General features: G+C 36.6%; 1 long non-coding RNA gene and 1 other non-coding gene across 2 annotated transcripts; one reads left to right on the top strand and one right to left on the bottom strand.

The window, feature by feature from the left end:
- Positions 1–18,857: 18,857 nt before the first annotated feature.
- Positions 18,858–18,964, top strand: LOC141662199 (small nucleolar RNA R71). Its single transcript, XR_012550324.1, has one exon. It is a non-coding gene; the product is annotated as a small nucleolar RNA R71 (small nucleolar RNA).
- An 11,458-nt stretch (positions 18,965–30,422) lies between these two features.
- On the bottom strand, positions 30,423–50,176 carry LOC141659378 (uncharacterized). Its single transcript, XR_012549755.1, has 4 exons — positions 49,957–50,176; positions 49,545–49,634; positions 31,254–31,893; positions 30,423–30,437 (listed from the first exon to the last, which is right to left on the bottom strand). It is a non-coding gene; the product is annotated as an uncharacterized LOC141659378 (long non-coding RNA).
- Positions 50,177–72,089: the final 21,913 nt, after the last annotated feature.

Genomic DNA, 72,089 nt, shown 5'->3' with positions numbered 1-72,089 from the left:
ATATAAGGTACGAGAGATGAATCACTAAGACACTGTTTGTAACACCATAGTCCCACATCGAGGAGATTTAGGACTTCTGTTAAGTTTATAAGGCAAAGTACTACTACTATGTGCACCAACAAATCATGATCTTTTGGGGGCCTGTGCTGGGCTTGTCGTAATCCAAGTTGGCTGCACTCGGGACAATATGCTTCGGTTTATTTCGGACTCGTAATCGAGACTTGACCCGATTTTCGAAAAAGACTCGGGATTTGACCCGGGTTGTCACATATGGTATCAGAGCCGACTCTTGAAAGCTTGATTCATCAAGTTGCCGGAGGTGGGGTCACGAAGGCTGGTGGTATTATCTCACAATGGCAAGATGTCCGGAGGTGGGGACACGAAGCCAGCCAGTATTATCCCACAATGGCTATAGAGGTACAATCTTGGTCCTATGGGCTGTCTGTTCGGGACTGACGAGGATTTCAGGAGTTTAAGTGGGGGAGTTTGTAACACCCCAGTCCCACATCGAGAAGATTTGGGATTTCTGTTCAGTTAGATAAACACAAAAGGTGAAAAGTAATTATGTAACACTAATAAATTATAAATCCCCAAGTGGAAGCAGCAAGGAAGTGCATACAATCTAATAATTAATACTTTGAGTAGATAATATTATCGTGTTTACTGTTAGAGTCACCTTTTGTTAAATTAGTTAATCACCATGCAGTGTAGGCGATAATAGGTAAAAGCGAGCATCACAAATAACATCCCAAGGCCACAACAACAAACAACAATTCATATTTAGACAATGATATTCAATGTATATGCTGAAATACCATTTGATAAATAATAATATCCTATTAAATGTAAATGAACTCATTTTCAGGGTATTAATAACACATCATATTAAAATAATGTGTTATTTCAATCATTTGTTTACAATACCATTTTATAGACAATAATATTTTTCAGTGATGTAAATGTTAATGATTCTACTTCGTATTTGTCGTATTGAATAAAAATCGGATGAGACCGTTTCACGGAATTGTTATGCTTAGAATAAAAATCTTGGCCATTCAAATCCTTCAAAGCCTTAGGCTGCAATATACAACACAAACATATATTTAGAAGTCAATCAAGAACCAAATAAACAAAACATATATACACAACTATGTCTAATCACAAACCTCTTCGTGACCATGAATGACGACGAGTTCATTATGATTATGAGACCCTGCAACGAGTCTGGCACTGGCTTCCATGGAGTCCTTGTTCAAAGTAGCTTGATAGACAAATGCAAGGAGTGTTGTGAACAAAATATAAAGCAATGCAGAAATTACACTTAAAAAGACATAAGCACATATATAAGTATATAGGATCAGGGAATCAATATAAGCACAAATGCCACTAACTTGCGTGTAGAGAATCCATAATTATAACCAATTCACAACTTAATTATCATACACAATTCTCTACAAGCAATTTGGGGTAAATGTCACACATAAGATCATCAAGATGCTGCAAAGAACATGAATATCAATGTGAATCTATGCGTGTTTACTTGGAAAGTAATTGAAACACAAATACTGAAATTATCACTATAATACACAGTCAAAAAATCGATTTGAATAGAACTTTAGGATCTAGGGTTTCAAGGAATAAGCTCAAATCAAGGGGGTTTTAACATATGATACATATAACATCATCTATAACACAAAACAAACGCCAATCGATCCAAAAATGATCGATTAATATAGAATCGAAGCGATTAAAGAACTAGGGTTCATGAATTTTTCAATCTGGGACTAGAAAAGATGATCTGAGGATTGAAATAGATGAAATCATGGCCAAAGAACACAAATATAGATACATTTTTTTATCGAGGTTGAATCCAAGTTTTATTCAAAATAAACACACGACCCAACTTTTTTTTTCAACTTTAAATTATTAAATTCTTTTTTCTTTTAGTAAATATTATTTTTAACACTTAATAATAAAACACTAAATAAATTCAACAATTTATGTTGTAAATCACTCCACTAATGACTTGTTAAGTTATAGAACTTTCAATTGATCAATATATTATAAATCACTCCACTAATATTAAACTTAAAAAAATAAAATATATATTTCAATTATTAACTTATTTATATTTAAATAATTATTAAATAGTTAAATTAAAAAAATCATCTTTAATTTATATATATATATATATGTCATTTTGGTAACACATTGTAACTATACTGCAACATCAAAAAGGAGGGGTTGCGATAGACATTTGTTTAGAAGGCTGCTAATACACTTTTCTTTACAACCCTTCCATGAAGGCTTGCAGTATGCAATCTATGTCATAATGAAATATCTTAAAAATAAAATGCATCCTCATTGATCAGCATGTGTAAACTTCAAAATAGACTTTGTGTGCCGAAGAAAGTTGAGAAGCTAAAAGTTGAATTAAGGGATACAACCAAATGAATGGATTAGATCAAGTATCCGGCATCTCAGATGCTTATTTGACAGACACTTCATTATTTAACGGTGGCATATTTTATATTAATCATATTGTTCTAACTAATTGCAATAACATATTAGTGAGACAACACAAATTATGATTGAATATATGTTGAATGTTAAAAATAAAATTTGAATTCCTAAATCTTACTTGAGTTTCATCAATAAATTTTCTAAATCATATTTTTCAACCAAATCTTTTGATTATATCCGGAAGTAATAAAACCGTCTACCTATTTCTTCTTGACTCTCTCTCTCATTCTCTCCACAATTGTTAACATGTTATTGTCAAGATGGTGCACATGCGTAACAAAATTGGACAAAAACAAACTCAAATGAGCAACATGTAGTTTCCCCAAACTTAGATTATAAGAATATATAAGAGAAACTCCAACAGGGGTGCCAAGAGGGAGTGTCAAATTCTATGTGGCATGACACTCTTGGGTGTCTTCCTATCAGAGTCATAAGGGTGCCCAAGAGGTGCGAAGAGAAGTTTCCAACTTTTGGCATGCTCTTGGTGTAGGGTTTCGAGCACATAAACGTAAAAACGTAAAAAATCAGAATTTTCGAAACCCACCGCAGGATCCATGCGAAAAACATATATTTAATTCGTAGATCAGATTGTTTACCTTATGAAGTTTTACCAATTAGTTGACTAATGGAGATCCAAAGCTTGTTCAATCACCACGCATCCCACTCTCGCGATCTACGCTCTATCGGTATCCACACGAATGCTTGAACTCAAGGATTGGATGTGTACTAGCACAAACCCGTTTCTTCTTACTCTCTCCATTTTCTCTCTTGGTGGCTAGGGTTTTTGTAGAAGTTTAATTAAAGAGATATTATATATAGAGTAGAAACACGAATTATAACTCTTAACTGATTAGGAGTTATTATTAATTCGAAATTCCTATTTATATTATAATTAAGTCTCACCTAATTATTTAACAAAAAAATTTCATAATTAATATTAGTAAATTTGAATATCATTATTTATCTAATTAATTAAATCAAACTTAATTAATATTATAAATAATTCAAATTACTTTAATTTAATTTAAATCCAATTTATATTAAATAATCATTCAAGCATTCTTTGTGTGTGACCCTATATGTTATTATTACATTGACAACGAATTTTAAATCTAATTTAAAACCGTAAACAATGAGCGGCATCTAGTAATACATTATTGTTATCCAAGTAATAATAATTGAATCGGTGATCGATTAAACCTTTCGTGAATAATGTATAATGTAATATAATCACTTTAACCACATATTATAGATTAAACTAGAGACATGTAATGTGTCATCCTCATCAATGTTTAATCCAGGTTTCCTTGATCAATGAGTAGACTATCATATCAAATCAACATTTGAGTGTGGCCACGCATTTCGTAGTCTAGCTCACAAAAGAGGCCAATAATATTACTCCTAAAATAGGAGGGTTAAATCCCTTCTAGATCATTCATATTTCTCATATGATTCATAATATACCCAATGTCCACTTTTATCATTACCCGGTCAAGGATAACTTTTAATGGAATCAATGTATATTAATTCTTGTATAGAAATATAATGTCTTCAGGTCTAAGAACCATTACATCATTATCACTGTGAGAATTACATATGACACAACAGACATGTAGAATCTCACATCGTCCAGCACCATGTACATGTACATCTTCCTGTGTCTTTGACTTTAGTATCAATATACCTATGATCAATGAGATGTGATCATCAGTCAACAAACACACTAGTATTAACGCATTATTATTGTCCCTTAATAATAATACTTGCCTGTGTCTTTGACTTTAGTATCAATATACCTATGATCAATGAGATGTGATCATCAGTCAACAAACACACTAGTCTTAATGCATTATTATTGTCCCTTAATAATAATACTCGACTAGGGACCTTTAGGAATATTAATACTATTCTCGTAATCTCATTTCTAAGTCACGTACTTAGAGATATAGAATTGCATATCATATTCCAAGGATATTTATTAATCTAACATTTATATCGCAGTAAATTAAGAATTAATAAATTATAAAGGAAATAATCGATAGAACATAAATATTAATAATCCAAATGTCTTTAACTAAAACATCATAGTGTTGTCTCTAGGGTACAAACACTAACACTTGACACCTCCTCTAAATGAAAAAATATCAATAATTGTATTAAAAGTATAAATTATCCATATCCATTATATTACATATAGTCTTTTATATTATTTATTTAGGGACCATGTAGGCACCTCATACGGGGTGCCAACTATTGGACTTGAAGGGTGCTAAATGTGATATTAATGAAGAAATAAATAAATTATTATTATTTATGATGGTTTGGACATGTTTGGCACCCCAAAATGGTGCCTCTATTGGAGATGCCCCCAAATGGTTCCTCTATTGGAGATGCTCTAGGTGACATTAAAACCCAATCAACAATTACTTACATTTACACACTATTTTCATTAATCGCCTCATATTTGATACTTTAGATGTCTTGGGTTTGATAAATTCAGATGATTTCTTCTAGGTTTAAGGCTTGGTTTAGCTCAAACCCGGACATTTTAATTAAGTTCGAGCCGAACCTGACAGTATTCAACTCGGTCGATTGCACCCATAATCTGCATAGAACGCTTACAGGAAGCATAATCCCTAAAACCTAACAAATTCTTCGAAATTAAAATAATTTGAGGCTAATCGTTGTTGCGAAATAAAGCGATTGTTGTAAATTATTTTCAAATGAGTTGTGAATAGGATTATATTCTTGAATGAGTGTTAGGATCATGAATATGAGTAGAATTGTATTTTGATACGTTGAATTATATGTTGAAACGAAGTGTTTGAATTACGATTCATATTGATATTACTTAACACAATATTTGCAAACGACAATCAAGAACGAATAACAATAAAAAATAAGGATCTATAAAAGAAAATTGATATAACTTTATAAACAACGATAGAAACAAACAATAATCAATCAAGAACCATAAAATTATTATTGTGAAATAGTCAATGATAACACTCAAAACGATCAACAATCATCTCAGTACATGGAAAAAAAATATCGGAACGAAGTAATCACAAAAGCTTGAATCTATTTACGACAAAGATGAAAATGTACAGAATCGATTTCAAGAAAATGTTCACATTTTTAAGGACATATAAGGCTAATTATTTTAAAAATATCATCGAAATCTAGACAACAATTAACAATATTGATTTACAAAACACAAAACAAACACCAACATATAAAACAACTGGTTTTCCCCAATTTAACCACAAGATTTACATATTCTTTCATCAATTGCCTTATCATTAGATGTCTAGGTTTCAAACTTTCGATGATTTCTAGGGTTAGGGTTTGTGTGACCTTCTCAAGCTGTATGGGTAAATAATGTCGAAATTGCCCCGTCGTCATACTCCAGTCATAAAAGTACTAAGAATATTAAGTAAATTAAGACTCGAGCTGCGATGACAATAGTTGAGAAAGCGGTGGTGATTAAACCGAAAGCAAAGACAAGGCAAAAGAATAAGAAAGGGGAGATGGTTGGGAAACAAGTCAATTTTTCGGATATAGGTAATATGACATATGAGAGCGGTGGGTGAGTTCTAATTTAATACAATAGTTTGAATACACAAATATGAAATTGAAAAGACAAAGTTAAAAAAAAAATTGATTTTACATGACACTATGACTTTAGACGCATGTATTTTAAAAAAAAATTGAATCACATATCCAAAAATTTTATTTTAAATAAATACATAAAAATAAAATATATAATAAAAACTATAATTTATAGAAAAAAATTTGAAACTTCATATCACATTAATTCCCAAGGTCGAACGGTAAAAATATGAACATAAAAAAATATTATTAATTAAAACAAAAACCACAACAATATTCAAAACAGAATAAAATATAACCACATAGTGTGTTTATAGTTAATGGTTAGAGGGGCTCATTCGAGAAAAATGTGAAATGTATCACCTATCAAATTTTATGTATATCAATTTTTATGATATGCTTAAGCATTTTTCAAAAATCAGGTACACAATTTACATTGCAAGTGCCTTGATTGTGTGTCAAGATTGTTGCAGATGTACCCTTTTTGCATTTGAATTCTCACCAGTAGTTTTTTTGCTTGATTCACATGTATATTTACTTTCAGGATTATAAAAATTATTCTGGAAAGCATTTAATTAGATGTTCTCAAGCGATATGGAACTGATTTATGACTCTTCCTGAACTGCAGTCTTTTTTGGTAGAATTTTTGGACTGTGCGCTTTCATGTCGCTTTAGCAACTTCTTGTGCAACAGGTATATGCATATTCAAGGACTTCTCTTGGATAGAAAATTCTAAATATATGGTTTAACGGGAGATTTATGAATATAGTGTATTACCCCTTTAGTTGCATAGTTTTTCAAGCAAGGTATGCAAAGTTTACTTTTATTATATATTTTCTAAACTCTTGTCTTGTTAAGTGGTATATTATTTAGAGGAACAACCATTAAAGATGGATTAATACGAGTTTCATCTACTGTATGATATCCTTGATGGTCTGTAATACTTGGTTGTATCATGCCATTAGAAAGTCTATCAAGCCCTGAGAAACCCTGTTAATTTTCTTAACACTTGGTGTCTCCTTAGGTATTAGAAAGCTATAGTTAACAGACTGCTTTAGACATGTATTTTCTATATTAAAGTTGTATGGTTTGGGTCAGTTGGTGCTCGTGGTTTGGGTACTTTGCTTTAATTATGACAATTAAGTTGAACCTTGTGGTATTATTTCCATGGTTAGAGTTTTTATTGAAGGGCTCTATTTCTTCTTGATAAGTATAGTGATTTGCTCTGGTTTTCACTTATTATCTTGTTCATTTTTTCTGAATCACTGATACAATTATGATGTTGAGACAATATTATGGAGCTATAATTATAATTTATAATTCATTCATGTTTTGACACTTTTCGTCTTAAGTTTATTTAAACTTCAAAATATTAACCACCTTGATGTGGAAGTGTAAAAGGACTACCCGTATATGTCTTTCTATAACATACTATCCATTTATTTACAGGTTTTTTCAGGGCTTGATAGAGGTATTTCACAGGCTTTTAAATATGCTATCCATTTATTTGAAGGCTTTTACATTACTGTTCCTTAATGCAGGGGATTCTCACTAATAAGACTAGGTGCTTAAGGCGTGAGACAGTAATGACAAGGGACGAAACTTTCCTAGATCCGAGCCATGATATAGAACATAACAGTTCTATTACAAGTTGCTTGAAAAACTTTAGTTCTACTGAGACATGTGTAATTATAATTAGTAGGTGATGTAGGGGCTTTGTTTTATTTTTAATAAATTTTTGTAATCGATGGTACATGTTTATTTAAATTTTGTAAATTCAATTTTTATTTTATTATTTGGAATTTATGAAATAAATATGTCTCTTATTAGCAGGAAATTTATATTAACTTTAGTTTTTATTAAATTTTATTTGTGTAACTGTCATATCATGTATAATATAGTACAAGTCACGGGACCCACAAAATCTTACTGATTATCAAACTCTTGTGGCAACACTGGTCAAGTCCTATTGCAACCCGATTGGTGTTGCAATAGAATGTTTCTATAACAGATAAACATGGGTTGCAATAACATGTGTCGGGGTTGCAAAAAAGTGCTTTCCGAACGGCTAAAATTGCAACCCAAAAAAGCATTGCAATAGCATTTTTTGGCATGTAGCAACAATTTTTAGGCCTTTAATGACAGTTTTTTGGGGTTGCAGAATCCAATCTATGGTATAGTGTTTATATTCTATATTATATTAGTTTATAACTCGTGCAGTATACGAATTTTCTTCAATATGACATGTTTCTTTTAATTTAATTTAACTTTTTTAGAACATCAAAATTTGTTAGTTTAGTTTATCTTTTTGTCGGGGGAGAGATACATTCCCATACATAAATTGTACCGAGATATAATAAAAATGAGTTTTTTTTATACAAAAAAATTTATCATCTAATCAAAAGTCATGCACGATGGCCCGTAAGCTTAGACAATAAAGTTTTAAGGTTTTAGATAACACCCGAAAAAACACAAAAAGTATGACAACTTATCTAGAGTATGTGCTCAAGTAGATTATTTGACTTATCCAAATTAACGATATTTGATCCTAGTTTAGCTACCATCATATCCAAACACTACACCTGGATAAAAAAAAAAAAAAAATTGAGTCACCTAAATATTATCAGTAGGAACCTAAATTCAACCGATAGAGGTTTCAAATAAATTAATGTAATATTTAAAAGATATTAATAAATTATTCGGGATGTAAAAATTTAACCAAAAAGAATTCTTTTGGTTAGATAGATCATGCATTGTTAACTGTTTAACATTAGTAAAAATATTAATACACAGAGATCTATTACAAAATATTAAAAATTTGAGTTTTAAATCCCCAATTAGAGAATAAGTTACCATGTCTGAAAAATATAACTAATAATTGAATTTTTAACACTTAATTTATTAGAAATAGTCACCTAAAATGACACAAGATCGCCTTCCACGGTACATTATAACCCTAACACAATGCAATACGGTCAAAATACCAATATTTATTAGTCAAACATGTTAGGAGTTGACCCACATAATTTGTGGGAGGGGCAGATTGCTAGAATATAAGCAAGTCAGATAACTCCATAAGTATGAGGCCTTTTGTGAGTGACCAAAAACAAATCCGCGTGGGCTTGAGCCCAGACCGAAAAATATCATACTAATGTGTGTGAAGCGGGAGATTATTAGAAGTTATCCCACAATATTTGTGGGAGGGGCAGATAGTTAGAATATAAGCAAGTCAGATAACTTCGTTAGTATGAAGCATTTTGGGAGTGACCCAAAAATAAATCCACATAATATGGAGTTAGGCTTGCTTAGTAAGCCCAACAAGTGGTATCAGAGCTTCAGGTTATAACGATCCATAACAATCTCAAACAGACTCTCAGAAAGGGACCTAGAAAGCGGCAGATGGGCCACCACATGATGAGTTTAGGGGGAGGTAGGTAAACCTCTCGGTATGGGCCTAGGGGCAGAAAGCTGAAAGCATTCCATTATGGGTCGAGGGGGAGCCTGGTCAGCCAGATAACTCCATTCAAACGAGGTATTTTGGGATGTGCATAAAAATAAAATCGTGCGAGCTTGCCTCAGAGCGGATAATATCATACTATTGTGGAGTTAGGCATGCTTAGCAAAGCCCAACAAGTGGTGTCAGAGCAATGGTTGTAAATTGTTAGTCGCTAAACACGCGTTAATATTACACTCAAGTATACGAGTTCGCAAGTAGTATATAATCTTTTCTAGTTCGTTCCCACATAGACTGTATTGGCTAACTAACTAATTCACGCACTTAAGCAATAATGTATGGTTATTATTCAATGCTAAGACGATAACTAATTGAGGTTGTTTATAACTAAGAATTAAACTAATAATTATAACTACGAGAATAAGATTGCTTGGATTAATAATTATGACAAACATGGGATTCTAACTTCATTAAATACTTCATGCAATAGCCTTATTGATTTTAACCTTAGCATACAATGGTGATGACACTAATCAGATAACACGAAATTGATAAACGTCAACTTTCGTTGCACGAGTACCATACTACCAGACATCCACAAAAGAGATAGAAACTAAATAGACACCAATTATATTGAGACCCTATATGTTTACAGAATTTGACAACATAACGGTTTAAGCACAAGTTATCTATCTTGATTACATAGGGCAAGTAAGATGGTTAAAATTACCAACAAATCATGCATAACAAATACATGAACCTATGCTAGCATGGCAAGTTCTAAATCCTTAAATTCACTTTCGCTTCATTAAGAATTAACACACTATCTTATAAGTTCGCGACGCTCATAAGACAAATACGCACAACCAATACTAGGATATCATACTATCACCACATACTAAGACATCAATCAATTTAACTAAAGAAATCCATAAATAAATTCGCTAGAACCCCACGATAACGATTAGCCCATAATCGGACTCATCATCAACGTGGGTTCCGATGAAAGCATGGTATATAAAATGTAGTCTTTATAACGAATAAATAAAATCAAGTACAAACAAGAGTATAGGTTCAACACAACAAGAAACGAGCATCCAAGATTACAACTCAAAACAAAAATTCACAAGAATAAACTAGATCAACTTCGCCTTTATTGAATTGTGCTATAGGTCTCTTGTCGTCTTCTCTTTGTGCTCTGGTAAGTCTCTTCTCTTAAAAATGATCTTGAGTTATCAATATATAGCAGTCCAAACAGCCCAGGAGTCCAGAAAACAGAATTGCAATAGAATCAGGATTTTATTATCCCAACACGGCGCGGCCGCGCGCTTCATCTGTGCGGGCGCGCTGGCCTTTTGCTAAAATTGTCTTCTTGCATTTTTTTCTTGCAGATTCGAGCCGGTCTTCGCGAGCTTTTATTCCAACACCACCTAGACACTATATTTGCACCAAAATAATTCTAATTCACCTGATTACCTAGATAATGCCTGAAAGGCAAAAATACTAGAAAACACGTTAAAACACTTAACAACTTGAGTACTAATGCACCAATCCAAAGCTTATTAGAGCATTATAAAGTGTCATAAATGTCACTCAACATACCCCCAAACTTGAATCGATGCTTGTCCTCAAGCATAAACAGACTCAAAGAACAAGAAATAAAAATGCATGAATGCAACTAATATGAATGCAATGATCCCCATAGAATAACTAAACCAACCAATAAGCAACACCTCAGCAAATGCAATTATTCGCATAAAGATCAATAAAATCTCTCAAATCAACCTACAAACCAGAGACATGCGTGTGTGCAGATGCTTACAGATATACTATTGCTACTAGATCGGAAATCATGACTCTCTACTTATCAAAACAATCGCAAGTTTATACATAGAATAAAAGTTAGACTCAAAATAACTTATAACACTTCAATTCTTATATCAGAGTTTTTATGGATTCATGCTTTTATTCACAATAACATAACACAAGTATGCTTATTTGATCGTGCAATGAGTGAGGTCATCAAAAGACTTATACAATAATACCCATGTAGCGAGCGTTAGGTTAGGAAATCCCAGACTATGAAAACCTTAGGTCACTAGGCACAAAGTCCCATAAGAACTTAATAACTCGAGTACTAAAGAGCCCACTCGTGATCAATTATGCATAACACTTATTCTTCTTTTTTTTTCCTTTTTTTTTCTTTGTTTTTTTTTCCTTTTTTCACAAATTTCTGAACGAGTGCGTTTCACTCCATCTCGTTCAACCCTAGACTACTCATTTAAATATGAGCCGGCTACTAGCCATTTGACACATAGCCACATAACTAGAAATGAAATCCAATTTCTCCAATTTTTAAATATCCATGTCTTTTATTATTAAGAGAATACCCTAGATTCCAAATATAAACAAGCGATTAAACCTCGACATTCAAACAAATCATGACTATGATCTAGCACTCTAGCAACCTATAAGACTTAGTGAAATACAAGTGTCTCTAGCATGCAAATCAATCTAAAAAAACTCTACATGAACAAAATATCATTAAACTACTAAAAATAATAATAAAAAACTACATGGCAAAATATGCAACTATATGAAATAAACTATCATGAATATGCAAACTATATGAGACTCACACAAACTATACTCCTTCAACTACTACCCCCAAACTTAAAATTTTCGTTGTCCTCAGTGAAGGTAATAGTAAGGAATCAGGCTTACCTACTGTGAATCAGAATCCTCACCCTCAACGGGTGGTATGTCAGGCGTGTCTGGAGGCGGATACTCTGAATCCTCACCAAAAAATGGCCACTGGATGTCAACACCAGTGGCTCTGAAAGCTGTCCCAAGTACTTGGGTGAGATCGTGTGCAAACCGACTATGGATGTCGTGCATAACATCCATCATCCTCGCGAGATGCCTATACTGCGTCGAACTCAAACCAGCTCCCATCTATGCTCTTGCTGCCTCCTGCTGCTGCTGCTGCTGTTGCGACGAACTAGCTTCCTCTCCATACTGAGCTCTTTAAGCTGCTCGGCGGGCATGCTGAGAACCTCCTGCAGTAGTTGCCTCCATAGGCACACCGCCTGGCAGATGATCATATGAATAACCCAGCCCCTTAGGATCGGGCTTCCCTCCATACCACTCATGCATACTCTGCATCATAGAACTATCAATAGGAGCACTGGGAAGCTACAGCTACTCATGTGCAGGCCAATGAACACCAACTGCCACGCACAACTTCGTTACAACGGACGCGTACGACATATCACCTATAGTACATCCCCTCAAGAATCTCAGAATCCCCTGATATATCACCATCCCCAAGTCATTGTAATCACCCAGCAAAATATCCCAAAGCAGGCGAGCACGCTCCACAGTAATCTCATGCACATGCGAAGATGTCATGATGTTAGCACAAATAAACGAGTTTCAAGTCCGTGCAAACCTGTTCATGCACGACGCCGGGAAAATGGAGTAATCAGTAGTGCCCCTCTTGAACTTCCAATGAGTCTCAGGCACACAGAGAGTAACAATGATGAGATCTAAATCAAAGTCCTCCAGAGTCTTATCGTTCCACGTGTCCTGACCCACCTTCCTCGTGGGCTGCTCAATCACCGCCCTGATAGCATCAGCACTGTACTCTACAGTCCTACCTCTCACCACCGTGAACCCATTCTTCTCCGCCTTGGCATTTTTATAGAACTCCCGCACAACACTCATGGGCACAGCAGCGGGCGCCTTATAAAAAGAAATCCAGCCCATCTCGAGAATCATCTCTAACAGCTTACCATCCTTCCCTGATGGTAGAAACCTCGCTCCATAGCAATAGGCTTTGAGAGAAGCCCCGTGTACTCCTCCTCATCCTCAGGAGTAGAAAACCTAGGCCTCACACCACCCGCAGATGAATAATCGGTGGTGTTGCTGTCAACTTGTGTTCTTTGTCTCTTGGGTGCCATCGGAATTGAAGAAGAAAGAACAAAAGCTTAAGTATTTAGAGAGAATTTGTGTTTGAGAATTGGTGGAGAAGTTGTGTGTAAGTGAATGTATTTATAGGTGGAGAGGTATGAATTCTATAAGGAATAGAAGTGGAAATTGATTGTGGGAATCGTGGGAATAATGGAATTGATTAGAGAGGGAATTATGGGATGTGAAAGAGTAAAAATCGGGTTGGAATTGATTTTGGATTAAAAGTCCCGATTTTACCTTAATAAACTGCTGAATTAATATTTTTTTTAAACAGGACCCGGCGCGGGCGCGGGCTAGAAGAGCGCGGGCGCGCTCACTTTCTGGAAAACCGGCACGGGCGTGCGCTAGAAGAGCGCGGGCGCGCTTGGTTACTAGAAAAACGGCACGGGCGCGCGCTTGTTCAGCGCGGGCGCGCCCAGCTTCTTTAGTTGGCCCTGAATATTTTCCTTTTTAATGGTTTTTTTTGTGTTTTTCTCTTTTCTTCTTGCTTCTTGTAACTACTAATGTACAACATACTTGGGTTGCCTGCCAAGAAGCGCTCTTTTTACGTCGCTAGCTCGACGTAGAATCTCGAGATCAAGTGGACAACAAAATAGCACTAACCACCTCGCGGTTTGCCGTGTCACCATAATAATGCTTCAACCTCTGACCATTTACCTTGAATGCTTGCGCCAGATCATTTTCAAAAATTTCCATCGCTCCATGTGGAAACACAGTTTTGACAATAAACGTCCTGACCATCTTGACTTCAACTTTCCAGGAAGAAGACGGAGACGGGAGTTGAATAAAAGAACTTGTTGCCCCAACAAAAATGACTTGAGCACTAGACCCTATCGTGCCACCTCTTGACTTTCTCCTTATACATTTTATTGTTCTCATAAGCTTGAAGTTGGAATTCATCAAGTTCATTCAATTGAAGCATCCTCTTCTTTCCCGCCGCATCCAAGTCCAGATTCAACTTCTTCAAAGCCCAATATGCCTTATGCTCGAGCTCCACAGGAAAATGACACCCCTTACCATAAACCAACTGAAATGACGACATTCCCAATGGAGTCTTATATGCTGTTCTATACGCCCAAACAGCTTCATCAAGCTTCAAAGACCAATCCTTCCTTGATGGACACACCACTTTCTCCAAAATGCACTTGATCTCTCTGTTAGATACCTCAGCCTGAACATTCGTCTGAGGATGATAAGCCGTAGCAATGCGATGATTCACATTATACCTTTTCATCATAGCAGTGAACTTGCGATTGCAAAAATGCGACCCCTCATCACTGATTATGACTCTTAGAGTTCCAAACCTTGTGAATATCTGCTTGTGAAGAAAATTAAGTACCACTTTCGCATCGTTCGTTGTCAACGCCTTGACTTCAACCCATTTCGACACGTAATCAACTGCCAACAAGATATATTGATTGTTACAAGATGAGACAAATGGCCCCATGAAGTCAATTCCCCAAACATCAAAGACCTCAACCTCGAGAAGCACATTAAGAGGCATCTCATCCCTCTTAGACATATTACCCACACGTTGACATCGATCACATTTCAAAACGAACTAATGAGCATCTTTAAACAACGTCGGCCAAAAGAAACCTGCTTGAAGAACACGAGCTACTGTCTTTTCTCCACCATAATGTCCTCCATAAGCCGTTGAGTGATAATCTCGCAAGATCCCCCCCGTTTAGTTGTAAGGAATACATCTTCTGATGATTTGGTCAGCTCCTTGGCGAAAAAGAAACGGCTCATCCCCCATATACCACTTCACCTCATGCAGAAGCTTCTTCCTTTGAGCATAGGATAAGTCGGGAGGCATGATATTACTCACAAGGTAGTTCACAATATCTGCAAACCACAGTTCTTCTTCTTGCACTCCATATAGTTGCTCGTCAGGAAAAGACTCATTTATCAATGTCTTATCTAATGAAGTAGCATCAGGATTTTCTAAACGCGAGAGGTGATCATCAACTTGATTTTCAGTTCCTTTTCTGTCCTTGATCTCTAGTTCAAATTCTTGGAGCAAAAGAACCCATCTAATCAATCTAGGCTTCGAGCCCTTTTTTGAGACGAGATATCGAATTGCGGCGTGATTAGTGAAAACTGTCACCTTAGTCCCAAGTAGATAAATCGAAATTTCTCAAAACTATAGACAATAGCCAAAAGCTCTTTCTCCGTAGTAGTATAATTCAGATGAGCACCATTTAGGGTCTTACTAGCATAGTAGACCACATGAAATATGTTATTCTTCCTTTGCCCGAGAACTGCTCCAACTACATAATCACTTGCATCACACATCATCTAAAAAGGCTCATTCCAATCAGGTGCTGTTATGACCGGTGCCGTTATTAAACTCTTCTTTAATGTCTCAAAAGCTGCAAGGCACTTATCATCAAACTTGAAAGGAACATCTTTCTCTAATAGACTGCACAAAGGCTTTGAAATTTTCGAGAAGTCCTTGATGAAACGCCTGTAGAAACCTGCATGACCAAGAAAACTGTGAATTCCTTTAACAGAAATGGGTGGAGGAAGATTCTCAATGACCCCCACCTTGGCCTTGACCACCTCTAGCCCCTTACTAGAAACTTTGTGCCCGAGAATAATGCCCCGACGCACCATAAAGTGACATTTCTCCCAATTGAGAACCAAATTGGTCTCAACACACCTTTTGAGAACATGTCCAAGATTTTGCTAGCATTCATCAAAAGAATCGCCAAAGACTGAGAAGTCGTCCATGAACACCTCCACATTCTGGCCAATTATGTTAGAAAAGATGGCCATCATACATCTCTGAAATATGGCTGGTGCACCATACGGACCAAAAGAAACTCGTTTGAAGGCGAAAGTACCAAAGGGACAAGTGAAGGTAGTTTTCTCCAGATCTTCTACAGCGATACAAATCTGATTGTAACCCGAATAACCATCCAAAAGACAATAGTACTCATGACCGGCCAACCTGTCCAGCATCTGATCAATGAAGGGCAAAGGGAAGTGATCCTTCCTAGTGTCTTTGTTTAACTTCCTGTAGTCCATGCAAACTCTCCATCCTGTGACTGTCCTTGTAGGAATAAGCTCATTCTTCTCATTTTCTACCGCAGTAATTCCTCCTTTCTTCGGCACACATTGAACCAGGCTTACCCATGAACGGTCAGAAATAGGGTAGATGATCCCTGCATCTAGCCACTTAAGAATTTCTTTCTTCACTTGTTCCTTCTTGATAGGATTAAGTCTTCTTTGTTGCTCGACCGTAGGTTTGCTACCTTCCTCTAGCAGAATTTTATATATACAATAAGAAGGGCTGATTCCCTTGATATCTGCTATAATCCATCCAATTGCTAACTTGAACTCTCTCAGAATCCTCAAAAGATTTTCCTCATCACTCCCTAAAAGGTCAGATGCAATAATAACAGGCAGAGTAGATGTATCACCTAAAAACGCATACATCAAATGTTTAGGTAAAGGCTTAAGCTCAAGAGTAGGAGCTTCCTCAATAGAAGGCTTGAGGCGTTTAGGAGCTTTGTTCAATTCCTCCATTCCAAGAGATTCAAAAGGCATATCAATTTTCCTTTTCCATGGAGAAGCATTCAAATATTATAATTGTTCTTCCCCTTCGTCATCTTCACTATCTGAATTCCCCAATAAGGCTTTTTCTAAGGCATCAGACCTTAGCAATTGATCAAGTTCCGATGTGACCACCGAATCGACCAACTCCATTTTTAAGCACTCCTCATTATCAGTAGGGAATTTCATAGCATTGAACACATTAAACGTAACATCCTGATCCAGCACTCGCATGGTGAGCTCATCCTTCTGCACATCTATCAAGGTTCGGCCAGTCGTCAGGATGGGTCTTCCCAAGATTATGGGAATCTTCTTATCCTCCTCGAAATCAAGAATTACAAAATCAGCAGGAAAGATGAGTTTATCAACCTTGACCAAGACATCCTCTACAATACCTCGCGGATATGTAATAGAACGGTCGGCCAATTGCAAGGTCATATAAGTCGGTTTAGGATCAGGTAAGTCCAACTGCTTGAAAATTGACAAGGGCATCAGATTGATGCTAGCTCCTAAGTCATATAAGCATTAGTTAAAAGACACTTTTCCAATAGTGCATGGAATAGTGAAGCTTCCTGGATCTTTAAGCTTCGGAGGCAACTTCTGTTGCAGCACAACACTGCATTCCTCCGTGAGAGCGACTGTCTCTAAATCATCTAGCGTCACCTTCCGAGAGAATACCTTTCATAAACTTTGCATAACTAGGCATCTGTTCGAGAGCCTCGGCGAAAGGTATGTTGATATGAAGTTTCTTGAACACCTCCATAAACTTCTCAAATTGCTTGTCCAACTTTTTCTTCTGCAGCCTTTTGGGAAAAGGTGGTGGAGGATAGATCTGTTTCTCCCCTGTATTACCTTTAGGCGAAGTGTGCTCAACAGTAGTCTTCCTTGGTTCCACTTCTTTGTCTTGCTGTACTACTTCTTTCTCAGCACCAACTTCTTTAGTCAACTCTTGAGTTTGTTAGGGATTCGCAACTTTTCCAGACCTTAAAGTGATTGCCTTTACCTGCTCCTTAGCTTCCCTCTTTCCTGGCACTTCAGTGTCACTAGGTAATGTACCAGGCTGACGATTTAGCAAGGCATTGGAAATTTGACCAATTTGATTATCCAAGGTCTTGATAGAAACAACTTGACTCTTGTACATAAGCTTTAACTCCTCTAATTCAGATTTTTCATTGGCTTGTTGTAGCTGGAATTGCTGTCTAGGTGCATACTGTGGTTGCTGAAACCCAGGGGGTTGTACTGTTTAGCTGGGTACTGCTGATAAGGTTGTTGAACCGCATTCTGAGCATTGATTTAACTGAAATTAGGATGATTGCGGTTGTTGGGATAATAGGTGGCTGGCGCTGGTTGCTGCGATCGCTGGAAGTTGCTCACAAACTGAGCTGATTCACTAGAAATTGCGCACTGATCAGTCTCATGGGCACCATCACAAAGCTCACAGACACTTGCAATTTGATTTACTCCATAATTAGCCAAAGTGTCCACCTTCATCGTCAAAGCTTTAAGTTGGGCAGCGATAACAGTAGCTGCGTCCAACTCCAGAATTCCAGCGACTTTTCCCTGAGTCAGTCTTTAGGAAGAATTCTGGTACTCATTAGCAGCCATCAGTTCAATAAGTTCATAAGCTTCATCGTAGCTCTTAGCCCACAAGGCTCCTCCTGATGCTGCATCAAGCATGGGTCTAGAAGTAGCACCCAATCCATTATAGAAGCAATAAATAATCATCCAATCAGGCATGCCATGATGTGGGCACTTCCTTAGAATCTCCTTATATCGATCCCAAGCCTGACACAGAGATTCCCCTGTTTACCGAGAAAACTGGGTAAGAGCATTCCTGATTGTAGCAGTCTTCGCTATGGGGAAGAATTTAGTGAGAAACTTTTACGCAAGATCCTCCCAAGTGGTGATAGATCCTGCTGGCAGAGAGTGTAACCAGCACTTAGCCTTGTCCCTCAGAGAGAATGGGAACATGCATAGCTTGATAGCGTCTTCAGTCATATCATTGAACTTGAAAGTATCGCAGAACTCGATGAAATCTCTGATGTGCATCTTGGGGTCTTCAGTAGGAGAACCCCCAAATTGAACTAAGTTATGTATCATCTGAATCGTGCTTGACTTGATCTCAAAAGTGTTAGCCCTGATGGCTGGTCTGATGATGCTGGACTAAATGTCATTAATCTTAGGCTGAGAATAATCCATTAAAGCCTTCGAATTTTCTGCTTGATCTCCCATCGCTACTACAACCGGTTCTTTGAATTTCTCTTCTTCTTCTACCTTCTTTTCTCCCTCAAAAACTTCCTTCCGAACTACCACAACTTCTTCCTCGACTTTATCCAGTGTTCTCTTTCGAGTACGCGAACGCGTATGCATAACCCTCGCTAGAGTATCTGAAATAAGACAAGGAAACAAATAAGTAACAATGTCAGAGTTAGTGAACTTTAACGACCACTGATGGAAAGCACATAAACTATCAATTAACACTGCAGTCCCCGACAGCGGCGCCAAAAACCTGTTAGTCGCTAAACACACGCTAATATTACATGCAAGTATACGAGTTCGCAAGTAGTATAGAATCTTTTCTAGTTCGTTCCCACAGAGACTGTATTGGCTAACTAATTAATTCACGCACTTAAGCAACAATGTATGGTTATTATTCAATGCTAAGACGATAACTAATTGAGGTTATTTATAACTAAGAATTAAAATAATAATTATAACTACGAGAATACGATTGCTTGAATTAATAATTATGACAAACATGGGTATCTAACTTCATTAAATACTTCATCCAATAGCCTTATTAATTTTAACCTTAGCATGCAATGGTGATGACACTAATCAGATAACACGAAACTGATAAACGCCAACTTTCGTTGCACGAGTACCATACTAATAGACATCCACAAAAGAGATAGAAGCTAAATAGACACCAATTATATTGAGACCCTATATGTCTATAGAATTTGACAACATAACGTTTTAAGCACGAGTTATCTATCTTGATTACATAGGACAAGTAAGATGGTTAAAATTACCTACGAATCATGCATAACAAATACATGAACCTATGCTAGCATGACAAGTTCTAAATCCTTAAATTCACTTTCGCTTCAGTAAGAATTAACACACTATCTTATAAGTTCGCGACGCTCATAAGACGAATACGCACAACCAATACTAGGATATCATACAATCACCACATACTAAGGCATCAATCAATTTAACTAAAGAAATCCATAAATAAATCCGCTAGAACCCCACGATAACGATTAGCCCATAATCAGTCTCATCATCAACGTGGGTTTCGATGAAAGCATGGTATATAAAACGTAGTCTTTATAACGAATAAATAAAACCAAGTACAAACAAGAGTATAGGTTCAATAAAACAAGAAACGAGCATCCAAGATTACAACTCAAAACAAAGATTCACAAGAATAAACTAGATCGTCTTCGCCTTTGTTGAATTGTGCTATAGGTCTCTTGTCGTCTTCTCCTTGTGCTCGGATAAGTCTCCTCTCTTAAAAACGATCTTGAGTTATCAATATATAGCAGTCCAAACAGCCCAGGAGTTCAGAAAACAGAATTGCAATAGAATCAGGATTTTATTATCCCGACACGGCGCGGCCGTGCGCTTCATCAGCGCGGGAGCGCTGGCTCCCTGAACTTCGGCGCGACCACACGCTTCATCAGCGCGAGCGCGCTGGCCTTCTACCAAAATTGACTTCTTGCATTTTTTTCTTGCAGATTCGAGCCGGTCTTCGCGAGCTTTTATTCCAACACCACTTAGACACTATATTAGAACCAAAGTAATGCTAATTCACCTGATTACCTAAATAATACCTGAAATATAAAAACACTAGAAAACACGTTAAAACACTAAACAACTTGAGTACAAATGCACCAATCCAAAGCTTATTAGAGCATTATAAAGTGTCATAAATGCCACTCAACATAAATATCAAGAACAATCTCGGATGAGCTCCCAAAATGGACTTGGGAGGAGGCAGATGGGCTACCTAGTATAAGCTGAAGTAAAAGGCAGGTGGGCCTTCTAGTATGGGCCCGGGGAGCCAGAAAGCCAAAATTATTCCAGTATGGGTCCAAAGAGAGCAGATCAACCAATCAATGACAGATTCGGCAGGTGTCGAGCCCGATGTATGAAGAGGGGGATTGTTAGGAGTTGTCCCACATCGTTTGCGGAGGGGAAGATTTTTAGAATATAAACAGTCAGATAACTCCATTAGTATGAGGCCTTTTATAATGTGCCCAAAAATAAACCCGTGCGGTCTTGACCCAAAAAGGATAATATCATACTAATGTGGAGTTATGCTTGCTTAGTAAAACCCAACAAATGGTATCAGAGCTTCTAAAATGGACCTAGGAGGAGGCCAATGGGCTACCCAGTCTGGGCTCAAGGAAAAGGCAGTTGGGCCTTCCAGTAAGGGTGTTAGGGGAGTCAGAAAGCTAGAAGGATTCCAGTATGGGTCCAGGGGGAGCAGATCACACAATCATGTAGCAGATTCGGCAGATATCGAGTCTGATGTGAAGGGGGAGATTGTTAGGAGTTGTCCCACATTATTTGTTGGAGGGGCAGATTGCTAAAATATAAACAAGTCAGATAACTTCATAAGTATGAGGTCTTTTGGGAGTGACCCAAAAATAAATCTGTGCGGGCTTGGGCTTAGAGCGGATAATATCATACTAATGTGGAGTTAGCCTTGCTTAGCAAGCCCAACAAAACACATTATAATATTTGAAAAATACCCCATCATACATGGTCCCACATACTGGTATAAAAATATTCTTTAATATGATTTTGATCACTAAGAGTGATGACAAATAGATCGAGATACACAAACCACCCATTTTTTGTGGCCCATAAATCCATAAAGCCCACACTGATATCTGGTCTCCATATATTATTTGAGAGCATCATTATAATGTCATGTGTTGATCTCGTAAAATCTAACGTCCTTGTTAGAATGTATGCTTAATTTGACCAACAGAACCACCAATACTATACCCCACATGATTTTCAAACGAGAAGTTATGTGTTAAGTATCTTATTACTAGACATGTAGCGCTCCTATCTTATAAGATGTGAATGGTGCCATTTAAGAGCTAGCTCATTATGATATCTGTATCTATCTCCGAGCACACCAAATTGGTGTTCATGTTCCCGTGCTCTTCTCGAGACAATATCAAATTCAACCGGATGCATATTTTTGTGGAAACTTTATAGGCACTCATCTCCTCCATGCCGACGATAATGGAACATGTAAAGAATAACAAGCGCATAATCAGAATGGGGTCAAACAAAACAGTTATATTTTTGGAAAAAGAGATGTTTTAGTTAAGAAAAATAAAGATAACACATCTTTCCTGAAAATGTTAATTGATTTATATACTAATTAAGTAATGTTGATTAATGAAAATAATGAAATAAGGAAATATGAATAATTAAGTAAATATTGCAGGTATCGTACGACCGACCGACTAACAAACTTTTAATGTTCCGTCTATTATAGTATGGTTTAGTATGTTATAGACAGATAACTGAAAATTAAAAATATTTAAATTTTACCATTGCATTCTTACATCAATATGATATATTTATAACATATGTTATTTGTAACTTGAAAAATATGTTATTTTTTGATAATTCATATATATAATGTTTACCGTTATATTGTTTAGGGGTATGTTAGGTACACAAGGTACATACAGAGAGGGGGTGAATGTATGTTTTTCATTTTAACTCTAAAATGCAATGGAAATTGAAACTTTAAAATGAAATAAACAAACACAAGAAATTTTACGGAATAATTCTTGTACTAAGAAATTAAACCGCAAGGTGTTGCTAACACCGTTGAACAAATATTCAAAGTTACAAAAAGATAAAGCCAATACAAATTATAAGCTATTAAAACTATGGCTTATATCTATCACTCTAAAAATTTTATAACTCTTATCAAATGATTAACAATATAATCAAAGAAGATACAAATGATGAGTGTATCTAATGTGTAAATCTTTAAATGGTGAGTGTAAATTTGGGCAGCAATTCTCTTTGTTAACTCAATAATTTCGAATCAAAGTAGTTTTTAGGAGAGTATTTGCCTTAGAATTTTCATTTAGCTGCGCTATTAAGGGCTATAAGACTCCTACTTGCACCATCTAGGTTATATGCGAGACTTTGCCTTAGTTTTTGTAACAATTTGCGTCGCCTAGGGTTCATATAAGAATGTACTTGCGCCAACAAGGCCAAGAAAAGGTTTACTTGCGCCACATGCACTATAGGAAGTCATTTGACTTAGATTTCTTTCTAAATGGCGCCACCAAGGAGTTCCCAGGCCTTACTTGCACTACTATCTCCAAGGAGGTATATTTGCCAAAGAAAAATCCTTTAGTTGCGCATACTAGGAACCTTGATATCCTTACTTGCTCCAAGAATGAACAACATCCCTTTTTAACTTAGATTCTGCTCATGTTTCTTCTCTGTTGCTCCTATTGAATCAAGATTGCTTTTGGTACTTAGGTTTTGAGTTGTACTTCAAGATTCTTGCTCCTACTAAGTAATAGAATAGTCTCAATGACTCATACTATAATGTAATTATCACTTTGACTTAGAATCTGTAGAACACTGAACCTTAAAACTGTCCCGTCTTCAAGTCTTCTCTCTGACTCTTCATATAAACCATATAATCTGCATATTCAGATACGAATCCTCACTTAACAATCCTTCTAATGATAGTACTTAATTTTCTTTCACGAATCACCGACGCCAAGTGCAATGGTCTAGTTCATAGGCGATTAGTTCTACTCTCAAGCCTTCGTAATATAATTTTTTCAAAATATTGTCAAGTCCTCTACCATATATAATCAACTACATAGAATCCTTTAGGTGTTCACACTAATCCTAATAACTGCTTCAAATGACTTCAACCTTATTCTTCCGTTGCCTGAACATATTAATGAATTTCATACATACTTCTATTGACGTCTTCTTCACCGCAGCTACCAAATAAACATTATGTACTGATTCTAGTGGAATATAGATTATTTTCAAGTCCTTTGTTCTATGTTGAGTTATCCAAACAACATTGTATAGTTATATATATAGCTCCAATCTTGCTTAACAGGGTATATATCATATATAATTCAAATAAATAGCCTCTCTTGCTATGCTTTTACTTAAATTTGGGTGTTAAAAGAATTGTGGCCTTACGTTTGTACTCCAACATATGGACCAAAGTTAGTCTCTCCTTCTTATGAAAGTAGATGAACTCCACCTCCATGTATTATTTCTCTTTCCATAATTTTTACCCTCTTTAACAACTATCATAACGGACTATAACAAAAATATTTTAAAAAAATTAAATAACTACATTACAGAAGAAAATAATAAAGAAAAGAGTATAAGGACTTACCCTTTCATCTAGGTCAAAAGTGGGGGAGTCATCCATAAAATCTATACTCAAGCTAGAGCGAAACTGATGAAAACCATCCCGTTTTACTGAAGTGTTTACAGTCACATTCACGAAGGGGAGGAAGACATGAAGCTTTTGTGATAACATTGTTCCGATCTATTTTTTTATCATATACTGAGATGATTGTTGATCGTTGATCGTTATGAGTGTTATCATTGACTATTTCACAATAATCATTTTATGGTTCTTGATTGATTATTGTTTGTTTCAATCATTCTGTTCACAAAGTTATATCAATTTTCTTCCACGGATTCTTGTTTTTTTATTGTTCTTCGTCTTGATTGTCATATGCAAATCTTGTGTTAGGTAATATTAATATGAATCGAAATCCAGACACTTCATTTCCACATAATTCAAAACATCTCAATACAACTTCTACTCATGTTCATGATCCTAACACTCATTCAAAAATATAATCATATTCACAACTCATTTGCAAATAATTCACAACAATCATTTTGTTTTCGCAACAATAATTAGCCTGAATTGATTTTGATTTCAAAAATTTGTTAGGTTCTAAGAATTATGCTTCCTGGAAACGTTCTATGTTGATTATTGGTGCAATCGAACCGAGTCAAACACTATCAGGTTAGGCTCAAACTTGAATAAAAAGTTCGGGTTCAAACTCAACCAAGCCTTAACCCTAGAAAATATAATTCGAATTTATCAAATCCAAGATATCTAAATTATCAAATGATGAGCAATTGATGAAAATAATATGTAAATGTAAGTATTTTAATTGGGGGAACTAGTTTTTTTGTGTGTGTGTTTGTTTTGTAGTTGTTGACAGGGTTTTAATGTTACTTATATATTATTATCAACTAAGTTTGGGAAAAATACATGTTGCTCATTTGAGTTTGTTTTTATCTAATTATTTTATGCATGTGCACCATCTTGACAGTAATATGTTAACAATTGTTAAGAGAATTAAAGCGAACTGGCAAGCAAAAAAATAGTTAACATGTTAATTATTTTTCAGCATGTGGTAACTAGCAAGAAAAAAATTGATACGTTCACAAAAGGGTTTGAAAGACTAGAAGTTCTTTTATTTGTCCAAACTTAAAAATTTTGATGATAAAAATTGAAGTTACTTAGTGAAAAGGTTAAAAATTTGCATGAAGAATAGTTCGGTAAGTAATATGGAAGTTATTTGGGCAATGGGGCATCAAATTGAGTTCGACAATGGGGCAAACAAAATTGAGCTAACGAGTATAAGCATGAATTAATTACAAATATGACCCAATTTTAAAGTTTATAAGCACAAATATCCGTTTTCACAATTTTGGCCACCTATGGCCGTTTTAATACACAAGTGAAGAATGCGTATTCTGCAAATTGAATGTGAGCTGCAACATGTTGAAATCCATAGTGTTCTAGGTTGGATATAAAAATAAAAAGAAAGATGCAGTCAAATCATAAGGGTGTTTATTACACTATCTTTCCAAAAATATATACATGATTCAGGGGAAGTCCAATAATATAATATTATTACACATTTCAAGAATGCATATTACTGATGGGTTTAAACCCAATATGTAATATGAGTTTGGTGATACAAGACATAATGGGTCTAGGTAATAATTGTATGTGTTGAAAATTATTATCATACATAATTATATATATATAATATAATAGATATATAATTGTATGGTTGACAATTATTATCATAATATGATTGGGTAATAACTGTATGGGTAGATAATTATTATTATAATCCGATTAGGCATGGCTTGTTGGCTTTATTTGTGATTGCTATATATACATAGTCATGTTATTATTTTGATGTATACTTAATAGACATAGTTGTCTTAGATATCGTGCGGGAGATGCTTGAGCATTGGTTGAATCAAGTATCAATTTGGGATACCATTGAGGTGTTATGTATTGATGTATTAATGATAGTTATTTTGATTAATAATATAAATTGGGGCGTGTGTTTTCTACATCAAATATATTGTTGTATATGTACTCCGTATTGGTAGAATTGAATCTCCGATATATGTGTGTTTTTCCTCCTAACAAGTGGCATCAGAGTCAGGTTCAGGTTCGTGGTCAATCGGGTTGGAGGAAAGCTTGAGATTAAATTGGTATGATGGAGTATGATAATGGATTTCAAGCCTACTAATGTGAGAAGGAACAAAGTTACATGCGGTATGACGGTTGACTTGCACAATAAATCAATTCATTCAGACTCGAGGTGGAACATGGACATGATCATTGCAATAGTTTCAATGGTTTGATGGTTGATCAACCAGGTGAAGGATTTGGATGATGCTCGTAATGTTCTCCAAAAGAGATTGAAGGATTATGAAAGTAAGGATCAGGTGACTCATTAGTGAAAAGAGGCACTCGTGGTTGATGCACGTGATTTTGTGGATGAATATGCCACTATGATGAAGAATGGTAGTTTGGAGTTCACTATACGGGTTTTAGTGATTCTCAAAAGTTGGAAGAACGAGGTGAATGAATTTTTGTTCGGGGGAGGCATTGACCTATTGGGCGTTGATGTTTTGATGGTCACCATTTAACCTGATCTGGAGTATTGGGTTGAATGGGAGGATTGTTGGGTTAAACCCAATATGTGGTACGGAGTTGAGGATACAAGACATAATTGATTTGTGTAATAATTATTTCTGTTGACAATTATTATAATGATGAGATTGGGTAATAATTGTACGGGTATATAATAATTATTATAATCAAATTAAGTATATCTTGTTGGCTTAGTTTGTGATGACTATATATACATACTCATGTTATTGTTTTGATGTATGTTTAAGAGATATAGTCGTTTTAGTATGGATGGCAACGGGTCGGGTTCGGATCGGGTATTGTAAAATCCAAATATTTTTGGATTATCCAAATCCAAATTCGTCGGGTTTTGGATCGGATCGGGTATTTTTCGGGTATCCAAAATTACGAATAACGTAGTCAAATTTAATATTATTTACACATACAAGCACTATTAATCACATTTATATGATAGCTAAAATTAAAGTATATTAACTATAAATAGTTAAACACATTATATTGCACGAGTTTACATTGTGAGTAATATCTAAGATATGTTGATAACATAATATTTAGTATTTATCACAAATTATTATTTTTATAAATATTTACAAAGTACATCTTACATAATAAAAGCTGATTTTGATATAAAAAATTATAATTCACTAAATAAGTGTTGGCAATCTTGATAATAATCTATTTTTACACAAATAATAAAAGAAAACTATGTAAATTATATGTATTACATCTAAAATATTACATATAATCTATAATAAATGTGTCGAGTTTTAATCGGATTTCAGGTTTGGATTGAGTTTGGATTGAATTTCGGATTTCAGATCGGGTATCGGTTCGGTATAGTTGAAATCCAAATCCAAAACTTCGGGTTCAGTAATATCCAAAACTTCGGATTTCGGATCGGATATCCGTCAGATCGGATTATTTTGCCATCCCTATGTTTTAGATATCGTGCAGGAGATGCTTGAGTATTCTTTAGTTCAAGTATCAGTTTGAGACACCATTGAAATGTTGTGTATTGATGTATTATTGATAATTGTTTTGATTAATAATATAAGTTGGGAAGTGGATTTTACACCTCAAATATATTATTGTGTGTGAACTCCGTATTGGTATAATTGAATCTTGAATATATGTCTCCTGACAATTATAACATTAGCAGGATTGCTTATATAGTAACAATACTTCATTTTGATATGCGTAATCTGTACAAAAATGATATAAACCTGTACAAAAATGATATAAACCCAAGCGAGGAATGCATATTATCTATTATCCAATTCTTATTTGCGTATTGAATCGACTAAAATTGGCCAATTATCGAAAATATGTCATTTTAATGAAGATTGTTTAAAAAAAAGGTTATTCTTGTCCATCACCCTGTAGGCTTGCACAGATGAATGTACGACTAACCGAGTTAATAACAATTGTGAAAGCTGATGGGATTAAGAAACTGTTGGACAATGGGATACAAGCAACTGATTAGGAGACTGTTCCAAGGTCGGTCAATGGCTTGTTTTCTGTGTTTCTTGATTCGTAGCGATTGTGCAACTGCTTAAGAAAGAATGTTAAAAATTACATTTTTTTATTTTTTTGGTGCAAATGACTGAAAATACCCATTCCGATAATGGATGGCTGAAAATATCATTTATAATACGCATTTACCATTTGAGTATCCTATTTTTTACTAGATATGCATTTGTCAAATAAGTATCTAATTTTTTTATTATAGGCATTTATCAAATGTGTATCTCAATGGTAATACCTAAACTGGAAATACCTATCTTCAATATTTTTCTTATATACCCAATTCTCAAATGTGTATTACACTTATTCAATTAAGAAATGCTTAACCAAAACAGTATTTTCGGTCATGTGTTTTGAAAATTGATATTTTAAATAATTTTATCCAAAAAATAGGTATTTTTCACCGTCACCCACTGCTTAATTACAAATTGTAAAGACTTTGAAAACATTTTTTTTGTCATAGAATTTTTGCTGCAGTTGATATAATGCATTGCATTTGCTTTGATCTATAAATCAGCTGCCATGTTTCATTTTGTCCTACTTTTATTTCTCGCAATAGTGTCTACTGATATTAAAAAGAAGTTCCATACTTCAGTATTCCACTCGTTTCACCTTTTTTAACAACTTTAACCAGCTGCCAGTTATTGGTAACTTCACTTGCTGGGGCTGTGTCAAATGTTACTGGTTTTACACTACCTCGCAGCATATTCCTCTATGTCAAATGCTCTGGTTCTACTGATATTAAAAAGAAATTTCATACTTCAGTATTCCACTCGTTTCACCTTTTTTAGCAACTCTAACTAGCTGCCAGTTCTTGGTAACTTCACTTGCTGGGGTTGTGTCAAATGCTACTGGTTTTACACTACCTCGAAGCATATACCTCGGTGTCAAGTGCTCTGGTTCTACTGATATTAAAAAGAAGTTCCATACTTCAATGTTCCACTCGTTTCACCTATTTTAGCAACTCTAACCAGCTGCCAGTTCTTGGTAACTTCACCTGCTGGGGCTTTGTCAAATGCTACTGGTTTTACACTACCTCGAAGCATATTCCTCTGTGTCAAATGCTCTGGTTCTACTGATATTAAAAAGAAGTTCTATACTTCAGTATTCCACTCGTTTAACCTTTTTTAGCAACAACTCTAACCCGCTGCCAGTTCCTGGTAACTTCCCCAGCAATGTCAAATGCTACTGGTTTTACGCTACCTCGAAGCATATTCCTCTGTGTCAAATGCTCTGTTTCTAGTGATATTAAAAATGAGTTCCATACTTCAGTATTCCACTCGTTTTCACCTTTTTTAGCAACAACTCTAACCAGCTACAGGTTCTTGGTAACTTCACTTGTTGGGGCTGTGTCAAATGCTACTGGTTTTACACTACCTCGAAACATATTCCTCTGTGTCAAATGCTCTGGTTCTACTGATGTTAAAAATAAGTTCCATACTTCAGTATTCCACTCGTTTCACCTTTTTTAGCAACAACTCTAACCAGCTGCCAGTTCTTGGTAACTTCACCTGCTGGGGGCTGTGTCAAATGCTACTGGTTTTACCCTCTGTGTCAAATGCTCGGAGCTCCTCTGGTTCTCGATTGTTACAAACATGTCCTTCACTGGGTTGAACTTAAGTCTCATGCTAAAGTCTGTTTGCTTCTACCAAGTATGTCACTAAGTTTACATGGATGCCCAGGATAAAGGTCCTTACTATGTTGTTTGTCACCTTTATCAAGTTGAAATGGGAAGCTTGAAATAGTGCGTGGTAAAAAATGTTTCACCTAGTGCTTGCTCCCTGCTCCCGAGTTTTTTAATGGGAAGGAAGGAAGTGTTTAGGAGGTAAAGTATTTTCATCTCATTTTTGGAGTGAGAGTTTTGGAGCGAAAGATTGTTAAATTTACTTCATAAACATTTGTTTTCGCTCCTTTTAAAAACTCGGGAGCATGAATATGAAGGGAAGTGAAACTAATTTACTTACCTTTCACTTGCTTTCGTTCCCTTTTAAAACTCGGGAGCAAGGGGCTAGTGAAAGAAGAAACTAAAACATTAGCCCAGAACACTTGCTACGTAAGAATTATCAGAACTGATTTCACAATCTTGTTTTACTGACTCACTAAACTATTGTAATAGGGTTCATTGGTTACTAGATTGAGCGAACTTGTTCATGGTGAATGAGGGTCAGTCAAAACTAACATCGACGCGGTTGTGATGAACTTAACGATAAGGATGTGGTTACTTGTACTCAACATACTATTAGGGACAGAATCCTTTCTGCAGAGAGGAAGTCTCTGATACGGTTGTGGTGGAGCTAAAAATTCTTCATTCAGGTTTGATGAACACGAAGGGTGTCTGATATATAAAGGATTCAGATGTTAAAAATTGTTTGGGATTTTGACTGGATGTATTGTTTATTTAGATTAGACAAGAAGCTGAGTGGTGAGTGGATACTGCACAACTGTTCCGCTGAGACTTGAACTATCGACCACTTTCTGTTACAAAGGATCAAAGTTCTGTCTTCTAACTTTTAAGAGTAAATGTAGAGTCCTTACTAACAGAGAATATATAATCACTTATGCAATCAGGTCTCCTGCATGTACCTGGGATGAGATTTCTCCGCTGACATTTAGCATTGGAAACACCATGAATCGAATATCTGTCATCGTATCGTCTATCATCATATTCCGTACCCCTGTCCAACCTGTGAATGCTCTGGGAGCTGCCATCGCAGTCTTTGGAACCTTGTTATATTCTCAGGTAATCTTAATTTGTCTTGTGTAGACCAAACATAACTGTCTTGAATAAATTGACGGCTCTGTCTGATTGCTGCTACTAGTTAGGACATTATCACAAGCGAGTTTACGTTGAATCACATACGCAAACAAAAATATGTCAAGGTCCATCCAAGGAAGCCATCTATGTTTTCTGTGACATCAATAGTCAATACCGCCTTTATTCCAAACATCCTTCTTTTACAAAAATGACAGGGTCACATACATACATATATTAGCTTAGCTTAGATTATCTGTATGAAAACTTTCTCCCAAGCCAGTAAAGTAACAAAATGGTCCGATTTGGAGGTAAAGAAGCACCAGTTAATATCTTATATTGCGCCTACATGAGGCTCCTCTTACCTCAGAACTCGAGGCCAGCTCATATGTGTTCTCTACTTCCTATGCTCAAGTACAACTTCACACCGATGAAGTATATTTCTGAGTTGACTAAACCCCCAGGCCTCAACTGCACATTTGAAGGAAAACGTAAATTTAGTTTATTACCGCACAAGCTACATAAAAGACCTCATAAGCCATTAAAGCACTTGGATGACATGAAGCAACTCTACAGGAAATCATAAAATTTCTCAATTGCTAAAGCAACTCTACAGGTTCCGAAAGTAGTCTATTATACGATTATGTAATATGTTAGTATTTGAGTTTGGCACCAATAAAAATAAATAAGTTACACTAATAAGCACTTGTTGGCAACAAATGTCAAGCAACTGCAGGAAAGCTCCAATGCTTGGGAAATCATTGGCAATTTGGCAACAGACATGTCAGTTAGCAATCAAGAAAACAACTCCTACCAGAGTTACTTGAGTACTCCATGTCCCACTCATAAGTGTTGTGTTTTTCATACCACACCAACCTTGGCAACAAACCTCAAGCAACTGCTGGAGAGTACCAGTGCTTGGGAAACTATCAGCATTTTGGCAACAGCCATGTCAGCTAGCAATCAAGATAACAAATCTCACTGGAGCTGCTATCCCAATTTTAGGTGTCATATTTTACACTATAAAATTAATGTGAAAATGAATAGCGACAGACCACAAGGACTTTTAACACAAATTAAGCAAATCAACCCAAATATACTCGCCCTCTAAATTAAGTTAATTTAATTAACAGGGAACATACCTGAGAAATGGTTAAAGGCGCAATTAATGGCGCTTTGCGCTTAGGCGCAAGGTGTGCAATTTAGAGTGGTTTTAAAATCGTCCAAAAGGCGCTCGTGAAGCGTTAAAGGCGCAAAAATGCGCTAAAGACAGTAATACTCTAAAAAAATAAGGGTAAACGGAAAAAAAACTAGAGTGTTTCACACCATAATCGGCCTCCATCATAGGTCTCTCCAGGGTCACGAAATCACAGTCTCCATCTAAAAGTAAGCCGGAGATTGAGTTACATGACACTAAAACTTTTGAATTAGAGAACCTTATCGATTAAATCATTATTGACTTTATTATCATTTTATTTATGCTCTTTCTTATGTTTAGGGGTTAAGATTATGTTAAGCACTTTTTTCTTGTTAAATTTGTGAATTTTTCCAAATTTGAGCCTTGCACATTTTCATAATCTGCGTCTTAAACGATTGATGACGAACCATATCTCACCCTACTCCAAGAAGCAGCTAAAATATTTTTCTTGAAGACATAACAGCTTAATGAAGATGCTACTTTGTTGAAGACTCTAACTTAATCAAGATTCAAATGACATTACCTCAAACACAAAGACAATGTGAACACTAAACATAAATGTGCCATATGGTGACAATTTTTATGAATAACTCAAATATCAATACGAATATTGTGAGACAAATTAAATAACCCAAATACACTTTGCAATATGAATATTGTTTTTATTTTCTAAAAAGGCAACTGAGCAATTTTGTGAGATAAAAAATTATTTGTTTTACGATTAGCCACTGTTTCGCAAAATCAAAGCAATCTTTTGTCAAAATATTGCAAATTTTGAATTTCATCTATTATAATGCAATTATTCCGTGAAGGGAAAATTATTTTTAGAGTAAGAACAATTCGTTTCTTATTTATAATTTTCAAGTTTAATACCCAACAAATTAAGTAATTGTTACCTTTTAGCACTTGGACTAAATAATTTTAAAATTTTACGATGTATGCAATTTAAATTTAAAATAATTCATTACAATACTAAATCAGGATATTGAAAATTCTTTTATAGTCTAGAAATATTCACAATTAAGTTCTGAAAATTAACAGTATTTAATTAGGATTTTATATTATTCTTTAAAATCTGATGATATTTATATCTGCATTTATTTGTAAGATGGATTTTGATAAGATTTCTAAATGTTTTTAACTGAAGGACGCGGAAAAATAAAATTAGGAGATTCCTTAAAAGTTCGTAAAGAATCTATTATTAATATAACATTAAAATCTAAATTAAATATACCAACATATCTACAACATTTATACGATCATATAATAAGAATTCCGTATTAATAAGTATTGTATATAAGATTATCTTCCTAAATTTTTAACTTTTTTGCCTTCTTATTATAAACAAAGATCTAAGAATATTTTTAGAAATTTTTTCCTTCTAAACAAATATAAAAAAAGTTTAAAATATCATTTATTTTCTTTCCTTCTTTTGGAAGGCAAGATTTTAAGATAAACTCTGTTTTTTTTGCATAAATATTCAAGGTGCACATGGCCTGCCCGTAAGTAAATTTTACAAGACACAATCAGGATTTTGAAAAGTGTTCTCAGCCAAAAAAAAATGTCTGGTTTTTTCATCCTCTCCTCTCAATATCGTTCTTTCTCCGGTCACTACACATATTAGTGGATAATTTTTTACGCGGAAAACAAGATCATGGAACAGAAACAAGTAGCAGAAAAAGAAAAAACAAGTTGATATCAACTTATGGTCGAAACTTGATGGCAATCTATTGGGTGAAGTTCTAAGTAGACTCTGTCTTACTGACCAGGCTCGTTTTCGTGTTGTTTGCAAGAACTGGCTGGCTGTTCATCCCATTATTACTAAAACACCATTACCGTGGTATATAAGTTTAGATCATTCACTTTCACCTATGACTAGGCAGTTTGAATTACAACTGTATGACCCTTCATCTCCGAACCATGCTCTGGTTTACACGTATAGCATTGACTGAATTAGGTAATCTATCTTCTTCTCATATGGATATAGCAGCTACTGTCCAGCACAATTGATTATTTATTTGCACCCATAAGAGAAGGTTGCTTCTTCGGGATCGAAGATACTTCATATTGTTCTCTCCTTTCACTAGAAATATCATCACCCTCCCTAAATTTAACTATCTGCGTCATTCTAAATTTATATCATCGTTTTCCACTCAACCTGATTTGCCCGATTGTGTCGTCTTTCTTTTAGACACTTGCAATGCTAAAAAGATTGTTCTTTTAACATATCACAATGGTGATAGAGAATGGACTGTTAAAAAATATAAGACATTTATTAATTTTGTGTCTTGTTTTTGCCGTCTAATCTACCTTTGTGGAATGTTGTACATTGTATCTCCATATGGACCGCTAATTTCACATAATATTGTTGGCGGGAAATTCAAGTTTGAACGTTATCGTGTAGATGAGCTTCTTGCTCTAAATTTTCGTCCGCTGAGAGCAGAGAGAGTGTTCGAGTTGAAGGGAGAACGGATGGTACTATATTTGGGATCACATGGAAAAGAAAATGTCACTTTACCCGGCAAACAGTGTATAAGAAAATATGATTGGTCAAACAAGGCTTGGATTCCGGTAAGCACCTTGGGCAGTAAAGCTTTATTTGTTAGCGACAAAACCTATGACATGGCAGCAACTGATAAAATGGATACCAGGAATGATAGAGTATTATCAAACAAGATATATCATTTTTTTGATGGAGGGTCCCGGCTTTACACCGGAGAGGATGGTGAATTAGTTGAATTCGAGTCTACTAATTCAAACTTGTTGGAGGATGGTGGTAACGGTTTATCTGAATACAAGAATAATTATAGTATTACATTTTCAGATACCAAGAAGTCAATTTATTAGTTGGAACCTCCCTGTGTTCGTGTTTGCTCCTCCTGAAACAGTCGAGGTAGACTATTAAGCCTTTGATTTTACCAAGTGACTATTAAGTATTCTTATGCATTATTATTCTTGTTGTTTTTCAAATATATGTTGGTAAGCTATATTATATTAGATCGCAAACACCAGGGGTTCGTCTAGCTCCTTCCTCTGTCGCGAAATATGTTATTATCTTGACAGATCAATTACTACAGATAATCAAATCTCTGGAGCCTACATTTCCAGGATTCTGCTAAGCTAGGAAGCACGAGTGCGGGTGCGTAATACGGGGATACGTAAATTCGGCAAATTTGAAAATATGGGAATTCGGGTGCGGCGGGATACGTCATATAAATAATTATTTTAAATATATATTATAGGTAGATTAAAAAAAATATCAATAAATATTATTTTATTAAATTTAATTTACATTCTACTTAAATTAATAAGTTTAGATTATTTTATAATTCCAAATTCAGATTATTTTCTATATAAAATATTAGGGTGCTGTGTTTAATCATTTTAATTGCATAAAAACTCAACAACTCATCTCCACTCAATATACGAATATAATATTATTATCAATAGGAATGCGTGCAGTTCAATATGTCAAAATAAAAGTATAATCAATAGGAATGCGTGCAGGTGCACACCATGTGACCTCACTTTATTAACAATCTCCTCAACACACATATACATACGCAGCACACCTATACATACATGAATATCCAAAATAGATGATGTTGTGACATCGCCGGAGTTGTGATAGTGAACGGCAGTCACGATGAAACTGGTCGCCTTTCCTCTACTCTAAGAATTCTACTCGGGGCTTGTTATGAAACTGGTGAGTTGGTGGTGATTTGTTTAATTGAAAATCAAACAAAAAATTACTGATTATGCCCTTCCCGCACCCCCTTTCCCGCACCCCAGCGAATCCCTTCTGCCAAATACAGGGATACGCCGCGTGGCGCACCCCGTACGAATCCAGCCGCACCCCCGAATGCACCCGCACCCCATACGCACTTCGTGCGCAATACGCCAGGACGCAATACGCCAGGAGGGTGACACACCCCTGCTTCCTAGCTGCTAAGGCATTGCTAATCTTCTGTACATCACAAAACACCATTCTTTATATAGAGACAAAGTTCATCTACATATAGATGTTTCGGCTATACTGAATTTATAATAAGCGTAAAACAGTTAAAATATTATCAAGCTATGAGAATTATGTATTTCTCAAGTTAGTAACTCTTTTTTCGTATACCAGACCAAGTTAAAATACAATTACAGCCTACAGGATGTGAGAGTATCAACAATGGTAGAGACCTTCAAGTTTGCATAAATGCAATAAATATAATTCTATCTTCAATTTTTTATCGTGAAATTCCTCTAATGCCAAAGGAACTTTATAGGTTGTCAAGATTAAGTCTATAGTGTCCAACTGTACCAACTTATCTACCAACTTATCTACCGTATCATAGTATTTTAAGTGGAGTATATCTTCTTTGAATCCTGTAGTTCTTTTAAGCTATTATTTTTTATGATCTCTTATAGATAGACTAAATGTTGCAGGACAACATTTATAAGGGTACAAATTGCAATAAATTTTATGATATCCCAAGAATAACTAATCAATATTGTTCCTAAGAAAGTGTATAGTTCAAACTAAGGGTATGTTTGGTATTGCTGTTGCAGACAGCAACACCAGCTTTTTGCTGAAAAGCAGTTAAAAAACTGTTTGGTAAAATTTAAAAGCTGTTTTTCGGAAAAGTGCTTTTGGCCTAAAAGCTGCTGTTAGAGAAAGCAAGTCCCCCCATACTTTTAGAAAAAGCTGCTTTTCAGCTGTTGCGGGAAGCAGATGCTGATTTCACCATCAAACCTTACCAAAAGCATCATTATTTTTAATTTTTTGCATCAACACATATACGTATCAAAAAAATTACCAAACAGTCATCTGATTTTTACAACAGCACTTTTTTCGGCAGCACTTTTTTTAACAGCACAACAATTTTTAACAGCAATCCCAAACAGAGCCTAAGTAATAATGTGAAAATTACAACGATTATATAGGGAATAGAAAACCAAATAAAATAACCTAATAGATTAAGGCCCATAAACAGTTGGGTTTTAATAGAATTAAACTACTTGTATAATAAACTTCTAACCCCACATATAAAACCTATAAGGAAATACATTATTTATCTCTACTCTAAATAAATATAAACCAATTAATAGCATAAATTAATTCTTTATTTCCGTTCCTCGTCACTAAAAAAGAACCGAATTCTTTTTCAGTATTGTCGAGTAATTCGTCTCTCTAAAACCTCCAGGTGTTAAAGGTGTTGGAGAAAGGCCCAACAGGATCATATATTATAGTTTAACACACACCCTCACTTGAAAGCCCGCTTATGGACGGAAGAGTGGATCAAGGACGCCCATCTCTAGGGCATAAATTTAACTTTTGTGTCCAGAACAAATTGTGAAAATGTTGGGGGTGACGGGGAGTCTAACAAACTCGAACCTGAGTCATTCGCGTACTCTTGCTCTTCACGACTTGATTGACCTCTAATATCATGTTGAGTCGTCAATCGCTCTAAAAGCTCAATAGAAAGGCCTAATAGGATCATATATTATATTCTAACACACTCCGTCACTCGAAGGCCCACTTATGGATCGAAGAGTGGATCAAGACGACCATCCTTGGGGCATAAATTTAACTTTTGTGTCCAGAACAATTGGGAGAATGTTGGGGTGACAGGGAGTCTAACGAACTCGAACCTGAGTCATTCGCGTACTCTTACTCTTCCCAGCTTGACTGAGCTCTAATACAATGTTGAGTGGTAAGTCACTCTAAAAACTCAAGATGTTAGAGAAGGTCCAATAGGATCATATATTATATTCGAACAAAAATAACCATATAACAAACATATTTAATTGTAATGGCCAAAAAAAATCAATCTACCAAATTACTTAGTAAAGAACAGGAAAAAGCAAAAGGAATACAAATAACCTCTGGGTTTTTTCAGAGCACGTAGCGTTTCACTCAACACTTCTTCTAAATCAATTATAGACACTAATACAATTAGATCCGCTTTTCATCCTAGTATTCAATATAGTTGGCTAACACTTCCCGACCGTTCGGGAAATTTTCAAACAAACAATTTCAACGAAATCTTTCAATTTCTTATTTTACTATGTTCAACTCTCGCTCGGATGTAAGACTCCCGCAACCGACAGATGTCCCAATAAAACCTGTTGCTGATACCTTCTTCTCGAGTGAAAGATAGCTTTATGACGAGAGGAGGGGAAGAGTCTATCAAATTGTGACTCTCCAACTCTCTCTCCATTCGGGAGGATTTTATTCGCCCAAGTACTTAATTGTTAACATCTTCCATAACATAACGGGGCGGGGTCCCTCGACCCGCAACAGATAGAGGAGGATTTACTCATAATTCATTAGATACTTTTTATGAATGTCAAAAATTTCATTTGTTCAGGGATATTAAAAGAAAATCATCCCAAGTAATTCAATCTTATGGTTCTTCATTATCTGATACAAATTGTGACCCCGATCTTGCAATCTTTATTTTGGGTAATACCACCTTCATTTATCGTAGAATTGACTCGCCTATTCCGATCGGGGAGAACAAGCCATTTGACAGGGAGATTCTGAAATTGCGGAGGCTCATTCTTCAACAGGCACGCGGTCAGAGCCCCGGGCTCCTCCTATCATACTCGTAGTCTCTGAAGGATGAGAACTGTATATTATATGGTCAAACCTACATACAAGTAGCGCCGAGAGGTTAAATATGATTTGGTCGATACGGTCAAATATTATATGGTCAAACCTCTAATTTGCTTTAAAAAATGATTTTTTTGCCAAAAAGTTAACTTCCAAAACTGGCTCTAATCTTATCTTATTTTTGAAACAAATCCAACTATGAAGTGAGTCGGTTACTCAATTAGCTAGGCCAGTTATATATTAACCCAAACTTATATACATATACATTAAAAATATACATAACATTTTAAAAAAAGAATTATAACAATTATATTGAGATTTTTATTAATTTGTTGATTTTAAATGCTCCTCAAATATGACCACAGTCGAGGCCTAACCGAAAATAATAAATATTTTTCATAGATTAAATCAAATACAGGTAGGTCAACTCCTGAATGGACATTTCTTGACAAGATTCGACATGTAACGAATGTTTATAAGAAGAATCGAACATTTGATCTATAGGTTGAAGTTGATCCCGTAAACTTTGATGTCCCAAATCTATCACACGGTTTTAGATTTTGGTCAACATTGTTTTTAAATGACGTGCTTTAAGGCCCGGATTCTGTTGGCACTTGAACATTGTTGACTTCAGACATTGATTCATTTGATAAGTGATATGTCTAGCTCATTAGACATTGTAAATGACATTTAGCTTTATGAATTTCAAAATTATCAATCCTGAAAATAAATGACATTTAGCTTAATGAATTTCAAAATTATCAATCCTGAAAATAAATTTGAATGTTTAAATTGTTGGTATAACATACTCTGAAAGAACTTGAAAACATATTTAAACCTTTGGAGAAATATTGTCTGAAGTATAATCAATATATATTTTGTATTACCATAAATGGAGATTTTACCTCGAGCACTTCAAACAAGAACGGCCACATTCATAGTTTTTGGTATTACATTTATTTTTATGTGCATCCAAATCTGGTTTCCAAGCGTATTCATAAGAACATTTATTACATATTAAGGATTTCTGCTTATGCTTTCGATTGTAATGCCTTTTAACAGTCGTTATGTTGCTAAGCGCTCTAGCCGGGTTGTGATGGATGCAACTCGAATCAGGATAAATGTAAATTTTTTCTTCTCCACTTCTGCTATGTCTTTTTTAGGTAACTTATAGTCAATTTTATGTTTTCTTAAATAAAATTTAAGATTTTGTATGCGCGAAAAACCTTCGTCTCAAAAATCACACATGAAAGTTTCAGAGTCTTGTAGTTGAGCTGGAGAAGAGCTACAACTTTAGCACCGAGATCTGCATATAAATATTAGGTATCAAATATTTAAAAAGCATTAGTTTAAATTGTCGATGTCTATAATTTTAAAGCTAAATTATAACTAAAAGTAAACATATATAACTTTCAACACGAGACAAATGCGACCACAATGTTGCAAGTAATTGTAACTTAACAATTCAAACACATTCTTTTTTCAAAATATTACTGGGGAAATATAGTTTTTCCGAATTTTCCCTAGTTTTAGTAATTAACATTTTCTTATTAATACAATTATAAATCTAATAGTATATACGCAAACATGCATTGAAAAATATTTTAACTTATTATGCAATCCGAGATATAATTAATTATTAATTGTTTTTACGATCACTCTATTTTAATTTAAAATCTCAATTTACACACATAGAGCAACCAATTACATTTCAAAATCACTGTTAAATGATATAATTGTTCTTACAATTTAAAGCCAAATTAATTCACTAAAAAAATGGCTGAGTGGTCAAAGACACTCTAGCGCTATATGGTTTCGAAGTTGATTCAAATTTGGTTAAGATAATTATAATATGTTGTCATAATTTTTCTCTAAATAGATTATTTTGAATTTTTTAAAAAAATTTAAGCATGCCTGGAAAACCCGTGATCTTTTCCTTCTCGTTGAACTGGATTCTCCCAATTCGTCGGATTCATTGACCAAGCGATAATGAATTCGGGAATTTCTTCATGAGAAATAATTTTCATGGTTTCATCGTTTATACCTAACATAGCTGTAAGAAGAAAAAATAATCATAAAATACATTTTAATGTAAAAAATGAATTTAGATCGATACTCTTGTTATTGTTAGAGAGGAGACTAGATGAAAATAAACATGAAAGTTCCAGGAAAATTGTTAGAATGATATTGAATATGTTTATATTGAATCATACATGCATTATATTTAATATATCGGCCCAATGACTAATATTTTTTTAAAAAAATCACGGGGTGATATCTAATTAAAAATTGCTATGAGATAGCATATTAAGTTATGGCATCTTAACTTTATATCAAGTTTTTGTTTTTGAAAATATATACTATACAAAATATTATTATTCATATGATACATAATGATTGCTTAAATATTGGTTGACATAAATGATAAATTTTAGATTCTTCGGTAGATATAAACAAAATAATAAGAATCTTTTAAAATCTAGATATTGTAATTAACAAAAAAGAATTGGGTCGATGCATTAAATATAATGTATGTATGATTCTATATAAGCATACTCAATATCATCGTAACAATTTGTCTGAAACTTTTATGTTCATTTTCATCTAGCCTCCTCCGTATCAATAACAAGAGTATCAATCTACATTCCATTTTTATATTAAAATGTATTTCATGATTATTTTTCTTCTTACAACTATACTAGGTATAAACGATGAAACCATGAAAATTATTTCTCAAGAAGAAATTCCTGGAATTCATCATCGCTTAGCTAATGAATCCGAGGAACTAGGAGACTCCGGTTCAACAAGAAAGAAAAGATCATGTTCCAGGTATGCTTAAATCTTTTTAGAAAATTCAGAATAATTTATCTAGAAACAATTTTATGATAACATATTATAATTATTTTACCAAATTTGAATCAACTTCAGAACCATATAGCGCTTGAGTGTCTTAGCCGTTTTTAAGTATTAATCTGGCTTTAAATTGTTAGAACAATTTTATCATTTTAAATTAAAATTTACAATGATTGTGAAATGTAATTGGTTGATGTATGTGTGTAAATTGAGGTGATCGTAAAGGCAAAAAATATTTTACTATATCTCGGATTGAATAATAATTTAAAATATTTTTCAATGCATATTTGGTTATATACTATTTGATTTATAATTGTTTTAATAAGAAAAAATTAATTACTTCAGTAATATTTCTTAAGTAATATTTTGAAAAAAGGATGTGTTTAAATTGTTAATTATAATCACTGCAAGATTATGGTTGCCTTTGATCTCATCTTGGAAGTTATATATGTTTACTTTTAGTTATTATTTAGCTTTATATTTTTATATCTCGATAATTTAGACCAAAGTTTTTTCAATATTTGATAAATAATATTTATATGCAGATCCTGATGCTAAAGTTGTAGCTCTATCTCCGGCTCAACTACAAGACTCTGAAACTTTCATGTGTGATTTTTGTGATGAAGGTTTTTCCCGCATACAAAATCTTAAATTTCATTTAAGAAAACACGAAATTGACTACAAGCTACCTAAAAAAGACATTGCAGAACTGAAGAAGAAAAAAGTTTACATTTGTCCTGATTCGAGTTGCATCCATCACAACCCGGCTAGAGCGCTTAACAACATAACGGCTGTTAAAAGGCATTACAATCGAAAGCACAATCAGAAATCCTTAATATGTAATAAATGTTCCAATAAATACGCTTGGAAGCCGGATTTGAATGCACATAGAAAGAAATGTGGCACCAAAAACTATGAATGTGGCCGCTGTGGATTGAAGTACTTAAGGTAAAATCTTCATTAATATTAATATATATATATATAAATATTGATTATATTTCAGAAAGTTTTCTTCAAAGGATCTAAAACACACTAGTAACGTTTAATTACGTTTTCAATTTCTTTCGGAGTATGTTATACTGATAGTTTAAACATTCAAATTCATTTTCAGGATTGATCATTTTGAAATTCATAAAGCTAAATGTCAATTACAAAGTTCGATGTCTAATGAGCTAGTGCACATATCAGAAGAATCAATGTCTGAAGTCAACAATTTTGAAATTCATAAAGCTAAATGTCAATTACAAAGTTCGATGTCTAATGAGCTAGTGCACATATCAGAAGAATCAATGTCTGAAGTCAACAATGTTCAAGTGCCACCAGAATCTGGGCCTTCAAGCACACCGTTTAAAAACAAGATTGACCAAAATCTAAAACCGTGCGACACATTTGGGACATCAAAATTTATTGAATCAGATCAAGTTCAACCTATAGATCAAATGTTCGATTATTCTCATGAACATTCATTACATGTCTATTCTTGTCCAGAAAAGTCCATTTGGGAGTTGACCTACTGGGATTTGATTTGATGTAATCTATGAAAAAGAATTATTGTTTCGGGTTAGGCCTAGATTATGGTCATATTTGAGGCCCATTTAAAATAAACAAATTAATAAAATCTTTATATAATTGCTATTATTCTTTCTTTTGAATGCTATTCATATATTTAATGTATATGTATATAAGTTTTGGTCAATATATGGTCACATAGCTACTTGAGTAACCGACTCACTTAAGAACTGGATTTGTTTCAAAAATAAGATTAGAGCCGTGCTTGGAAGTTAGTTTTTTTTGGCAAAAAAATTGGGCTTTTGAAGCAAATTAGAGGTTTGACTCTATAAAACCTCTAATATTAGCATTTGGTAGTAAACTTTTTGAAATAGCGATTTGGTCCCAAAAAGCTAATTTCGAAATAGCTACTTGGAGGAACTTTTTCAATTAGATGATTGTTCATACAAAGGACTAAGTGAAACATCCATTTACCAAATAGTTTTACACAAAACAGCTACATACAACCTGCTAGTCAAAACTGCGTACTCATTCAGCTAGTCAAAACACCAATCCACTGCAACTAACCGCTAATTACCAAACATGGCCTAGATTTTACTACCCTTTCACACAACATATTTAACTACTTTATGTGTGTACAATATTTTCCTTAAAATTATTTTTTTATTTAACTGATTCACATTAAATTTTTAAATTTTTATTATTAAAATAAATTAATAATAGATAAAATCCATGTTACTCCGACAGTACTTCTGGCTGACATACTGGTGTCCACCAGACCCGACATGTGACACGACCCAAAATCCGCACCGGATTCGTTACGTAAAACCCCGACCTTTCTTCCATGTCATCGGATAAATTTGAAGGTCACCGAAGTATTTATATTCTCTTGAAAAGGGAGATTAAAGATGAAGACGTAAAGGTGGAGACGGGGAATGAAAGAGATGATTGAGGAGAATCATGATACCAAAATTAGAAGAAAAGATGAAGAGTACTATATAAGTTTGTATAAACTGGGATATGTATGGTAAATATATCTAGACTGTGCTCTATCTCAACTCACTTTTAAGTTATATGGTCAAAATAGCAGTCGTCTACCAAAACATCATTTAACATTATAATATATATATATATATATATCACACCGATTTAAGTAATTGTCATGCATGTCATATATACATTTAAAGACTGTTTAATTTTATTTACAATATCTGTAAAGTTTCTTTTAAAAAATAATGTAAAGTAATTAAAAGTATATTTATTTATATCTATCATATAAAATTAAAAAAATTCAAATTATTTATGCCGTGTCTCGGTGCCAATACCCGTGTCCAAAATTCGAACGATGTCCTCGTGCCCCAAACTTTTGAAATACCAAATCTAAAACTCGGATATGTGTCGTATCTGACACTCCGTACCCGATTGTTAGTAACATAGGATAAAATAGATATTATTCCAATAATATATTTACTTGTTATGTATTTTTTAGTTTTAACAAACTAGTAGTATTCAATATATTTTTATTTACATAATTATTTTTCTAAGACCTATGTGTGTATTATTGGGTGACCCTCTATACATCTTTTTGAAGTGTTGTTACCAAAATATCACAAGGCGGAACGCAACGCCCTAAATGCCCAGCGAGAACGCATGTGGAATATGCGTAATCAGAACACTCATTTCAGGTTCAGGTTCGCCTGTTAACTGTTTCTTAAATTGTTTTTCAATTATGCATTTGAAATCTATGTACACATGCATTACTCGTGTGTAGATTGTGTTTCCCAAAATTTTATATTCCTATGTTGTATATTTGGCCGATTGCAATGGCATTTCCTTCCTTGTCTCTCGTGCCACAACTCATCTAACTTCGTCTAAAGTTTTTTCCTTCACCAATCTCATAAATTAACACATCCCCTATTATCATCTCAGTATAATCACTAACATCCAATATACAAACACAATGATATACATCCCATCAAACTCTGATCATTTTTTCTAGACATATTCACACCCTCACATATTATGTATATTTATGATTTATGTATGAAAAAGTTGGATGAATGTGCATGTGTATGCTCTTCGTGAGAAAGGTTTGATTTTGGTGAGGGTGAATAGAGATGTCGAGTTGACGATGGAGACAATAGTAAAGAATGAGATTATATAGAAAAAAGTGAATGAAAAAGTAAATATAAGCAATCAAGATGATGCTAGTAAAGTGGGTAATTAGGGCACTGAATCCGAGAATGAATCCGAGGAGGGTGAATAGAGTTGCCAAGTTGAACGATGGAGACAATAGTAAAGGATGAGATTATATAAAAAAGTGAATGAAAAAGTAAATATAAGCAATCAAGATGATGCTAGTAAAGTGGGTAATTAAAGAACTGAATCCTGAATCCGAGAAGAGGTAAATACGGCAATCATCGGTGAATATGGGTGTTTCCGGCATTTTTAGTATGTTCTAGAATTTTCTTACAGAATACCTACTTCATTATTGAACATCAAAATATGTTTTCATTTTTTACGGACATGCACAAGAAGAAACATTTTTTTTCTATATGTAGTATTTGATTTATTTACAGAACCAACTTTCTGTTTTGTTATAAATATATTAAGAATAGTAATTTTAAACATTTTTAAAGAACTTTTTTGTATTTTTACATTTACAAAACATATATTTTTGTATCTTATTTTGTGCTTTAAAAATTTGTATTTCTTTTTCAAAATGTATCTCTGCAGAGTTTATTTAGTGATCACTTGGCTTTTGTAAAGAACATAAAAATTTATCTTACTAGGTATTACATTTTACAGGATGCTGAGTGTTTCTAATAGTGGTTTAAAAAAGAAAAATATCCAAGGATAGTTTGGTACAAACGAATCTGCTTGCTATCTGAGGGCAAATAAATTTGATTCAGCATAACTTGAAAAAGGGAAGGTGATGATGGCGTATAAACGTGGCAAACCAAATATTGTGCGTAGAGCGAGACTTCAACGACATGATGAATTATCAGATACTACCAATGCGAAGCAGGTGCACAGACAGAAGCAATGCCAACCTCGAGACGTCACAACTGCATACAATTGTCTGAACTTCAGAATCTAGCCAAATGATTGGATGCATGAAGAACTTCTCCAAAAGGGTTCACAAAATTTTGGTTGCAGGAGAAGTCACAAGCAAGTAGTAAGCCTGCCCCCACCGACGTCGTGACCCAAGTTGTGTCGTAGTAGTATATAATGATGAGGTAGCAGATCAGGGAATAAAGGAAGAAATTAAAGGAAACAGCACCAGGGAGAATGGAAAGCCCCGGAGTCTATTAATAAAACAAGTACTTAGGTTCTAAAAATTGCAAGCAAAAGAGGCAGACCAGACAGATGTTGAAGTTGAAGTTCAGTTCCGAATCACAAGGCAGCAAGCTTAAAATTTTGCAGCACAGAACAAAATGTCCGACAGGCTTGTTAGTTCATGCTCATGCAAGTCAAGGAACTTATTGATACTTTTCTCACACGTGATATTGTGATACGTTTCTCACACGTGATTAGTCTTGCAGCATCAGTGACAGGGAATTGTGAATCGGAATGCTTGAACCTCTCTGCTGGTTTTCAGCTTCTCTTCACTGCATATTTGCAGCACTAGTACAACATGGAGGAAGTGGTATATTGACTAAGTTTTAGTTGATAATTCACTACCAGAAAGAAAGTTCTTGCGGATTATTGAAAATCAAAACAGAGCATGATCATTATGCTACATGGGAAGTTCAGTAAATTAAAAAGATGGTACTCAGATGGGTCCTGGAGGAAATGAATAAAACGCTCTAATAAAATTCAACGGCTGTAAACAGAAATAGAGCACAGTAATTTCAGCTCAAATTACAAGAAAGAAATAATGTGAAAAACACTTAAGAAGAGAAATAGTTGGTATAATAATCAACAATGAATAAAAATGTGGATGGAGACTAATTAAAAATAAAAGAACATGCGCAAGAAATTCATATTTCTTGGCACGAAATAATAAAGAGATGAAGTAGGATACATGAAAGTGAAGAAATCACGCAGGAGGTTAAAAAAATACAAGGCAGGGTAGAGAAGGCTATGCTGCATAAATTAATTCCAGCAAAGGAAAAATAATTGAATTAACGGTATGCAAGTGCAGTTAATTTTTTGTCACCAACGACAATCATGTTCCAACAAGCGCTTTCTACCTAGAAAGCAGCATCATAGAAGTAGAGGAAAAACTTGGCCAAATTTAGATTTGTGCTGAGGAACAAAACAGTGATCAACTTTGTTGAGCATGAATGTGGCAAACTGAAAAAATAATACGAGAAAATAAGAGTATATAAAAGGGATCATAGTAGAGACTAGAGAGGATAGAAAGAGGAAGGCAGAGAACTGCAAGTGTTTATAATATAGTGTCTCCTGCATATTACATAGGAGGCAAAAGCCTCAACGTATAGGAAATATGAAACTTGGTGGCTATCTTGCTACAGTGACAAGTACAATAATGATGTCATCTTGATGACATAAAATAACTGATGTCATAATTGTTGTTGATATTTAACACGCTCCTACACTTGGAATCCTATCTAGGGATTAAAGAATGGAACAGTAGGAGCCCTTGAGCGTAACCTAAGCGTCCAACCAGACCCATCTTTGGATTGATCCTGCTTGGGATTGACCCATCTTGGAGTAACTATATCCATATTGGTGTAAGAATTGACCTATCTTGGGTTTATTATATGAGAATTTAGGAATATTGGGACTCGACTTCATGACCACACAATACATTTAGGCTATGTCAAACAATCACAAGAGGTTCTGCAATCAGCACTGTGGCGGATGGCCGCCAATCAGACCTTGAACTGATTATTGTCGGAAATACCTGTTCTCAAACTTTTGACCACTTGGTGAAATAACTTTTGACCACTTAGTGAAATAGGCCTATGTCTGATAGGAAGTGCTGCTGTCAGCATTATGGTGGATGAAAACCTCTTTATTGGTTGATGGATTGACAGTTGGCCACCAACCACTTCACCATTTCTGGGAATTTTGTTGGACACCGGACCTGAATATGCAGGAGCATACCATCTTATTTCCAGATCTGGTTTGGGGGTAAGAAGTGTAAACAACTGAATGGGGAGAGAAGTTCCCTTAAGAACTTTGACATGATAATTATTACTTTATTTTGGTTTGAATTTTGTTTTGATGACTAATGTAAACAGAATCTAGACTCAAGTTTCCTTTGAGAAACTTGATTTTAGAGGCTAAATGATTGAAAAATCAAATATAGGTCTGGGACATAAGCTCTTCAACTTAAAAATCTCCTCCACTCTACTCTCTGATAGCATCTCAGATTATATGAGAAACTAAAAATATATATAACAGGGGTCATAGTGGAGAGGCCGGAGAGAGAAAGGCAAAGAATAGAAAGTACATATAATATCCTACCCTACTCCAAGACCTTAACAGCTTAACTTAATCAAGATACTATTTTCTTGAAGACGTTAACTTAATCAGGATTCCAAAGAAATAATCTCACACACAAAAAACAATGCGAACGGAAAATGTGCCCACCATATGCATGCTGTTTGTGTACGGGCTTATAAGTTATTTATAGCTTATAAACCCGTAAGTACTTATCTCGGACTGTTTGTCAACCCAACTTATAAGTCGAATTTACAACTTATAAGCTCATAAGTTTGCATAGACATTACCTCGAACAGTTAGTACATAGAATATAAATAATAAAATAACTCGAGTATAATAATATAAATAATAAAATAACTCGAGTATAATACACACTACTTAATACTTGCTTCAAGACCCAAAACATATCAGAGTATTAATGACAAAGAATTTAGCATCGAAACAAGCTAAAAAAACCTCATTTAGTTTATATAAATTATGATCTTTAGGCATAGCTGAGTTAACGAGCTGATAAATGAAGGGTACATGATGAGAACAAACCGCAAGTCATTGAGAATGAGAATCTGGTTTCTTGAATTTGGGCAAACGCAGGACAGCTTCTTCAGTCTCTGTTGGGTCCGATCTCAGTATCTACAAAATTTATTAAAAACCCACGTCCAAGTTAGAAAGAAATTGTGTAAACAAATATATAAGAGAGAAGGGGAGAGAGAGAGAACGGGGGAGAGAGACAGACACAAAGAGAGACCAGACAGAGAGAGAGACAGGTATAGGGGAGAGAGAGAGGGAGGGAGGGAGCGAGAGAGAGAGAACGGGGGAGAGAGACAGACACAAAGAGAGAGAGAGGTACAGGGGAGAGAGATAGAGGGGAGGGAGGGAGCGAGAGGGAGAGAGAGATAGGCACAGAGAGAGACGGAGAGAAACAGAGAGAGAGGGGGAGAGAGAGAGAGGGTACCGGGTCTTGGAGAAATGGTTTGGTATCATCCTTAGCAGGTCGGAAAGGGGGCTTCTTGTTGGCCGTCATTTCGTTCTTCATGGGAGCTTCTGAAGCTTTCATCTTCTCAATCGATTTCAGGTTTTTCAACACTAACTTACAGTGGTTTTTCGATTTTTCGATTTTGAGATGATCTATACCATACAATATAATTTTACGATTAGTCTTTCGATCTAAACATTAAACTGATTTTCTAATTTGTGCCAGCTGCCTGCAATAAGTACTAACTTCCATAAGTTTGGTGCATTTTAATTGGTCCTCTAATTATAAATATTGATAAAACATCTGCATTTAAAACAACTTCACCAATACTATTGCTTTTATAGAGCACAGCTACCAATGTATAATGAATCATATTCTATTAACATCAAGAAAACCTATACTATTGCTTCCGAGATAAATTCCTCCACCGCCCTGAAGTTCCTGTTTCCTTTTCCTCTTCGAAGTTCAAATGATGTGACAAATACTGATTTCATTATCCATTAACATCATCATCCGTCGAATATCAACATTTGTTGATGTCATCATCATCCGTTGATGCTCTTCATCATCATCTGTTGATGCTTGTAATCATCATCCGTCGATGCTTCTGATAGTTTGTGTTTAATATCATCAATTGCTCCTAACAATCTCCCCCTACTTGTTCATTATGGAATTATGGACAAGTTCCAGTTGATGATGTCAAAACTATCTAAATGCGGGAATCAAGTATGCATATTCAATTTTGTTTTCAGTGAATATCAGACTTTAATTCTTCATCCCGAACTGCTTCTTTAACTTGAACAATGTTATAGGCTAATCCCACTTTCTCAGCTCAGAATGCTTCCAGAAATCTTCCTTCAAAATACCAGCTTGAATGATTTCTGCTTCGAGTAAATTTTCTTCAGCTTTGGCTTTAGTCTTTGAAAATCTTTGACTTTTCTTCTATCTTCTTCTTTCCTTTAAGCTTTATGTCAGCAGTTTCAATAGCTTGTGATCTGAAAGATCTTTCACCTTCTACCTGACTGATTTCCCTTATAACTATACCTCTGGTTGGTCTGTTAGAAGGATCATCTTCATAAAGTACTTGAGAACCAACAGCAATATCAACATTTGTTGTCTTCATAGAATTTTTAAAGCCTTCCTCTGTTTGCCTTAGCTGTTCAAGATCAACTCCATGATTTTCTTTTTCAAATATTCTTCTACTCACCTCAGAATCAAATAATTATATCCTTGGATCCTAGTAGAATAGAGTTGTCTTTCTTCCTTTAACTTTCAGAGTTTAAAGATATTGGCTTGCTTCAGCACCAGCTTCTTTCTCCAGAATACCTTGGTCTTCATTAACAATAGTTGTGACTTGTGAAGATTGTTGTATTTTAGTAGTCACAGTCAATTCTTCAACTCTTCTTTCATTCCTCTTGCTTTCTCTTTCTTGTCTAGACTGAAATCTAGTGATTGCTTTTGATGAACCACTAACTCCAACTAGCTCTTCACCTCTTTTCCTTCTACTCTCCTTCTATTCCCCCTATTACCTCCATTAGAATTTTCATAATTAGTACCAGTTAATAACAACTGTTTGCATTTAGATTTAACAATTTTCTCCCCCTTTTTGGACTTATCACCAAGCAGTTTAGAAAGAATCAGCTTCATTGAATTCTATACTTCAGTAAGTTGATCAGACATTTGAGCTTGATGAGCTTCCAATCTAGCTTGACTGGCTTCAATTGTAGATTGTCTGGAAACTATTGGTAAAATTTGTTTCTGAATTTTCTGATGAGTAGTCAGATTTGAAGCAATCAGTGATTCTTTAATCTGATTAATTTGAGTTGTAGTTGCTTCATGAGCCTTGTGTAAGGATCTCACAACTAAAGTTGATGCTTTCAGATGATTCAGCACATCAAGATTTGTAATCTTCTGTTCTGTTATTTCCAGATGTTCAACAACTCGAGTTCTGGAAATATGATATGTGGCATCTTTCCAATGAGCGTTCCAGAGATTATCAGAATAATCCTGCTTCTTTTCAGCATCTAACTCATTCATTTTCTGTTGACTTACATGCATAGGCATATCTTCAGGAAAGAAAAGATCATTCTCGGGATCTAACAAAGCATTAGATACATGAGTTTTTTTACCATCATTAGATTCTTCAATAGCAGCTGGATCTTGCACTAACTTCTGAATTTTAATTGCAGCTTCAGTATGCAGATTAGAATGAGAAATTGATCCAGTGGCTTCAGAAGCTTCAACACCTTCATCAGTTATCTCCACAACTTCAAGTATTGTAGATAAATAAATTGGAGCTTCAATAACTTCCAGAACTTCAGTTCATGTAACATGTTGTGGTGATTCTGAAATGGATGAATCTTTATGAATGGACTGTTGTGCTACTACATCTTCAGCAACAACAGGGATTTCCTCAGGTGATGGAAAATAGAATGAATGGACTGTTTTTCAACAAAAACATGGATTATCTCATATGGTGGAATAGTAGAATGTATGGACTGCAAGAAAGTATCAGTACTTAGACTTGCAGGGAGATTAAAAGCCTTTGATATATCAGAGTGTTCCCGAGATTCAACAGACTGATGTTCAGCATCTGTTCCTTTAGTACTCTGAGCATCTGCAGACATATAGAAAATAAAAATTAATCTCTCTATTCTTTTGCAGTAGTCTCACTACTCCTCACACCACACATCTCATGACTTTTAATAGTCAGAGCTTCCTCACAAGGAATACTAAATCATATCTCTCATCTACCTCTCCTTTTTCCAGAAAAGATCTTGCCTCTCTTAAATTCTGTTTTTCTCTCAATCTTTTCACACATCTCATAATAAAAGGCTCAGAAAGATTGTCCTACAGAAATCAGAGGTGGCTAAAGAAGGGTGATCTGTGATCATACAACTAGAGGTAGTCATTAATTAAGGTCTAGATGTAATCATGTCAACAAGATTTATATCATGAAAAAGTATACTATAAATGCTGAAAGAACTAAATCAGTATTTAAAATAAATGTTGATAAAGTAACACCAGTATTTATACCTTGTGAATTTCACAATTTTACTCACAGTAGATACTGTGGTTATGATAGTTGTTGTTCATTAACAATGAGAACCTCCATTTGAATTGGAGAGGATTTAATCAGATTACTGTCATGTACCATGATCTCAAACCTTTTTGTTCTTTTTGTAAAGAACTATCACCTGAATGTGTATATTTAAAGCTATCACAGAGTCTTCAGTAAAAACTGATGAAACCTCTGTGTCTCTGTTAGTATCATCAAGATCTACCTCAGCGAGTAGTCTCTAACCAACTAAATATTGTTTCTGAGTGGTGAACATAATTTAAGAATTATGATACTTGAGTTTTGGCAACATTTGAGAAAAGTATTCAAGTGTTTCAGTTGTAAGAAGAAATTTAAGATTTAAGATATATGAAATTTGAGATTGAGTGTGGACAACTTTCTTGAACAGAAAATAAAGTTCCAAAAGATATTGAATTATAAGCATCACTCAAAGATTATAACCCTTAATGATTAAGAATTAAATCTTTCCTTAAATTTTCTTCTTTGACAACCATTACTTCCTGTAGTGCTCAATCTGTACTGAAGTGGTCACATGTAGCTTAAACAGAGATTAGTTTAGTCATATAAACTTTGAAAAATATCACAAGTTTAGCATACAGTACTGATTTAACATTTATCAATTCAGAACATTTAAGCACACATTCAAGAAGTAAACAAGCAATCATTTAATGAAGCAAAAGAAGATAATTGATTTTCATTAATTCATGAGAAAGAAAAGTACAAGGCAGAAACAAGAAAATAGTCCTAACAAACTTAGGCTATTCCTATAATCTATCCCAACTTTTTCTTCTTCATCTCTTCTTGCTTCTTCAGAGCTCGGCGGTGATAAATCCCTGAGATAGAGATTGCGAGAGAGATACTTTTCTCTTGCAACTCAAAATTCTCTCGCTCAGCCTCCTTGGCTAAGCTTTCATCCTCAAGAGTTATTTCCAACTGAAATCGTTGAAGATCCATTTGCTGATCTCTTGGCAACTCCTTGTAAACTGAGGACATAACATCATGAGAACCAAAGATTTGATCATTAATCTTGACTCTACGATCCCAGCGGTCATAGTAAACACGACCTTTTTAGAATTCAAAGACTGGATGGTAAATCCCTGCATTATTATGAGTACTAAACAAACATTGAGCCATGATTGCTTGAGTAGTTAAGAAGTTGTGTTCAAGAAGTCTTGAAGAATGAGTGTTTGAAGTGAAAAGTCAGTGAGAATATTTGAGAGTGAAGGGTTGTATTTATAGAAAGAAAGTAGAAACTGAAGAGACTCTTTGAATGACCATGCGATAATTAGACATAATAAGCATACACGATTATGTGTATCTAGGCAAACAAAAAGTAATATCTCTCTTCATATTCCTATTCTCAATGTAAATACTCAAATATCAACGGATACTTGCATCAATAACCCATTTAATCAATTAAAAGATATTCCACTCACTCACTGATTAATTAAAATTACTGTTAAAAATTTATTTCAAATAAATTAAAAATAATCAAATGAAGTATAACAATCAACCATGGTTTGACCATTATTAGTATTTTAATTACTCGTATCAGGATTTATTAACTACTGAAATAAACTATTAGTCAAAACAAGTTCAACTAATAATAGAGTTTATAGGCATAATCAGTAGTTTAACAAGCAATTTTTACATAAGATCATTTACCACAGATTGCATGTTATCATGGCATCAAGCATTCAACATAAAAATCAGTATTTAACAAGTACTGACAAATAATAAGACAACATGCTTCAAACATATCAGCAGAAGAATGGAGGATTCAGCTTTACTCTTGAAAGATGTCTTCATTTGCTTGGCTTTCTGGCATGAATCACATAAGCCATCAGGGGTAAACACTGCATTGGATAATCCTCTTACAAGATCTTTCCTCACAAGTTCATTAATATTGTTGAAGTTCAGGTGAGAAAGTCTTTTATGCCAGTTCCAGCTGTCTTCCACAGATGCTCTACTAAGTAGACAAACTTTTGAATTATCAAAATTTGTGAAGACCCTAGATTCATATAAACTACCATATCTCACACCAATCAATGTGATCTTGCCATCAGACTTACTGACAATTTCACAATGCTCCTTGTAAAAGTTGACAGGGTAACCTTTGTCACAGATTTGACTCACACTAATCAGATTACGCTTGAGTCCTGCAACTAGAGCTATATTTTCAATGATGACATTTACAACTTTGATTTTGCCATATCCCAATATTTTTCCTAAGTTGCCATCTCCATAAGAAACGCTTGGGCCAGCCTTCTCCTCAAATTCTGATAGCAGGGATTTATAACCAATCAATGTCCTGAGCATCCACTGTCCAAGACTAGAGATTTCCTCCTGTCACCCTTTAATTCAGTATTGTTGGCCTCAACATTAGTGCCATGAGAGCATAATCGATCCCATCATCTGAGTCTGATGAATCATCCCAGTTTCTCTTCTTCGAGATGAAAGCTTGTTTGTTCTCAGTTATGGGCTTCCTGCAATCAGCTGCAAAGTGTCCAAGTCCATCAAAGTTGTAACATCTTTATTTTGACTTGTCCTATTTTCCAGATTTAGCTTCCTTCCAATCAGTATCTCTTCTGTTATTCCACTTATCAGAGTTTGAGGAGCTAAAACCTATTCTGTAAAATCTTCTCCCTTTCCTGAAGTTCTTGTAGACCATCTTCTTGAAACTTTTAACCAGTAGGGCATCCATTTGATCCATATCTTCATTGTTATTGTGATTGTTGTCAGTATCTGATTCAGTATCAGGATTTGAGTTATCATCAGAGTTTGATGATTCAGTATCTGACTTAGCAATCATGGCTTTCCCTTTAGAGTACCTTCTCTTCATAGTTTTCTCCTTTGGCTTCTCTTCAACTTTGAGTGCAACTGGTCTATCTTTTGATCCTTTCCTCTTGCTCCTTTGCTCTATCTCTAGTTCATGAGTTTTCAGAAATCCACAGATCTCATCTAGAAGTGTTTTATCAAGTTCATAGTTATTCCTTATTAATATGACCTTGTAGTCCCACTTTTCAGGGAGAGCAAGTAGGAACTGCAGGTTTAAGTCTTCCAGATCATATTCTTTGTCGACAAAGAATTAGTCATTCAGCAACTTCTGAAATATGTCATAGATCTCAGTTAAGGACTCATTGTCCCTTGAGTCAAAGTGCTCATATTCTCGAGTAAGTACTTCCTCCTGTTCTTCTTGATAGCAGTTGTACCTTGACACTTTACTTTTAAAGCATCCAATATCTCTTTTACAGTTTTACATCCAGTGACTCTATTGGACATAACACTATCAAGACTGTTGTGCAGGATATGTCGAACCTCAGCATCCTTCATGATAGACGAGATATCTTCAGAAGAGTAGTCCTTCCTGTCTTTGTCTATCATCTTCTCTGGTTCTCCTCCAACGGAAACAACTACCTTCATTGGTTTGTGAGGTCCATCATAGATCCTGTTCAGATATTCAGGATCTGTGGCTTCCAAACACATGTTCATCCTGACTTTCCAGATTGGATATTCATGTACCTTCAAGATGGGCACCTTGATTGCTTCATACCTACTCATGTTGCTGTTTATCTGTGATGTAGCTGAGGGTTGTGGCTTCAGATCTAGATTCTCTATTTCTTCTTCTCCTTTGTCTAACATGGTTGATTAATCATCAGATCTTAAACTGTTTGTGCATCAACAACAAGCTTTGATACCGAATTGTTAGGCCCTTAACCAACTGTAGGGGGGGTGAATACAGTTAGTATAAATAACTCGACAAAGTTTTAACGGAATCAATAATTTTTATATAATATGATAAAAACTTATTACACAAGTACACTCTCGAAAGGATGAACAATTATCCTTGAGAGCTGCTAGGTTATGCGAAAGATATAACAATGTCGCAATGCTTATAGCATGAACCTAAACTATGCTTTTACAGAGCACAGCTACCAATGTATAAGGAATCCTATTCTATTAACAACAAGGAAACCTGTACTATTACTTCTGAGATAAAGTCCTTCACCACCTTGAAGTTCTTGTTTCCTTTTCCTCTTCGAAGTTCAACTGATGTGATAAATACTGATTTCATTATCCATTGACATCATCATCCGTCGAATATCAACATCTGTTGATGTCATCATCATCCGTTGATGCTCTTCATCATCATCCGTCGATGCTTCTGATAGTTTATGTTTGATATCATCAATTGCTCCTAACAGTATACGAGTTTAATAGCTGAAATCTTTTAACTTTAAATTATATTACATTTTTAAAATGATAACATATTCTTTGTATATATACATTAATTTCTAAAATGATCGTTAAAATATAACTTATTAAGTTTAAGTTATATAAATAAAGGGTCGTTTGGTTCGAGTACTAATACGAGTTCGAATCAGAAATCGAGTTAAATTGATACAAGTTAAAGTGAGATGGGGTTAAAATAACATTTTTATAATATGTGGTTGGTCGAGTTCTGGAACGAAAATGTTTCTTTAAAATATTTTAAAAATTATCAATTATAATTAATGTAAGACATTAATTTAATATGTTTTAGGTTCGTTGATTTAATTTTGTGTTGAACATTTATAATAACCAAATCAAACATATCTAGTATACCATACTTAGAGTAATCTCTGCGGATGGTAAATAATTTTACGCATAACATTCCCTTAATTTAGTGTAAGACAATAATATATATATATATATATATATATATATAGAGAGAGAGAGAGAGAGAGAGAGTTTTTCCACTAGAAATATTTGTATAATGAAAACTAGAAATTAAAACAAAAAAATTCTAAATCACGTCGAAATATAGCACATATGGTATGCAAATCGATCGTTAGGAGATTGAGAAAAATACAGTGAAGTCGGATTTTAAAAAAATTATCATTTGACGGAAAAATCAAATTAAGAACGAAGGGGAAAAGCTGAGATTCTGTGTGGGAGAGTGTAGTTAATTCTGTGCTGCCTATAGTGGGGCCATTAGATTAGATTGATCTAATGGTATAGATTAGTTTCTAATTTTCATTTTAAAATTTATTTTTATTTGAACAAATGCCTATATATATATACCCATTGCTATCAATAATAGAACTCCAATACCTAAAACAATTATCAGTTGGAACTTGGTATTTACTGATACATAATATAACATAAATTTCATTAGTTTCATCACTAATATAAGGTCAAGTGTATGTGTGTGTGTGATGGAAAACAACCTGGATATTCTAAAATCCAAAGAAGTTCAAGATGAAATAGTAAGATCAAATATAAAACCAAAAAGGAAAATCACCCAACTAATATTCAACAAGGATAGTCCAAATAAAGGTGATAGTGCTAAGAAAATTGAAAGCATTGTTCAAGGTAGGGTCATCAATAGAATTCCACTTGTGTTACCACCAGAATGGAGGGCACTTCCCTCTGTCGTCTCAAGCAAAGGTTCCCCCCTTTAGGGATATGTTGCAAAGGACACAAAGGCCATATTATAACTACCAGGAGCATATTGCTGAGGAGGAAGATGATGTATCTGATGATGATGTAGTGCCAGAAGAGATGGAGGAAAAGGAGAATGAGAAAATCATGGAAAAACACCTTAATAATTAATATTTTTGATGGAAAACTAGGTTATATGGGTTTGATGAAACGAGTAAAAAAGATCTGACAATTGAGAGGAGAACTCATGCTAATAGACATTGGATGCAACTTCTTTATTGTAAGATTAACTAACAATGATGATTACAATTTTGTTTTGACACAGGGTCCCTGGCTTATTAATGATAGTTATCTTACAATCAGAAAATGGATTCCTAATTTTATACCTGATGAGGCTCCTATCAAGATTCTCATAGCATAGGTAAGAATTTCAAACTTATATGTTGAATATTTTGATAGAGAATTTCTGGTGAAAGTCGGATAAAAAATTGGAAAAGTCATACGGGTAGACAAGAATACCGCATATACAGAGAGGGGCCAGTTTACAAGAATTGCAATTGAAATCGATTTATCTAAACCTCTTTTATCAAATTTATGATTGTGTTACGCCCAGATTCCTTCGGGAGCTTGAACAGGCTTCGGCTGCATGGAAGATGGCTTTGGCTTATACCTGAAAATGAAGAGAATGCGAGGGTTCGTACCCCCGATTCACCTCCGGTGTGAGAATCAGAATCTGGTTGTAAGGGTAGGGTAATAATACAAGAATAACAGAATGTTTACGAGAATGTGTGTATATTTTGTCTTACTTCACAAGGGTTTTTATACCCAATTCTGCCTTGAATATCCAGTTGTTACAAATCATTAAGGAGGGAGTGAAATGGGGGTGTTATGTCCCTTGTTCTTTCCAACGGTCTGCGAGTAGTGGGCCTTGGCCTGGGCTTCCGCGGGCCTTCATCTCGCGGGCCTGAAGGTCCTTCGGCCCAGTAGCTTAACCACATATTGGGCCTTCGTTCGGTGGGCCCTGTTGGGCCTATAACCAACATGTCCCTGTCCTTCAACTGGGCCTTCGGGCCGGCCAACGGACACCGGTCTCGGCCCATATTGGGGGGGAAGGAACCCTAGGGCGACCGCTTCAGTTCCGCCTCAATCTTCGGTCGTACACGTGGCGCGCTTGTGGGAACTTGCAGTGTATTAACTCGACAGCTGTTGGCACATCTTTCCATGGCTCAATCTTAGCCGTTGAATCTCAACCGTTTTGATCTGGGTCATTTATTTTAAAAACCCCCAAACGTCGTCTTTACAAATTCATTTTAGGCGCCTATATAAGCCCATTTGTGCATTTCCTTTTCTTTTCATCATTTTCACTTTCTCCACACACAGCAACAAACTGCGGCGAGTTTCTCAATCACGGGAAACAACAACTCCGTCTTCCCAGATTATCCCATCTCAATCCAAGAACACATTCAAATCAGTAAGTTTCTTTTCTTGCTTTTCAATTTCCTGGTATATTTGCATGCAAGTTTCTATGTTTTATGATGTTTGCATGTGGGCTCAAGGGTTTTTGTCTGGGTTCTGAGTTTAGGGGACTTTTCTGGGTTTTATGCGTGTGTTGTTGTGCTTTTTGGAGTTTTTAACCTTTTGGGCGTTTCTGGGTAGGAAATAAAAGTTTTTCTGGGTTCCCCTATGGGTTTAAAGATGGCATGCGAGGTGTTTTTTGGCCAAGAACGCTCTTCGGGGGGTTCTTGGCCTAGGAACATCCTTCGGGAGCCGACCCAGGGGCTGATGGGCGGTTCAGAGTTTAAAGATGGCAGGCGAAAAGTTTTTTGGGGGCGAGTACATCCTTCAGGAGACTTGCCCTTTAGAATAGTCTTCGGGAGCCGACTCCGGATCTTTTTCCTGTTCGCTCGGTTCTGGGACATTACTCGGCCTTTTAATGTTTTTTTATTTTCCTTTTGTCGTGTCCCGAGTACATGGACTAACGTCACTCTGTTTCCGAATACAGGGAGATGGACCGAGCGAACCGCCCTTCAGAGACTTAGGATCCGAGGTCGGGCACCTTGGTGGGAACCTCTTCTATCCGCCCCGAGAGAACGAGTCGGGATCTTTACGGTTCGGTAGCGAATTACCCAGCGGCGAATAACCGGTCGGAGTTGACTAAGGAGAGAATAGTCCAGATGTATTCGGACTTCTTCGTCCCTCGGAATTTCTTTTGGCTTTACGCCCCCAAGGAGCACGAGAGGATTTATGACACGCCTGGAGTGCCCGAAGGGTTTGGAGGCTGTGCCGTCGGGATCTCGGAGGTGGCCTTCAAATGTGGCTTCAGAGTGCCGATTCTGAAGATGGTGAAGTGGCTCTTCAGACAGATGGGGATCGCTCTGGGGCAGATGGATCCCAATGGATTCATCCATGTCAATTGTTTCCAGAACAGGTGTCTCCATGCCGGAGTTCGTCCGACTCCGAGGCTATTCTGGTGGCATTACGACTTCTGGAAGAACCCGAAGAGTCCGGCTTTTTATACCATCGTTCGTCGTGCTGGCCGAGCGGATTGGACGACCACCAACTCCAGCAACAAACAGACCCACGTTCACTGGTGTTTTGTGATTGGTCGGAAATTGGCTCCGTTGGGCGTCTGGCGGGACGTGAACCCTGCGCTGCTCCTTGCTCCGAGTCTAACGGAGAGGGAGGAGGAGGACTACGCGGCCCTGGTACACGTCAACGTGAGTAAGTTGACTTCCGAGGAGTTTCGAGATAGAGATAGGCTCCTCAGCTTGTGGGGTGGGGTAACAAAACTTCTTCCTTCATTCTTTCCTTAAGTAGTTTTGTTCGCCCGCATATTTTGTTCCTTTTTTATGCATTCTGTTATATACGTTCGTGCTGACTTGTCTCCTGTTTACATTTCAGTGTCTTCAAGAGAGGCTCTGATAGAGAGGAAAAAGGCCAGGGCGGCCGAAAAGAGGGCCGCAGAGGAGGCGGCGCAGAAGAAGGCTGCTGATGGAGGGTCCACGCCGAATCCCTCCGAGGAGACGGAGGATAGATCGGAGGCGGAGAAGGTCACGCCGCTCCGTTAGGCTCCGGCGGCCTCCGATAGGGACGAGGACGAGCCGGTGGTGGTGAGGGAAGGGAACTCTTCCAAGAGGACCCGCGACCGGGAGGGGGTCGTTCACTCCTATCTTCCTAGATGGGGTGTGTTGACGCCCGACCACACTGTCTACCCGGCGAGGCAGTCTACGAAGGAAGTTGCTTCAGATCTCTGCCATGGCCTCCAGCTCCCAGCCGATCTGCCGGCGTTTGCTTCGGCTTCTCCGACCGAGGCTTGCACTGAGCTTCTGTCCTTTTTGTCCCTGATATGTTTTAAGTTTTTATTTTTTCTTTCGTTCGTCCTTTTTTCCTTCAGCTCCTTTCCTAATGCATTTGCCTTGTCTCTTTTGCAGGCTGCTCCTTGGGCTGCAGCTGTGGAGGATAAAGTCAGGGTGGAGACTCGGATGGCCGAGGTGAAAGAGCTGGAGAGAATGGCCACGGTGGCCGAAGAGGAACTCGTAAGGGTGAAAGCCCAGAGCGAGGGCGAGGCCACTGCGCTGAGGGGGGATAAGTCCCGGCTGGAGAAGGAGTTGGAGAAGGCGAATCGGAGAATCTCCCACCGGAACGTCCAACTGAAGAGGTCCCGAAAGGAGCTTCGGAAGAAGCAGAAGCAGCTGGACCGGACGGAGGACCGCTGCTTTCAGTTCGGCGCTGACTATGTCCTGGAGAAGGCCCATGGTCTGAACTGGGATTATAAGCAGTTGCTAGACAGCAGCCTGGAGGATCCGATCGGCCGGCCAGCAGTTGAAGTCCTTCCTGTCTCCTCCGGCGAAGACGAAGAGCTCTCGGATAAAGACCCTCAGGCCTAAGCTTTCAGCACTAAGGGGCTTGATATGACGGAAGATGATCTTGTTGCGAAGTTTACCGTTGGTGTTTCCATGGTCATACCCAACTCTTGCAGCGACGTTCTTCGTTCATCTTCTTGACTTGTATTTTTATTTTTTTGTAATCGGTACTCCTACCTTTTGTAATTGGTACTCCTGCCTTCGAGCTTTTATAATTTAACTTGCCTTCGGGCTTTTATATTTTAATGCATCTTTCATCTTTCGTCAGTATTGTTTTTTATTTACTGATTCTTAATAGTTGTATCTTCGGCTTCATTCGCCTTAACAATTAAAACGAATCGCCTCTTCGGAATTATTGATGCCTTAACGATTTCAATAAAATAAATTGTATCTTTGGCTTCATTCGCCTTAACAATTTTAACGAATCGCCTCTTCGGCATTATTGATGCCTTAACGATTTTAATAAAATAAATTATATCTTTGGCTTCATTCGCCTTAACAATTTTAACGAATCGCCTCTTCGGCATTATTGATGCCTTAACGATTTTAATAAAATAAATTGTATCTTTGGCTTCATTCGCCTTAACAATTTTAATGAAATAAATCGCATCATCGGCATATTTATTCGCCTTAACGATCTTGATAAAGTGAATTGTATCTCCGGCTTTATCTGCCTTAATAATTTTAACAATATTAATAAAATGAATCTCTGCCTTACTACCCCCTATGGCCCCAAGGGTTAAAGGCTGAATGTGACTTTAGGCTGTTAATTCTTTTACTGTACTTAGGCGAAGGAACATGGATGCTGATCTTTCAGCGATTGCCCCTAGATCAGCATGTCACGGTTCGTTCGGCCAATAGGAGGTCTTCTTCGGGATTGCCCCTAGACCTGGTTTTGGGTCCTTTTTAGAACACGTGATTGAGGCCGAAGGACCATGTTCTTCTTTTAGATTACCCCGGGACAGGGGTTTCTTCGGACTTTTTAATATCAAATGAATAAGGGAAGACGAATGATAGGGCGTTATTCTAGGATTGCCCCTTAAGGCCCTTAATTCGTGTTTACCATGTGCAAATTGAATCATAATAGTGTAGTGAAGGATGTTCGAGTTTTGGGCGATTGCCCCTTATGTTACATGTTTAATTAACAAGTTAGGCAAGGGCGGCGGCCGAATGGTTTATCTTCTTCGGGATCGCCCTAAGATAATACTCGGGCGACCGTGACATGTGTAAATAAAGAAATGTGACAGAATATACTTCTTTATTTATAATCGAATTATTTACATTCTTCTCATAGAATTTAAATACAAACTTTTAAAGAAATTTATTACTGATAAAATTTTTGAAGGCGACTGGCGTGCCAAGTGTTTTTGATTGCTTCGCCCGACAACGTTTCAAGCTTGTACGTTCCGGGGTGAACGACCCTGATCACCTTATAGGGCCCTTCCCAGTTAGGCTGAAGTTTTCCTTGTTTGGCCGGCATAGATGCGGCCAACTCCCTTAGGACTATGTCTCCGACTCCGAAAGACCTTTTCTTCACATTGGAGTCATAGTGTTGTGCCGCTTGTAGTAAGTACCTCATGTTCGTTTGGTGGGCGGCTTCCCTTTCCTCCTCCAATAAGTCTACATTCGCCCTCAGCCCGAAGCTATTAGTTTCCACATTGTAGGTCTCGGTTCGGTATGATTCCAAGCCCACTTCGACAGGAACTAGGGCCTCGGTTCCATAGGCCATTCTGAAAGGAGTTTCTCCCGTTGATGTCCTAGGGGTCGTTCGGTAAGCCCATAAGATCCAAGGGAGTTCTTCCGCCCATCTTCCTTTGGCCTCGCCCAGCCTCTTTTTATTCCTCGAAATATCACTTTATTTGCCTCTTCGATTGCCCCATTTCCTTGCGGGTGGGCGACTGAGCTAAATTTCTGTTCAATTCTGAAATGGTGCAGAAACTTGCAGAATTTGTTCCCAATAAACTGAGTTCCATTATCTGAGATGCACATTTTCGGAATGCCAAATCGGAGAATGACCTGTTCCAGGAAGAACTTTTTCGCGGCTTCTTCGGTTATGGATGACAGAGGACGGGCTTCGACCCACTTGGTCATGTAGTCGATGGCGATTATGCAGTACTTCACTTGCTTCGTGCTAGTTGGTAGTATGCCGACTATGTCCACGGCCCATACGGCGAATGGGATAGGGCTTAGTACAGAGGTCATTTCTTCTGGGGGCTGTTTCGGGATAGTGGCGAACAATTGGCACTGTATACACCTTTTTGCATAGTCGCTGGCGTCGGCTTTCATAGTGGGGCAGAAGAATCCCTGTCGGAGAATTTTAAAGGCGAGCGACCGACCAGCCAGGTGCTCGCCGCAATTTCCTTCGTGCACGGCCTCTAGAGCCTGTTGCTGTTCTTCATTGTTCAAACATCACAGAAGGGGCTGACTGACTAAACGACGATATATCCGCCCATTAACTATTGTGTAGCTCGATGCTCTGTATTTAATCTTCAGCGCTTCCTTTCGGTCTGGGGGTAAAATGCATTTCTCCAGAAAGTTCCTGAGGGGGGTCATCCAGTCGCTCCCCTGGTGAATTTCAAGACATTCTTTCTTCTCGATCGAAGGCGTCTTGGCTTCGGTGAGGTAAATAGAACCAGTTAAGTTCTGTGTCTCGGCCGAAGCTAGCCTGGAAAGGGCGTCTGCCCTAGAATTGTTCTCTCTGCCAATTTGACTTAGTTCAAAGGTTTCAAATGATAAAGAAGCATCTCGTACCTTGGCAGCATAGGCTTTCGTTCGGGGATCCCTTTGCTCATATTCCCCCGTGAAGTGTTTCACAACCAACATGGAATCGCTGAAGGCCCTTAGGTGCTTCGCCTCAAGGCTTCAGGCCAGCTTCATTCCTGCGAGGAGTGCCTCATATTCGGCCTCATTATTTGTCAAAGGAAAGTCGAATCTTATGGCTTGGCATATCTCGAATCCTTCGGGGCTGGAGAGGATTAAGCCGGCCCCACACTTTTTTCCGGCTAAAGACCCCTCTATAAAAAGTTTCCACTTCCCTGGGATCCGGATTAGTTGTTCGTCAGGTGAAAGATCCTTCGGACCCAAGAATGTGCATTCAACCATGAAGTCGGCCAAAGCCTGGGCCTTAATTGTCGTTCGGGGAACGTACTCGAGATCAAATTCCCCGAGTTCGATGGACCATGCTACGACTCTTCCAGAGGCTTCGGGCCTAGTCAAAATCTTCTTCAGAGGTTGGATGGTGACAACTTGGATCGTCCGGCCTTGGAAATAATATCGCAATTTTCGGGAGGCCATAACCAACCCATATGCGAATTTTTCGGCGTTGGGGGTACCTTGTCTCTGCATCCTTGAGGACATGGGACACGTAGAACACGGGATGCTGATTGTCCTCGTAGATTTTCACAAGGACGGCCCCCAGAGTTCTGTCGGACACGGCTAGATAAAGCTGAAGGGTTTCCTTCGGATCGGGCCTCATCAAGAGTGGTGCCTTTGTAAGATATTCTTTTACTTCTTCGAATGCCTTTTGACATTTAGGCCCCCTTTCAAAATTCTTTGGCCCTTTGAGCACGGTGAAGAAGGGGAGTGCTTTCTCGGCTGACCGAGAAATGAAACGCCGAAGGGCGGCGAGCCGGCCTGTCAATTTATGGATGTCTCTGATGCATTTTGGAGGTTCCATATTAATAACTGCCTCGATCTTCTCTGGGTTCGCCTCTATTCCCCGGGCGCTGACCATGTAACCGAGAAACTTGCCACTAGAGACTCTGAAGGTACATTTGTTTAGATTGATCCTCATGTTGTTCTTTCAGAGCATTTTGAAGCATTCTTTTAAGTCTTCGGCATGATCTTGGAATAGTGATTTTACTATCATATCATCCACATATGCTTCCATTTTCCTTCCAATCTGCTATTTAAAGACCTTGTTCACCATTCGCTGGAATGTGACTCCAGCGTTCTTCAGTCCGAAGGGCATTTTAATATAAGCATAAGTCCCCTTCAGAGTTATGAACGCTGTCTTGGGCACATCCCTATCATTCATAGCAATTTGATGATAACCAGAAAAAGCGTCCAAAAAACTAAGTACCCCATATCCTGCCGTGGCGTCTATCAGTTGGTCGATGTTAGGCAAGGGGTAGTGATCATTCAGATATGCTTTACTGAGGTCCGTGTAATCCACGCACATCCTCCATTTCCCATTTGACTTCTTGACGACCACCACATTGGCTAGCCATTCGGGATATTCAATTTCCTTGATAAATTTGGCTTCTAACAATTTTTCCACTTCGGCCTCTATGACCTTCTGTCGTTCGACTGCAAATGTCCTCTTCTTTTGTTTTACCGGCTTGGCCTCGGGCTGCACATTCAAGCAGTACGTTGTCATCTTGGGATCCAATCCAGGCATGTCTTCCGGCCCCCAGGCGAACACATCATGGTATTGCCGAATGACAGCTATTACCTTTATCTTCAGATCCGCCCCCATGTTTTTTCCAATCCGAACCATTTTTCCCGAATGGCCCGCGTACAATTCCACTTCTTCGGTCTCCGCGGAGGGCTCGACGATCGGGCTCGAGAGATCGGCCCCAAATTTCTCCAACCTGATGTTCAATATTTCCCGGCCTCCGCTGGGTTCGGACTCTGCCCACTTCCTCTTCCCGGTTCCATTCGGTCCTTCGTATTCCTGATCCTTCTCAAGGTCTTCGAGCATTATGATTCGGGCGGTTTTCTGATCGCCCCTCATTTCTCCTACCCCTTTTTCAGTGGGGAACTTAAGTTTAAGGTGGGGTATAGACTTCATTGCTTTAAAGGTCGATAAGAAGGGCCTGCCGAATATTGCATTGTACGGGCTTTCGATCCGAACTACATAGAACTTCACCAACTTTTCGATGGTATATGGCAATTTTCCTGGGAGGACTGGTAGAGTAATCGTTCCTTCGAACTGAATGAGATGCCCTCCGATGGCATAAAGGGGAGCCTCGTTGCAGGGCTCTAGTTGCTCTCTGACCAAGTTCATCTTGCAGTAGGTTTTGTGGAATAGTATGTTGGCCGAGCTGCCTGTATCCACCATCACTTTCCATATCTCGTTCTGCCCGATGATAGGATTGATGATTAGAGGATCCTCGTACGGGCGAATGACATCCTCGTAGTCTTCGGTGCTGAAGGTCATGGGCATATGGGGCTTTGCTTGTCCGAACTGATACAGGTTGTACACTTGTCGGGCATACTTCTTCTTTGCTGTCTTACTGTCCTTATCCAGGATGCTTCCCCCAGATATAGTTTTGACTTCGCCCCTTATCCTGTTCCTTCGATCTGGCTCATCGGCCTCTACCTCCTCCTCTTGGTTCTCCTTCGGTCCCAACCTATCTCTCAGATCTCGGACGAACTGATTAAGCTCGCCGTCTTTGATCATGCGCTCAATGAGCTTTTTGAGATGATAGCACTCATCGGTGTTATGCCCCTTGTCCCTGTAATAGTCGTAGTACTTATTGGGGTTTTTCTTGTGGTTTGGGACCTTCATCTTGGTGGGGCGAACAAATCCTGGTTTGCCCTTGATCTCATGGAGAATCTTGGAGATCGGCGCATTCAAAGGGGTGAATACGGCCGAATCTCTATCTCGTTGCCGTTCGGCCCCACGATCTGTTTCTTTCCTTCCTTCTTTTCTGCTATCCCTTCGGTCAGATCTTGATCTTGAGCCTTCATATCTGTCGGCTCGCTTTGATCGGTCATCTCTTCTTGAATCTTTATACGCCCCAATGCTTTCCATCTTTCGGCGAATATTCTTGCCTCTTACCTGTATATCATTCAGGGATTTTGGGGGAAAATTGTAAAGAGATGAGCGAAGCTTTTTACCTTTATAGGAGTCCAGCCCCGCCGTTAGGAAGCCCATTGCTTTAATTTTGTCCAGGTTAGTGACCATCCCCGCTTCTTCCTTGAACCGAGCGAGATAATCCCCCAGCTCTTCATTCACCCTCTGTCTGCAGTGGACCAGGGCTTCAGTATCCTTCGCCTTTCGGTATAGGTGCGAGTAGTACTTCAAGAACTTCCTCTTCAACTGCTCGTAGGCTCGATGGAACGAGGTTTTAGGGACTTGTACCACATCGACGCAGACCCTTTGAGATAAGTCTTGAACATTTTGCACAACATAATATCATTTTGGCCCATCCCAACCATCAGGAGTTCATATTTTTCACAGTGGTCCTCGGGGTCTCCTTTCCCATTGAACTCGCTCATCTTAGGGAATTGTCTCTCTTCGCCCCGGGGGGGTCGGTATAGCTCGATTTCTTGTGTCACAACAGGTTCTCGATCGGGCCTTCTATCACCGAACAGAGCCTTCTCTAGGCGGTTGAGCCTGAGGCGGGATCCATCAGGCTCTACATCCGAATCAGAAGAAAAGGGTTGTTTGGTCCTTTTCCTTCGGGGGTGCAAATCAGAGTTAGACTCATCTTCTTCGTCATACACCCTACGTTCCCTTCAATCCTTATTCGTTCTGCCGGGCTCGTCGGCCCGCATTGCTTCCCGCAATGTTCGTTCTTGCAGTTCAATTTCTTCCCTTTGCAGCTGCAAGGCCTTCAGCCGGAGCGCATCAGCTTCTCTTTTCTTGGCTCGCGCTTCCGCTTCCTTGTCAACTTGATCAACTTTGGCATTTCCCTTCTCCGCGGCCTTTTCTGCCCGGATCTTTAGGAGTAGGGCCTCTTCTTCAAAAGTTAGTGTAATAACCCCGTCCTCATCGACTAGGGAGGACGGTTGTCCTTTGTCAGTAAAACTAGGCGGCGGTGAATGTTCATGAATTGTTTCTGTCATGGTCTCGTTCTCAGCTTGTAACTCTCGTATTTCCCACAGACGGCGCCAAATGTTACGCCCAGATTCCTTCGGGAGCTTGAACAGGCTTCGGCTGCCTGGAAGATGGCTTTGGCTTATACCTGAAAATAAAGAGAATGCGAGGGTTTGTACCCCTGATTCACCTCCAGTGTGAGAATCATAATCTGATTGTAAGGGTAGGGTAATAATACAAGAATAGCAGAATGTTTACGAGAATGTGTGTATATTTTTTCTTACTTCACAAGGGTTTTTATTCCCAATTCTGCCTTGAATGTCCATCCGTTACAAATCATTAAGGGGGGAGTGAAATGGGGGTGTTATGTCCCTTGTTCTTTCCAACGGTCTGCGAGTAGTGGGCCTTGGCCTGGGCTTCCGTGGGCCTTCGTCTCGCGGGCCTGAAGGCCCTTCGGCCCAGTAGCTTAACCGCATATTGGGCCTTCATTCGGTGGGCCCTGTTGGGCCTATAACCAACAGGTTGAAAGGGAGGACATGGAGAATTCAATATGAAGGGCTACGCATTGTTTATTTTAGTTGTGGAAAACTAGGCCATGCAGAAGAGAAATGTAATTCAGAAAAACTAGAGGAGACAATGGGAGTTGATAAAATAAATGAGGAAAATGCTAACCAGGCTGTTAGTGATGAGAATAAGAATAAACCAGAAGAAATTGAAGACTTTGGTGCCTAGATGATAGTAGAAAAGCTAACTCGGAAGCGGCCTGTGAGACCTAGTTTTCCACAACTGCCATCTTCTTACTTAACTTTTAAGGTTAGATCAATACAAAACAATATGAGCTAGAAGGCTCAGCAAGTAACTATAATAATAATTCTATCTAACAAACTTGATAGTAAAAAAAATATAATTAACCATCTTAATTAAGGTTCAACACTACAAGAAATATTGAATCAGATAATGGTTTTCCACCGTTGTCTAAAAGATATATTTTTCGTTATCTATCCGGGGGCGGTACGTTTGGCACTCATACAATGGTTACGCACCATTATAACAAATACATCACACAACTGAATATAAAGCCTTTGTCTCATTTTATTCACACAACGCATATGGCCCTTTCTAATATTCTACAAACAACAGTTTTTTAGCCGTTATAACAATTTACAGGCACAATAGTTAAAAATAGTGTTATGAGAATTGACACCTACAACAGTTTATGTATTTATTTCATCTAGTCACACAATGGTCTTTATTAAGAAAACAAATGTATGAGATACTTTAGGCAACGATTTTTTATTTTTTGGGTATTGTGTTTTAGCTATGCTCACAGCAGCTTTTGTAATGACCAAGATATTGTTAGAATCTCATCTAGTAATGGTATGTCATGATCCCAATGTGTTGTTAGGATTTGTACATACAATGGTGTTAATCATTTGATCTATTGTGCAAATCATTAAGGCACAATATTTAAGTTCTATTAAACAGTTGTATAAGTTTGTTTCATACAAGTGTATGCCTTTTAAAACATCATTGTCGAATATCTTTAGCACAATGATTTACTTTTGTGCCAAATATTGTCTAATATAGCTTAGAACAATGGTTTACTTTTGTACCAACTGTTTTCTAGTATAACTTAGCACAATAGGTATTTTTATTTTACTAAACAATGCTTACAATATTAACTTTATCATTTTAAATAAATAATTGTAATGATATTCTCGTACTCATACAATAATTTTATAATTGAACATAAGATACAATAAAACTTAACAAGGAGAATACAATGATACCTAAAATAAATTTCTAAAATGTGCATTGAGTTCATATCAAGAAATGCACGAGGAATGGCGACAACAAATCAAGCATTCAAAGGAAAGTCATTGATCAGCCCGCCCCTTCATGCGTGAAGATGTTACAAGTCCATTTTTATCCAACCAGATTTCAGTTGTGTCCAGTGCTTCCATAACATAATTATCAGAGACAAAAAAATTATATAGTCTATGATAAATATACAACAAGAAGTAGTGCGATGTTGTATAAATTATAACCTATTAATAAATTACCTTTAACAGTTGCTTCACCATTGACTCCTTGCCCTCCTTTAAAAGATCCTGCATAAAATTAAATGGAGCAACCAAAAATACCTTAACACCTAAAAAGGTAACACAAAGTAAATCAAGTTAGCAACGACCATATTAGAAGGTCTGAGTTGACATTACAAATTAATATTAAGTCAAAACTTTTTTCCAGAATCACAAAAACTACACAGAAAAAGAAAAAGATATATTAAACTTGTGGAATGTGCTAATAAAACTTTTTTTTGCAAAGAATATGCCATTAAAACATGTAGAAGCATGTTGATATTTCAGGAAGGAGAAAAACCAAGTGCAATAGTATACCATTGGCCATCCTATGCATAAGCAATCCATAAGCATCAAAGCTAGTGGTCGCAAATGCACATACACGTGAAATAGAAGAAACTCTATATTTGTTAAACCACAAGCTAATTTGATAAATTAATGTTCCTTAAGGAAGGATCATTTAGTTTATCATGTGTTTTCTTTAAAACATTTAGTTAGTTTGACAACATTTAGCATACTGCTCATATTTTTTACTCTCCTCACTTTCACTCAGGTGGACATCTACATCAGTATCATTGAAAACATTTACATCAGCTTATGACAACAAAAACCTAGAATCTAAGACTTCATAAAAGCATTAGTTCATGATAAAAAAATTTATTGAAATACAGAGCAGAATTAAATTTAATTACCTAAAGACTAGTACATCCATTGTTTTTTATACTTTTATAACTTAAATTAATAAATTATATAAGAAAATCTGAATACACTATCAATGCAAATTTTTCATAATAAATGCAAGACCAGGACCCTCCTCAAACTAGATTGACATGATAAATAAGTTCTCAATAACCTGCAACATTATAAACCCATCTAACTAGAGAGAAAATGGTCAATGA

Source organism: Apium graveolens, chromosome 5 (genome assembly GCF_009905375.1).
Source record: "Apium graveolens cultivar Ventura chromosome 5, ASM990537v1, whole genome shotgun sequence".
NCBI classification, from domain to species: domain Eukaryota; kingdom Viridiplantae; phylum Streptophyta; class Magnoliopsida; order Apiales; family Apiaceae; genus Apium; species Apium graveolens.
The sequence above is the reverse complement of the archived record's forward strand: the minus strand, read 5'-3'. Positions and strand labels throughout refer to the sequence as shown.